The following is a 72,089-nucleotide window of genomic DNA, read 5'->3' on the forward strand; positions in this document are numbered from 1 at the left end:
GATTTGAGAATGTTAGAATAGGTGAGGGTACTTTTGCTTCATTTGGTCTTCGCGTTCGCAAGTGAATTCTGGCCCACGCTTTGCATTCCACCGTACTTTCACGATCGGGATGCGGCTCTGTTTAGTGCGCTTCACCTCCCTGTCCATGATTTCGACTGGTTCTTCGACGAACAGGAGATTCTCATTGATTTCGATTTCGTCGAGCGGAATGACAAGGGTTTCGTCTGATAGGCACTTCTTTTGGTTTGAGACATGGAACACGGGGTGTACACTGTTTAGCTCCGCGGGTAGTTGTAGTCTGTAGGCTACCGGGCCTATTCGGGCAACGATTTTGAAAGGTCCAATGTATCGCGGGTTCAGCTTTCCCCGTTTTCCGAAACGTATAACCCCTTTCCAGGGTGAGACCTTCAACAATACTCGATCACCGACCTGGAATTCTAAGGGCTTTCGCCGTTTATCAGCGTAGCTCTTTTGTCGGTCACGCGATGCTTGTAATCGAGCTTTGATCTGGACAATCTTTTCTGTGGTCTCGCGAATGATTTCCGGTCCCGTTAATGCCCTGTTTGACGTATGTGTTTTTGCTAGCTGGGTGTCACCTACTTCCGCCCAACACAACAGTGATCTACATTTACGCCCGTACAGTGCTTCGAAAGGAGCCACCTTGATGCTCGAATGGTAACTATTGTTATATGAAAACTCGATCAACGGTAGGTGGGTATCCCAAGACTTTCCAAAGTCTATCACACATGCACGAAGCATGTCCTCGAGCGTCTGGATGGTTCGTTCGCTCTGACCGTCCGTTTGTGGGTGATACGCAGTGCTCATATCAAGATGAGTTCCCATTGCCTTGTGGAGCGATTGCCAAAAGCGCGACGTGAACCTACTGTCCCTATCCGAGATGATAGATTTTGGCACTCCATGGAGTCTTACGTTCTCTCGTAGGTACAAACGCGTCAGTCTCTCCATCTTGTAGGACTCTTTGATTGGTAGGAAATGGGCAGATTTCGTCAGTCGGTCGATTATTACCCATATGGTGTCCAGTCCGTCCGACGTCTTGGGCAGCTTGGTCACGAAGTCCATAGATATCCCCTCCCATTTTCACTCAGGGATTGCCGGTTGTTGTAACAATCCTGAAGGTTTCTGGTATTCCACCTTTACCCTGGCGCACGTAAGGCACTTACTAACATGAGTTGCGATTTCCGCCTTCATGTTAGGCCACCAATAGTGCTGCTTAATGTCCAAATACATCTTGTCCGAACCAGGGTGAATGGAGTATCGTGTCTTGTGGGCTTCCTTCATAACGGTCTCTCTAAATCCTCCGATTTTTGGGGCCCAAATACGGTTCATGAAGTAGTATACCCCATTCTCCTTGACTTCTAGATTCTTCTCCATCCCGCGCAATGCCTCACTATTTCTATTTTCCGCTTCCATAGCCTCTGCCTGGACTGATGCAATTTGAGTGGCCAGATGAGACTGAATGGTTATCGAGTGCGTTTTCGTACGGCGATTTGTGTACTCCTTCCGACTTAATGCATCAGCTACCACGTTGGCCTTGCCTGGATGGTACTTGATCTCGCATTCGTAGTCATTTAGTAATTCCACCCATCGCCGCTGTCTCATGTTCAGCTCCTTTTGATTCAAGATGTGCTGGAGGCTCTTGTGGTCTGTGAAGATGGTGCACTTTGTACCGTATAGGTAATGCCTCCAAATTTTTAGAGCAAAGACCACGGCTCCCAGTTCTAGGTCATGGGTCGTATAATTTACCTCATGCGTCTTTAGTTGGCGGGACGCATATGCTATCACTCTTCCACGTTGCATGAGAACGCAGCCTAGGCCCTGATTCGACGCGTCACAGTAGACTACAAAATCTTCTGTTCCTTCAGGTAGTGATAGTACAGGAGCGCTACAGAGAGCTTGCTTCAAGGTTTGAAACGCAATCTCTTGCCGGTCTGTCCATTTGAATGGCACGCTCTTTTGCGTAAGCAAGGTAAGCGGCTTGGCGATTTTAGAGAAGTTTTGGATGAATCTCCTATAGTAGCCTGCTAGGCCTAAAAACTGGCGAATTTCTGTGGGCGTAGTCGGAGTTGCCCATCCCTCCACAGCTTTGACCTTAGAGGGGTCCACATGAATTCCGTCTTGGCTAACCACGTGGCCTAGGAAATTCACACTCCGAAGCCAGAACTCACACTTGGAGAGTTTGGCGTAAAGCTTTTCTGATCGCAGAGTGTCTAGAATTTGTCGTAGATGCTGGCCATGCTCCTCCTTGCTTCGTGAATAGACGAGAATGTCATCGATAAACACAATGACGAAGTTGTCAAGGAACGGTCGACAGATTCAATTCATTAGGTCCATAAATGCGGCAGGTGCATTTGTTAGACCGAAGGGCATTACGACGAATTCATAATGTCCATAGCGGGTTCGGAAAGCGGTTTTGGGAATATCCTCTTCTCGAACCTTGAGTTGGTGGTATCCAGACCGTAGATCTATTTTGGAGAAATAACTAGCTCCTTGGAGCTGGTCGAATAGATCATCGATTCGTGGGAGTGGGTAGCGGTTTTTAACAGTGAGTTTATTCAACTCTCTGTAATCGATGCACATTCTGAAGGATCCGTCCTTCTTTTTGACAAAGAGCACTGGGGCTCCCCACGACGAGTAGCTAGGTCGGATAAATCCCTTGTCCAGAAGCTCACTGAGTTGGCTGGACAGTTCCTGCATTTCAGTAGGAGCCAACCGATATGGTGATTTAGCGAGAGGAGTCGCTCCTGGAACAAGGTCGATTCGGAACTCAACCTGTCTCTCTGGGGGTACTCCTGGAAGATCTTCAGGAAACACGTCCGGGAATTCACACGCTACCGGAATGTCTTGGATGTTAATTTCTTCTTTGGTCCTGTCCACTATGTGAGCCAGGAATGCCAAATTGTTCTTTCGCAGGTGTTTTTGTGCTTTGATGCACGAGATGAGGCGGAGATTCGTACTGGGTTTATCTCCGTAAATCACTAGGGTTTCGTGATTCGGAAGACGAAGGCGAACGGCCTTCTCGCGGCACAAAATCTCAGCATGGTGGGGGCTTAACCAATCCATGCCGATAATTACATCGAAACTCCTAATTGATACTGGCATTAGGTCTATTCGAAAGACGTGATGGTTAAGGGTTAGGGTACATCCAGTGTAGATCTCCTCAGTGGATTCGGTTTTCCCATTGGCCATTTCTACCGTATACGTTTCATTTAGCCTCTGGGGTTGTTGTTTTAATAAATGTTTAAACTTCTCGCTCACGAAACTTCGTTCCGCTCCGGTATCAAATAAGATGCATGCATAAGTGTGGTTTAGGAGGAACGTACCGGTCACAACTGCGGGATCCTGGACTGCATCACTCTGACCCATAGTCAGCATTCTTCCTGCTCCTCTGTTTCCTGAGTTGTTGTTAGGGCAATCTCGGCGGAAATGCCCCATCCTTCCACACCCGAAGCAGGTGTGGCTAGGCCCTGCATTATTGCCGCCGGCATTGGTGTTGTTGTTATTGCGGTAGTTGTTGTTGTTGTTGTTGTTCTGGTTGTTTCCCTGACTCTGGTTCCTAGGAGGGTACGTCCTGCAGAACCTTGCAGTGTGTCCCCTTCGGTTGCAACTTGTGCAGTAGAGTTCCTTGCATTCGCCGTGATGGTGGAGGCCGCACTTATTGCAACTAGGAAGATTACCGGAGTAGGGTCTTGAAGCATTTGAAGCAGCTGAGGCTGGAGCATGTGGTGTGACTGGAACCGGTGTGGTGACAGCGTTAACTGCCCCTGTTTGCTGCCTTTTTGAGGTCTCGGGGCCCTGACGCCCCTTCCTCTTGGGGTTCTTCCCTCTCCTACCATCACCCTCCTTTTTCTTCTCAGTCTCTATTGGTTTCTCGCCTCTTTTGTTGTTATGATCGTACAACCTCTTGGCCAATCTCTTCGCACTGTCAAACGTTTCAGGGTTCGCAGCTATCACATTCCCTTGAATGGGGGATGTCAGTCCCCAGATGAATCGTTCAACCTTCTTCCCTTCTGACGTGATCCTACCCGGGCACAATAGAGATAATTCGCTGAATCTCGAGATGTAGGCGTCGATGTTAGCATTCTGCACCGTGAGGTTCCATAGTTCCTGCTCCATCCTTTGAATTTCGCCTCGGGGGCAGTACTCAGCCATTAACATTTCTTTCATTTCTGCCCATGGGATAGAGTTGGCGACAGGGAGCGTCATAGCTTCCACATGTCCATTCCACCAAGTGAGGGCTTGGTCCACGAAAGTGCAGGCCGCGAACTTCACCTTCATCTGCTCGGGGCATTCGCATATTTCAAACACCGACTCTACCTTCTCGATCCATCGCTTCAAGGAAATCACCCCTCCCGTGCCGTTGAAAGTTCGGGGTTTAGCGTTCGCAAAGTCCTTGTAGGTGCACGTTTTAGTGGGTCCTTGATTCGTCCCATTGTTTGAACTTCCAGAGCCTTGCCCATTGCCTCCCCCGTTGTTCCCTCGGTGCAGTTGTGCCATAGCTGCGGTGACCGCAGCAGACACGGCTGCCTGGAAAGCAGTGGTGTCGACTTCGGGCGATGTTGGCTCGGGATTTCCGCGGGTAGCTCGGCGAGGCATCTTTCTGTCATGAAACGGAAAGATGTTGAGTGTATGTGGTCTTTGTGAGGTCGCGATCCTACTAGCTAGATGTATGGTACGAACCTAAACATTACTATCATCAAGCATACAATCGTAACTTCTCAACACTTAACAACTTGTAATAGCATAGCAAAACATATAAAAGTTTATTAATATTATCCGCGTTTAGTACAAGAAAATTTGCTCGTAAGAGCATACATAAGTAACACTAATCTGACAGCATAACGGCTCCATGAGTAGTGTAATCACTTAAACATAGAGCCGAAGTACATAATATAGTTCCTAATGTTCTACCATGGTAGGTCCATCTCTAATCGCGATGTGCTGCATCTGGAGGTGGTGCCGAAGATGTGGATGCTCCCTGAAGACGAGCCACTAGGCGTTCTGCGTCCTGAAGTCGAGACTCCCACCTTACCTGCCTCATGTGAAACTCCCGGAGGACGTCACGCGTCTCCTGCTCCGCACGCTCGACCCTAGTCCACAACTGGCGCACTTGATCAGCAGTGCCCTGAGCAAGGTCGCCGGTGTCCCGTAATCGTCTCACCATGACCGGTAGGGCTCGGTCGGCCGGTCCTCCGTCCCTCAGATCAAAGAACTCCCGTGACCTGCCAAACGGGGGTCGCTGTCCCTGGTGTCTGCTCCATCTCCAAAGATCGATGCCCCAAGGAGGGGTAGGTCCAGTGGGACCCACACGATAAGCAGGCACCCTGATCGGGTAAGGGGGGTCGATGACCTCGGACTCTGCGTCCGAATCACCCCCTTCGCTGCCCTCGAGCTCCTCTTCGAATTGCTCTTCGTCCTCTTCGGGTTCGGCAGGCTCGTCCTCGGCTTCTGCCTCCGGTTCTCCGTCAGATTCTTCCTCGGGGTCTTCCTCAGGTTCCTCTTCAGGCTCTTCCTCAGGCTCTTCCTCCTCTAGCCACCCGTTGTTTCCCTGGTTAGGGAAATAGGGGTCTCCAGGGTGATGAAAACCAGCCATGCTGTTTGCGCGAGCACGTAAATATGCTAACATTATTCCTAGGTTCTATGACTATTGTACAGACCAAGCAAACGTTCTCTTGTTGATGATAAAGGGTATAGTTTTAGGTTCCCTAGCTATCCCGATCTCATCAAGACGTGTGTTAGTTTTACTTTGGAGAGAATGTAGTTGATCAGGCTACATTCACTACTTGGTATCACTAAGAACAGTCTCGAATTGACCGAGATACCAACATTATTGTGTTTGATTCGGCGTTAGGCTCTTATTCCTAATGCAAGCAAGCGTGTTTTATTTACTTGTTTTGTTCAGAGTTCTGTTAGTCCCTCTTTTTGGTTTATAGTTGCATATCAATGTGTGGTTCGACATGCTAGTTCACTATAAACAAAGCTCTGATACCAACCTGTCACACCCCCGAACCAGACGGCGGAAACGTCCGGGGGCTGTCGTGACTCAATTGAATACCATAACATTGAATATATATGAAACATAACAACATTCGTCACCATGCATTAATATTGTACAACCAGTAGAGTTTACATGAAATACATTGTTTAAACACTACATTCCACAATAAATTGTTCGATTCGTACATAAATAAACTGCAAGCCATCACTGAATAAGATTTCCTTTGATTCACTGGTTCCCTGAGAATACAAGTATTTTGAAAAACGTCAACATATGAAATGTTGGTGAGTTCATAAGTTGTATTTGAAAACAATGTTTCGTATCGTTTGAAAACCACCAGAAAATCCGATATTTTCTGAAAATAGTATAGTCAAAAAGGTGTGAAGATCCATAAGTATGCTTGTTTGTTTTCTACACTTGTAAAATATTGTTTATTGAAATCGTATGTATTCTGAAATTGTATGTATTGAAAACCCTAGGAAAACCCGATGTTTTCCTAATTCTTTGAATTCCATGAAATTACTTTGAAACCATTGCAACGCATGAAGTTATCATTACCAGACGACATTGGATTATTTTTGAGCATGATTATCTGCTACAAACACGCGTTACACAAACGACTAGTCTATAGCAATACTAACGATCCCGTAGGCGTCGTCCGTACTAATCACGTTATCCAACCGTCCTGACTACGTGTAGTCCCACATCCGAAGAGAAGGAGGACACGAAGGCCTCGACGACTCCATTAGCCGGTTGGGGATAAAAAGGTACGAGGGGTCCCAGACCCGCCTCGCAAAAAGGCAGACTCTACTAGCGACACTAAAGGACCCTTGGGGACCAGTAGTCTACAAGCCATTGAAAGTCCGGTTACGTCGTGTCGGATTGGTAAACCCAACACTTCGTAAGATGAAGTCTTTGGGCCTTAAGATCAGGTCGTCGGGCTAGCTAGGCTCAACGAACAAGATTTTACACTTGTGGGGCCCAAAGATAGTGCGTAGACGTCTGTGCACATTCGCATGTATAATGAATTCCGAATCGTTATTTGCATGAATCGTAGTATTGTAGTATCATAGTATCGTCGTGTTAGTAGTTTCGGATTTTTATTGGTTCGAGACCGAACCAATTCGTTTAACAACGACTTTGGGTGTTGTAATGTATTGTATTTTGTCGGTAGTCGTAGCACCATTACTTGGTCAAATTGTATGTATTGAATTAGTCTTGGAAATTTTCTGTTTTCAGCCCCTCCTTGTTTGTAAAATTTACTTTTTCAACCCTTTATTTAAAATACTTTCCGGTTTGGTCCTTAAATCAATTTTCTTGACATTTTAACACCAAAAATTATTGAAATAAATATTTTCCAGCATATTTTTCATAGAAAACAGCTTAAGTCCCTGAAATTTCAGTTTTTCTCGGTTATAGCCCTTCTTTTCACAATTTTGACAATTTTGGCCCAAATTGTAAAATTTTTGCAACTTTGGTCCTTTTTAAATTTAAAAAGCATTTTAAACCTTTGAAAAGGACTTGGATCACTTATGGTCCACTGTTTTACAGAAAATCACAGTTTTGGCCCTCCAAAACAGGAAAATTCGCATAATGGGCCTCATTGGGCCGAAATTTTCATTTTTAGCCCATTAAGCTTGAAAATTATGTTTTTAATCCTCTAATTGAGTATAATTCCAGAAATTGTTTTATGGAAACTGTTTTGACACACTTCATCCATCAGAATTCGTGAAATGTCAATTTGGGCCCTTAATTTTGTATTTTTCACATTTTTGGCCCAAAATTTGTGTTTTTAGCTTAAAGAAAATTGTTACTAAACCACTTAGCTATTTTTCTTGAAACACTTTGTATGTAGAAATACATTTCATGCTAAAATCATATAACATAAGTTATATCTCGGTTTTGAGGAGTTTTATGGCTAGATCCAACATTAAAACACATAAAAGCATACATATAAGCATGGAAATCATACAAGGCATATAAACACATATAAATCTACACTTTCACTTGTATTCCCCCCCCCCCCCACAAAACTCATAAAAACAGAAAATAGGGGGTATGAAGCTCACCTTGGGTGTGGGGGCTCGGTTTTGCAAAGAAAATGGAAGGAAAATGAAGTGTTTTTGGCCTTAGCTCCCTTCCTTGGTAGATCTCGAGTTTGAGATGGTTCTAGGGTGCAAGATCACGATTTTTGCATAGATTAGGAAAGGATTTTGATAAAACAAAGAATTTAGTTCATAGATTCAAGCAACTCTTACCTTAGATGAAGAATTTTGTGGAGATTTCCTCTTGAATGCCTCCTAATTTTCGAGATTTTTGGAGAGGGGAGAAGGGAGTGTTCTTGAGTGATCTAGAGAGAATTTGAGAGATTTGTGAATGTGTGTGTGTGTTTCGGCCGAGAGGGAGAGAGAGGAAGGAGTGAGGTGATCTTTGAAGTGATACTTGCATGGGAAAAGGGAATATCTTGCATGGAAATCCTATGGACAATAATGAGGTGGCATGGGAAAGTCAAACCCTCCTCTTGGGCTTGATGTGGGTCGAAAACATGGAAGGAAAAGGAAATTTTTGGGCTTTTTGCTCCCAAGCCCAATATTAGTGTTAGTTAGGGTGTGTTTTATACCTAAAAGAATGTGGTAGGATTTTTACATTTTTGTTGGGCTAGTTAGGTTATTCATGGAGCAAAGTTTTTAATTCATTTCATTCTAGGCCCAACATGGCCCAAAATGTTGAAATAGATTAGTGTGGGTCCAATTAGAGCCCAATTAGGGTTCTAAGCTCATGATAATCTAATTGGAAGCTTATTGGTCCATGTGGATCCAATATGGGAGTCCTAGTCCAAAATGGACTTAAACAAGAACTTCTAGGGTTTCCAATTGTTTGATGATTATTTGTAGCACTTGTATGATGTATTTGATTGAAGTTTTTGATTCACAATAGCTTGAATGTATAGATTACATGACACAAAATTTCCAGTTGTGACACCCAAACATCCAAACTCTTGTGACCCAGGATCTTAACGAAACCTTCAATACCCTAAATAATAGTAATATCGGTAAGTTCTTTAATAGTAACACTATTAATACTAACTCTTCGGATCTTGATGCATAAATAAGTCTATTCATGGGCAAAGAATTCCAACTACTAAGGCAAATGATATCAAGTGTAACGCCCGCAGATTCGTTCTAGTCAATTTAGAGACAATAAGCATCAAAAATGACTTTTTAATAGAATATTATTAAGAATAAATAATCTTAACCAAGTGATAGTATATGTCACAAGCGTTCCGTACATAGAAAGAACACCAAAATCCGAGCTATAAGGAAGAAGTTATGACTCGTCGAAGTTTTACGGCAAAACCGACACGACATTGGGAATCGTAAAAAGTGAATTGATGATAAAATACTTTCTAGCCTTAGCGACCTAAACGAAAGTCTTAGTATATGTTAAACCAAGAGTGCGCATAAAGAGAACATCCAAATCTGACTTCGTATGAGGAAGTTATGATTTTTCTAAGATTTAGTATAGGAGTGCACAACCGAAATTCGAATTTTAGATTGGTCGATTTTTTACCAAAAAAGTCTAAACGAGAAATGAATATATCGTTAATACGAGTTCAAAGATAAAAAGACAGTAAAAAATGGAGCTCGTATGCGAAAGATATGGACGAAACTTAGTCCCTACTCTTCGAGCGCGGCGAATTCGATACAGATTTGTAAATTCGAGATAGAATGAGAGTTAGCCGATGGAGTCTAAATGAAAGTTGTAGTACTCATAAATACTAACGCGTGGATATAAAGAACGTCGAGAATAGAGCTCGTATGTTAAAGATATGGACGAAAGTTGCTCCCTACTCTTCGAGCGCGATAAATTCGATACAGTTTTGTAAATCTGAGATAGAATGAGAATTAGCTGACGACGTCTAAATGAAAGTTTTAGTACTCGTAAATACCAACACGTGGATATAAAAAATGTCAAAAATGTAGTTCTTATGAATGAGTTATAATTTTTAATAGCACATTTACATATTAAAATAAAACGTAAATCATATATACGTCTACATATATATACATATGTATATATCATTAGAAATGTATCGACAGTGCGGTCATTATAAGACTAATGTTGAGTAATTTCGACATTATTTTAGTACAAATATCATTAAATCTATTTAAAATAGTATTATAAAGGGGTGTTTAGTCATTTATATAACTATAAGGTCATTAAGTTACTATGGAGGGTAGTTTTCAAAAATTCAATCACTATAAATAAGAGCCTCTAGCTCTCATATTTCTTGCACCATTCTCTTGATTCAAGAGTCTTTCTCTTTTTATCCCCCGAGCATTTTGGTCCCTCGTGATTTGACTTTTCTTTCTGTAGTTTTACTATAGTAAGGTAAGCGCTAAAGCGCTACAAGAATCTTTCTGCTTAGAAAGATTCAGCGACGAAGTTTTGCCCCTGTTGAGCCCTACTCCTAGCAAAACCCCCTTGTAAGTAAGTTATACTTACCCTATTTTAAATATAGCTTATATTTAAAATTAGTATTGTTATTATGAACTTATAATAAATATTTAGGCTATTATAATGACTTATATAAGTGTCGTTATAATATGTTTTTAACTACTCGCGGTACGAGGAATCTGGTTTAAAGGGCCGCATAGGGTTATTGGATTACAGAAGTGCTATATGCCAAAATGGTTCTGCCCTCCAGTGTTTTATGTCTGGCCCCTGTCTGTACATCGTGGTTGGAAAATATTGTTTAAACACTTATATAATAATAATAATGCTAAGACTAATAATTAGTCATGGTAAATATTAGACTAAAATCTATTAGTAATAATATTAGGTTTCGTCGAAGGAAATTATATTGTTAAGAAGTGAAGTGTTGTTCGAGTTTGGAATCAACACTTTAACAAGTGACTGCATAGTTACTTTCATCTTACACATAGATATGAAGTATTTTATATAAATTACGTGCTATGTGTGCATATTGTCTGAGTACGTGTTGTCTATGCTGGATGAATGATTTTATACATGTTTTGAATGATTTAGACTATATATGTATTTTATATCTACAAAATATGTTGGGTAAAAGATGGGTAGATAAAATATGAGTTGGATGATGAGATGAGAGGTGAACAACGAGAGAAGCCTTTTACCCAAGCGTTGGCCCCGTCATCTAGCAGAGTATTGTGACAACCCAGAACTTTCTCATTCTACATCTAGTCAATTCAATCAATGTTAAGCCAACACTATTAACTTCTAGCACTGTTTAAGGGTCAATTTAAGTATTCTAAGCATGGGTACAATCAAGGTTGAGGTTAGGAATCAGTCAGCAAGGCGTATAATAGCAAAACCGGACCATACACCCCTTTTTGATGAGTGTGCGGACGCACACATGGGTGTATGGCCGTACACCCCTCCTTGCCGCACACTCACTCTTATATAAAGGGTAGACCCTTTCTTTTCATTCCTTTCACTCCTTGGCCACACACAACACCATTTCTTTCAAGATTCTTCAACCGCAAACCCTCCCAAGGCCTAAAAAATGTGAGTTTTCCATCACCTAGCTTATCATACATGAAGGACCTATTGATCTAAGCCTTGAATCATCATGTTCTTCATTCTTTGAAGGAGTGCGGCCACACACCTTCATAAGGTGGGCCGTACACTTCTAAAAGACCCTCCAAAGTGAGAGTTGGACTTCCATATTCGAGTTAGACATGAAACTAGCCTTGCTACACCTTAGATCTGGCATTTTGGACATCTTTGTGTGGGGTGTAGGGCTGCACACACCCATGTACTGCCGCACACACCCTTGTGCGGAAACATACTCCTTGTGTGCGGCTGCACACTCCTGTGTGCGACCACACACACACCCTAGGACCACAAACTCAATTCTAAGATCCTAAACTTGTACTACAACTTAGTATGGACCTAGAGCACTTCATGATTGCAAGTATGGACCTTGAAAACACCTCGAAGGCACCTTCCATCATGAGTGTACAGCCGCACACCCATGGTCGTACACACCTATAAGGTGGCCATACACCCCTCTTATGCAATCCTTTAAGGTCCTAACACTTAGTGCATGTAGTTCCAAGTCCCTAGAGTGGTTCTCCATCACATCTAGTGGTGAAATACCGTCATTTGACTCCTTTATGTGTCATTACGTGTTAATTTTGAGCAAATCGTGTTCAACGCTTCACTTGAACATCCGGCATCCCGTATCGATCTTTCATTCAAATTGCCCGAGGTGAGTTCATACCCCTACATTTTCCATATTTTTTTTAATTTTTTCAAGAGGGAATACAAGCCAAACTCAAAGTATTTTATTAAGTGTTAAATTATTAATACAGCTAATGACTTCCGTGTTTAGTAACATATTCGGATATTTTATTCCTTTTTGTAATATGTTGAGCATAAGGGAAAATTTTAATTTGGAAATCTAACTCCATAGCTTTCAGAAAGGTTTTTACAAAGCATTTTCATATTAACTCTAATAAACTATAATAGGCATAGTTTGGGATAACCCTCTAGGCAGTTTCTGCCAAATCAGATTTCATGAATGAATATGTATAAACTATGGCAAATTTAGTTTATGTTATATATTTTCTCAGGAGTATAAAGTACATTTTTTCAATGATAAATACCGTTTTATACTATTTTCCCGCTAGTGAACTAGATTATACAGAATTGTGAGGCTCTACTTAAATACCGTACCCTTAAGTGTACAGGGATAAATACTTTTAGTATAACCAGAGTTTCCTGGAGGGAGAGCGTGAGATTTGTGAATAGATCTACTTGGGACTGACAATCCCACACCAGAACTGCTAGCTACAGTTAGGCAGGCATGCCTGTGGTGAACAAATGTCATTTAACTTAACGACTGAAGAACGTTATAAAGGTCTCTCTGTCATATCAAGTATGGTTATACGACTCGCAAATAAGTATAAACTATCTTTGGTTTACAGACTCAACTCTCATTTTTTTATTTTGAGTAATAAAACTACTTTCATAAATACACTGATAGTAATCAGGGATTTCTAAACTTGCATCTCTACCTCTAGGACGTATAACCTGTTTTTATGGAAAATATAGGATTTTCCCGGGATAACTCGACTTTTCATAAACGAATTGTTTAACAAGTAACTAACGAACTTTCATTATTAATTCCATGATTTCTTAGTTTACGCATCCAGGTTACGTATAAAGAATATCCGATAGACTGTGGAATGTGCTGTTTCCGCCTCACTCCCTATTCCTTGTTTGGTTGTGGGTTTAGGGCAGATACACACAATTAACTGTCTGTCCGATGTTGGTTTATACATAACTAGTATGAACTAAGGAGTCATGGAAGGAATGGGTTTTCAAACATGCTTTTCATATGAAAATATAGGATTTTCTTGAGGAACACTTTTCAAATGGATCAAAGAAACATTTTCCACCAAAACTGAATGCTTATGAACTCACCAGCTTTATGTTGATATTCTTTCAAACTGCTTGTATTCTCAGGGAGTTAGTAGACAGGTACTTCCAGGAGATTGGAAAAGTCGGAGCGTTAGAGTCATGTCTTTCTATTTTACTTTGGATATGAACAAAACTATGTACTAAGACAATATAAACCATATTCATATATGTATTCAATGTTTGGTTGTGTTTACTATGCATGCTATGATACAATTGTTGTGATACTACGCATGGCGTCCTCCGCCCCAGAACGTTTCTGTCGTTCCGGTTTTGGGGTGTGATAGATTGGTATCAAAGCTCTTGTTTATAGTGAACTAAGTATACTGAACCATACATCACTACTAGAAAAACAGCCTTTTATGACGTGCAATGCGTGTCGTAAAACGCCCAGACGACGCGCAAATGCATGTCAAGAAAGGCCCTATCATAACGAGAGATGACACGTTTTTGTGCGTCGTCTATTTACGACACGCAATTACGACACGTATGTACGACGCGCGTTTACGACACACATTGCGTATCAAGGAAGGCCCTGTCATAAAGGAAGATGACACGCATTTGCGTGTCGTAACCTTATGACGCGCATTTACGACTCGCATTGCGTATCATTAAAGCCCCTGTCAAGAAAGGTCATGTCATAAATGAAGATGGCACACATTTTTGCGTATCAACAGAGATACATTTCTTTCGAGCATCTCCTTGGTCATTTTCCCTGCCATAAGATGGTTGTGCAAATTGGCTGAAGATGAAGATAACCAAGTAAGAGTTGTGAGTTGTGACCATACTTTTTAAGCTCATATCATGACTCACCTTTGATTTCACCGAGTGTAGCCTCCAAAGAATTCTCATCATCCTCCATAAATATTACATGAAAGTTAGCAAGGATAAAAGCTGTTGCTATTGCTATTGACCCCGGACCAATAACACCAACTTTATTTACTTTCCTTGGCTGCAACCCCATATCAGTTATACCTGAAATCTGTAATTGCTTTTAACAAGTCATGATCTCATCAACATTAACTGTTAGTATAAGAAAGGTGTCCAGACCAAACTCCAAACCTTGGAAGTGTTATATCAAGCAAAGAGTATGTGGACCAAACTTTTACAAGTTTCAGATTGCCGGAGTTCATTCAAGGCCTCTGCTTCCTGCCACCAGAACTTTTTCAGCATCCATCCATCCATCACATTCAAAACAATAGAAGAAATGAATGCAAATTAATGACATCGATGCAAATTAATGGATGTCTCACATTTGGGTTCTGTTTTTGTGGCCAAAGTCTGAAATAAAAGTGTTTTGAAGCCAAAGTATAAAGTCATTTGTGGCCAAAGTCTAAAATAACAAACTTTTGTGGCCAAAGTGTAAAACCCTAAAACTATACTTCGTGGCCAAACTATAAAATAAAAATCTTTTGTGGCCAAAGTTTAAAACCATACAACTATAACATTCGTGAGCTCTTTTTTGAATATATATATACTAATTCGACCTTAATAACAAAATTATAAAACCAATATACATTATATTGTTTTGATTGCCAAAAAGAAAACCATTTTTCCTAGTTACCATGTTTCAAAAGGCTAAAATACATAAAAGCACAATGTAGGTTCTCCATTTTACCAATTTACCCTTTTGAATTATTATTATTTTTCCTAAAAACAACAAGTAAACCAACCTTAAGGTGGAGACCAGTATCTGATTCTTTAAGGCGCAAAGAGGCTTCTTCAGGAAGCATTTCTCTCTGTAAGTCCCTAATCTGCTTGTGTATCAACCAAATCCGTTTGATGGAGCGGAATCCCAATCAAACGGATGATGTCAGATAAAATAGAAGAGAAGGAGAAGAAGATTAATATGAATCTGTGTATGAATTGATTAGAATTAAAGTTCTAGATACAAAAGATTCACACACACAAAATGCTCTCTAGTGTCTCTCTTCTCTAGTTCATCAATCTTTTTTGTCCTCACACCCCTCACCCCTATATATACACACGGGAAACATGGGCCTTGAACGGCCGGGCTGTAAACAGGGTTTACGGCCGTAAACACCCACCTGGCCGTAAACCGGACCGTAAACTGATAAAATATTACAGAAAATTACAATTTCCTAGAAAAGCAAAGTATAAAGCATATTTTTGACCCAACAATCTCCCCCTTGGTTTATAGCTTTCTTTTCTTTTCTTAAATGACCCAACAAGCTCCCCATAAAAAGTAGTTGGCTTTTTTGTTAATCTTCATTGGGAACTTGGCTTAAGCATTAATCTTCAAATTCTTCACAGCTTCAAGATAACTTGATGAATCTTCAATGAATGATTTCATATTGAGCGGTTAGACTTTTCTTCAGAATTTGGCTTTAAACGCACGTCGGGTGAGGAGGTTTGAGGTACTGATTCTTGAAAGATAACGCTTTCAGCTTGAGAATCTTCAAAGAGAGCATCAGAGAGAACAAATCTTCTGGATCACTTTAGCATGTACAACAATAGTAGCAGACTGATTGAGGAGACTTCAGGGCAATCCGTCGCATAATATTCAAGAACAACTTCACCTTGCTACTGGGGTTGAAGGATTGAATGTTGAAAGAATAATCTTCATTTCTTGCTCCTTCAAATGAGAATTCTTAGATGATCACGAATGAAGCCTTGACTTAGAAATCTTCGACACAAACTCCATGAGCTTCATCTTCACCAAAATTCACTTTTCAAGACAAAACAAAACTAAAAGAAAATTTACCACACAATATTTTGTTGGTTTTTCATATTTTTTGAACAAAAAGTAAAACAGAAATAACACTACTTTTGGATTTTTAGTTTTCTAGATTTTTGTTTGGTTTTTTTTGTTTTTTAAATCTCCCCTAATATTGAAATTAGAAGAAACTATGAACAAATTTTACAAAAATAAAATGATATCTAACTTTAAGAGTGATTTAGGATCAAAGTTTTTAGACAACCTTTATCCGTTTGTCGGTACCTTCTATCTTCACGTCTTTTTCTGGTCGATCACCGGTATTGTTGTCCACTTAAACACGAAAAATTGTGACAACATTAGGAGATACTATAAGTGACAAGACAATGTGATCCTAAGTTCCTAGATAATATTCGTTAAGGACCATTCAGCTGATGACGACCAAAGATATTGTTGTCCACCTAAATTGAGCAGCGAGATCTATAGACAATCTTTGACTGTTCAATTTCAATTGTAATGGAACATTTTTCCCGCTTCCTGATATGCCCCAGTAATCAAGGACTTCCAGAGTACTCCTTACATCGGGTGAGCAGACAATCATTAGGAGAGAAGATAGATTCAAATTATTATCACTTATAGTTTTAGAGGGATTGAGAAGTAGAAGGATGCATATGTTGTGTACCAGGTCGGATTGTTAGTCACACAAAGGAGACATCATATGGCTAACAGATAAGAAGAATTTCCATAGATATAATATGGAGGGAAATAGATTTGCATATGTTGCAGTCCAGGTCAGATCTCTTCCAATCACGCAAAGGGTGCAACATATGACTGACAGATAGGAGGAGAAAGAAAACAATTTTCTACAGACCTCACTCATCGGAATTTACCAGTCGCCCCATCAATACCAAAATTAAGGACAAAATCTGCACATCGAGGAAAAGTTAATCCACGGTTCCAAGTACGGGTTCATTTAATGTGACGAGTGGATTCCCATATATATCTCCCTGCTCAACCTATCCGAGCGTCGTATTGTCATGCTGAACGGATCTAACTAGGTCAAGATTTGTCAAGACTAAGAATTTCCTAAGTTCAACTCTGCCTACTCAAGTCCATTTAGAATCTTTCGTGCCTACCGACGCATCAAACCAAAGCAAAGACCCTTCAACTTTGGGTACGTTACGCAGACTTAGGTTGCTTGTTATCACATGATCATATCACTTCCCAAAACATCTCCCTCAAGCACATTACATAACCATCATATATATATATATATATATATATATATATATATATATATATATATATATATATATATATATTGATTTTTTGATTTTCTAATGTTTTTGGATTTTTTTTTAAAATTTTAAAATTCTTTATTTTGTCCCTAATCTGCTTGTGTATCTATCAGATCCGTTTGATGCTATGGAATCCCAATCAAACAGATGATGTCAGATCAAATTGAAGAGAAGGAGAAGAAGAATAATATGAATATGTGTATACATTGATTATAATTAAAGTTCCAGATACAAAAGATTCACACACACAAAATGCTCTCTAGTTTCTCTCTTTTCTCTTTCATCAATCTTTTTTGTCCTCACACCCCTCACCCATATATATATACACACGGGAAACATGGGCCTTAAATGGGTTTACGGATGGGCCGTAAACAGGGTTTACGGCCGTAAACCTTACCGTAAACTGATAAAATATTAAAGAAAATTACAATTTCCTCGAAAAGCAAAGTATAAACAATATTTTTGACCCAATAATCTCCCCTTGGTTTATAGCTTTCTTTTCTATTCTTAGATGACCCAACAAGCTCCCCATAAAAAGCAGCTGGGTTTACTTGTTAATCTTCATTGGGAAATTGGCTTCAACATTAATCTTCAAAGTCTTCACAGCTTCAAGATGAACTTGATAAATCTTCAATGAATGATTTCGTATTGAGCGGTTGGGCTTTTCTTCAGAATTTGGCTTTGAACGCACGTCGGGTGAGGAGCTTTGATGTACTGATTCTTGAAAGATAGCGCTTTCAGCTTAAGAATCTTCAAAGAGAACATCAGAGAGAACAAATCTTTTTGATCACTTTAGTAGGTACAACGATAGTAGCAGACTGATTGAGGAGGCTTCAATGCAATCCGTCGCATAATCTTCAAGAACAACTTCACCTTACTATTGGGGTTGAAGGATTGAATGTTGAAAGAACAATCTTCATTTCTTGCACCTTCTGATGAGAATTCTTCGATGATCACGGATGAAGCCTTGACTTAGAAATCTTCGACACAGACTTCATGAGTTTCATCTTCACCTAAATTCACTTAAGACAAAATAAACTAAAAGAAACTTTAGCACACAATATTTTTTGGTTTTTCATATTTTCTGAACAAAAAGTAAAACATAAATAAAGCTACTTTTGGATTTTTAGTTTTCTAGATTTTTGTTTGTTTTTTTGTTTGTTTGTTTTTTGTTTTTTTTAAATCTCCCCTAATATTTAAATTAGAAGAAACTATGAACAAATTTAACAAAAATAAAATGATATCTAACTTTAAGAGTGATTTGGGATCAAAGTTCTTAGACAGCCTTTATCCGCTTGTCGGTTCCTTCTATCTTCACGTCTTTGTTTGGTCGATCGCCGGTATTGTTGTCCACTTAAACACGAAAAATTGTGACAACATTAGGACATACTATAAGTGACAAGACAATGTGATCCTAAGTTCCTAGATAATATTCGTTAAGGACCATTCAGCTGATGACGACCAAAGATATTGTTGTCCACCTAAATTGAGCAGCGAGATCTATAGACAATCTTTAAGTGTTCAATTTTAATTGTACCGGAACATGTTTCCCGCTTCCTTATATGCCCCAGTAATCAAGGACTTCCAGAGTACTCCTTACATCGGGTGAGCAGACAATCATTTGGAGAGAAGATAGATTCAGATTATTATCACTTATAGTTTTAGAGGGATTGAGAAGTAGAAGGATGCATATGCTGTGTACCAGGTCGGATTGTTAGTAACGCAAAGGAGACAACATATGGCTAACATGTAACAGCCCGGAACCTCAGGTATTATTAAATTATGTTTTTGGGGTGATTTAAAGGGGGGACTCGGCGAGTTGGAGCCTAGACTCGCCGAGTAGGATCGCAGACTTGGTCGCGGGATCGCGACGGGACTCGACGAGTCCAGGCATGGACTCGGCGAGTCGACGCTGTGCAGCAGAAACCCTAACCGTTCAGTTGAATCGTATATAACGCCTCTTAGGCCGTCATTTGCAGTCTTTTGATCGATTGAAAGGGGTTCTAATTGTTGTGGACGTCTAGGGCAAGAGAGAAAGCTATTGGAACTTGGAGGAACTTGCTAGGCAAGAAGAAGAAGAAATTGGCCAAAGGAATATCAAGGAGGATCAAGTTCTGAGGTTTGGGGAACACAGAAGGAACGTTCTCAGGTAATACTCGGACCAAAATCTGTTATCTTGATGTGTCTATGAGTTTAGGGTTATGAAACCCATTTAGGGATTTGATGGGTTATTATGTTGTTACCCAAACGCTTTTACCCCAGTAATGAGATGTTTAGATGTCCAGAGGGTCCCATGGTTGTATACCTTGAGGCCATACGTGATTCAGGAAGCAGTTACTCGTTTGCATGGCATGGACTCGCCGAGTTGTTCTTCAGACTCGGCGAGTAGCTTGAAGATGTACTGGGACTCGCCGAGTTGTTCTTCAGACTCGGCGAGTGGAGTCGGGGTGGCCCCGCGATTCTTCCAGGAGTAACTCGTCGGGTCGAGGAGGGTACTCGACGAGCAGATAAGGAATCTCAGAAAGTTGAAAGACGTCTAGACTCGCCGAGTCGCCATGGGACTCGCCGAGTCCAGTCGAGTTGACCGTTGACCAGAGTTGACCTAAGTCTGACTTCTTAGGGATAGTCACACTTAGATGATATGAGTGCTAATGAGTTATGTAATGTTATAGGAGGGTTGTAGCTCGTTGGTTTGTGCACGAGTGATTTCAGGAGTTGCTAGTTTCAGCATTTACGAGGTGAGTCTTCTCACTATACTGTACCCGGAAGGGTTTGACTGTATGACCGGAAGGTCGGATATGTTATGTGATATGTATGCTGTATGTGGTAAGTTAATTGTTATGTATGCTATGTATGATATGTGGGCCGGAAGGCATTTATGTATTGGCCGGAAGGCGTTGATATGAGGACCGGAAGGTCAGGGCCTGGAAAGGCGTATGTGTGTAAGTGTATATTGGGGAACTCACTAAGCATTTATGCTTACAGTTGTCGTGCATGTATTTCAGGTACTAGCGAGGACCGTGGGAAGGCGCCGGCATGATCGATACACACTGAAGATTGTTTTATGATCTTGGGAGTTTGAATAATTGTATTGACCGAATGATTATACTATTTATGCCTTGTTTTTAATGGAATAATTATGTTTTAAGAATAAAAATTTGCTTGAAAAATTTGAGTTGTTACAATTGGTATCAGAGCCTAGGTTTGAGGGATTCGGGTGCACCTTCGGGGGTAACTGAACTCAAACCGAGGATTTGAGGAAACTTTTCAAATAAAGGCATAAAATTTTGTAAATGGTTCTGTAGTAAGCAAGAAAGAAGCAGTGTGTACGATCAGTCAGCGCCCGAACGGTAAAAGATCCCCAAAATACCTTACGATATTATATGATATGAATTGTTATGCATGTTAGAAGACTAGGTATTCATGATAGGACTAGTGTGGCCTGATTTGTGATGCCTTAGTCTAGGGAAGTTGCTTATATGAGATGCTTTGCTAGTATGCGGGTAGATAGAGCGTATCAGAAGTAGAGTACTCACTATCTGGAGTCTGGGGAGGAGGACTTGGGATGAACATTGATGCGGTGTGGTCGGTAGTATTGGGCCCGTACTACCGAGGACACCGGGTCAGTGGGAGGCCCAAGTAAGAATCCCTGGATATCTGGGACTGAGTAGAGTTGCGTGTCGGGTACGATTATACTCAGTAGAATCTCTGATAGTTTTATGTTGTATTTCAGAGATATTATGGTTAGACCGCGGCACGGAGCGAGTACGAGTGGTGTGAGTGACGAGGCTATTCGTCAGATGATTCAGGAGGAGGTGGCGGCGGCGATCCGGGCTGAGATCCCGGAGATGTTTGGGTCTATCAAGACCACCCTTATGGAGACGTTCGACGAGCGGTACGCCGCATTGACTGAGGCTGCAACCGCTGCAGCTACCGCAGCTGTGGCCGCTGCTAGGCCACAGGGGGGTGATTCATTGCTGTTCCGAGAGTTCAGCAACACGAAGCCACCAGAGTTCGATGGGACGCAGGATCCGATTGCTGCGATGAGGTGGATCGCAGATATAGAGGGGTGCTTCTACACTTGTTCATGCCCGGAGCACCTGAGGGTACGGTTCGCTTTGAACCAGCTCCGTCTGGGAGCAAAGGACTGGTGGAAGTTCGTGACGGCGAACTTCACTTTGGCAGAGACTGCGGCAGTGACATGGGAGGGGTTCACTACCATGTTCAGGGAGGAGTACGTTCCCCCGGTGGAGCGGGAACGACTGGTTCAGGAGTTCTTAACCCTCAAGCAGGGTACTGATTCGGTGGCGGCGATCACGCGGAAGTTCCATGAGAGGGCGATGTTTTGCCCCGAGCTGGTGGCCACAGAGCAGGCTCGGATGAGCCGGTACTTGGGTGTTCTGAGGCGGGAGATCCGGGAGTTTGTGTCAAACTCCACTTACCATACTTTTACTGAGCTTCAGGCGAATGCCAGGAAGCGTGAGATCGAGTTAGAGACTCAGGCCAGGGAGGAGGCCGAGTCTCAGCAGGCAGACCGGCGACCGGCTCAGTCTCAGCCGGCAGCTAAGCGGATCAAGTCCGCCGACTCGAGGACGGGAGGTTCGAAGAACCGCACTTGCGTAAAGTGCGGTAAGGGTCATGATGGGGCGTGTCGAGCCGGTGCTTGCTACAAGTGTGGCAAGGAGGGACACATTGCTAGGGAGTGTCCCAAGGGATTTATGGTTTGCTTTCATTGCAACCAGACCGGCCATCGGAAGGCCGAGTGCCCTCAGCTTCGTCAGGGATCTGCACCTGTTGCCAGGACTATTGAGACTCGACCGGTGAAGGTCGAGGCCCCGAGGGCTCGTGGGAGAGCTTTTCAGCTGACTGCGGAGGAGGTCCGCGCTGCGCCCGATGTTGTGGCAGGTATGTTGTCATTCATGTAATTATTTTAATATCGATATGTTATGCTTATATTATTATGCGCGTAGGTACTTTCCTTGTGAACTCTGTGCCTGCCTTAGTGTTATTTGACTCGGGTGCGAGTAGGTCCTTTGTGTCCTTAGCCTTTAGTCAGCAGATCGGCGTGAGTCGTGAATCGTTGAGTCGACCTTTGCGGGTTTCTATAGCTGATGAGAAGGTGATTCGTGCTACGGAGGTTCTTCGGGGATGTGTACTAGAGATTTTCGGGGTTGAATTCCCGATTGACCTGATTCCTATTGCGATGGGGGATGTCTGTGTTATCGTGGGCATGGACTGGTTGGGCCGATTCGGCGCTGTCATCGACTGCGAACGCCAGTTGGTGACCATTCGAGACCATGATGGGGGAGTCCTTTCGGTGTACGGTGAGGGTACTCGTTCAGGATCAGCTTTTTGTTCGACCGCTAGGGCGAGGCAGTGTCTACAGCAGGGCTGTAAGGGTTTTGTGGCGTATGTGATGGATACGCGGGAGGTTTCCGAGAGACCGAAGTCTGTTAAGGAGGTCCCGGTGGTGTGTGAGTTTCCAGATGTCTTTCCCGAGGAACTGCCGGGAGTACCTCCTGTGAGGCAAGTAGAGTTTGGTATCGATCTGGTTCCGGGGGCTGCGCCTATTGCTAAAGTGCCCTATCGTCTTGCACCTCCAGAGATGCAAGAGTTGTCCTCGCAACTCCAGGAGTTGCTGGGAAAGGGATTCATTCGGCCGAGCAGTTCGCCATGGGGAGCACCTATTTTGTTCGTCAAGAAGAAGGATGGTTCACACCGGATGTGCATTGATTACCGGGAGTTGAACAAGCTAACGGTCAAGAACCGTTACCCGTTGCCGAGGATCGATGATTTATTCGATCAGTTGCAGGGAGCATCTTGGTTTTCCAAGATCGATCTGAGGTCGGGTTACCATCAGGTGAGAGTACGGGATGAAGATGTCCAGAAGACAGCGTTTAGGACGCGATATGGGCATTATGAGTTTGTGGTGATGCCTTTTGGACTCACCAATGCCCCGGCGGTGTTCATGGATCTCATGAACAGGGTATGCAGGCCGATGTTGGATCGGTCGGTGATCGTATTTATCGACGACATTCTGGTGTATTCGAGATCGAGAGAGCAGCATGAGGAGCATTTGAGGGAGGTCCTTGAGGTATTGAGGTCGGAGAAGCTTTATGCAAAGTTCTCCAAATGTGACTTCTGGTTGCGGGAGGTCCAGTTTCTAGGACATGTGGTTAATCAGAAAGGGATATTGGTCGATCCGGCCAAGGTTGAGGCGGTGATGAGCTGGGAGGTGCCGAAGTCACCCTCTGAGATCAGAAGTTTCCTTGGGTTGGCAGGGTATTATCGGAGATTCATCAAGGATTTCTCCAAGATTGCAGTGTCACTCACCAGGTTGACCCGGAAGGGTGTTACGTTCTCATGGGGGCCCGAGCAGCAGATCTCCTTTGAGACACTTCGTCAGAGATTGTGCGAAGCCCCGGTATTGACTCTCCCAGAAGGGATGGAAGATTTCGTGGTATATTGCGACGCATCAATTTCGGGATTGGGGGCAGTATTGATGCAGAGGGGTCATGTGATAGCTTATGCATCGAGGCAGCTGAAGCCTCATGAGGCGAGATATCCCACGCATGATTTAGAGCTGGGGGCAGTAGTGTTCGCACTCAAGATTTGGCGTCACTACTTGTATGGGGTTCGATGTACGATATACACGGACCATAAGAGTTTGAAGTATTTGATGGATCAACCCAACCTAAATATGCGTCAGAGGAGGTGGTTGGATGTGGTCAAGGATTATGATTGTGAGATCCTGTACCACCCAGGCAAGGCTAATGTGGTAGCCGACGCATTGAGCCGCAGGGCGGAGAGCACTCCATTGCGAGATGTGTGCTTGAGATTGACCGTGATGACTCCTGTATTGGATGATATTCGTAGGGCACAGGCTGAGGCTATGCGACCAGAAATGCAGAAGAAAGAGCGGGTTGTGGGGTTAATCTCAGAGTTTGTCAAAGATAGTCGAGGCCTTATGACGTTTCAGAGTCGGATATGGGTACCGTTCGTGGGCGGTACGCGTATAACGTTGATGGATGAGGCTCATAAATCAAAATTCTCGATTCATCCCGGTGCTACAAAGATGTATTTGGATTTACGGAAGGAATATTGGTGGCCCTGTATGAAGAGGGACGTGGCATGGTTCGTTGAGAGGTGCTTGACCTGCCGCAGGGTTAAAGCTGAGCACCAGAGACCGCATGGCAAGTTACAGCCATTGGAGATCCCCGAGTGGAAGTGGGAACAGATCACCATGGATTTTATCACCAAATTGCCAAGGACTGCTAGGGGAGTAGACGCAATTTGGGTGATTGTGGATAGGTTGACGAAGAGTGCACACTTCCTTGCCATCAGTGAGAGCTCTTCAGCGGAAAAGTTAGCGGAGATATACGTGAAAGAAGTGGTATCTCGGCACGGGGTGCCGATCTCGATTGTGTCAGACCGCGATGTGCGCTTCACTTCCAGGTTCTGGAAGAAATTCCATGAGGAGCTGGGTACTAAGTTGCATTTTAGTACCGCATACCATCCCCAGACAGACGGTCAGAGCGAGCGGACGATTCAGACGCTGGAGGACATGCTCCGAGCGTGTGTGTTAGACTTCGGGGGTAGTTGGGATGCGTACTTACCATTGGCGGAGTTCTCCTACAACAACAGCCATCATTCGAGCATTGGTATGCCGCCTTTCGAGCTGTTGTATGGTAGGAGGTGTCGGACTCCCATTTGCTGGGGAGAGGTGGGACAGAGAGTGATGGGCAGCACGGAGATCATACTCCAGACGTCAGAACAGATTCAGCGAGTGAGACAAAGGTTGTTGACTGCCCAGAGCCGACAGAAGAGTTATGCAGACAGGCGCCGATCCGAGCTTGAATTTCAAGTCGGCGACTACGTTCTCCTGAAGGTCTCTCCTTGGAAAGGAGTGATTCGATTCAGGAAGAGGGGCAAATTGGGGCCCCGGTATATTAGGCCATTTCGTGTGATTGCAAGGATAGGTCGGGTAGCCTACCGGTTGGAGTTACCAGCGGAGTTGGGTCAGATCCATGACACTTTTCATGTGTCGCAGTTGAGGAAATGCATAGCCGATGAGTCGGCAGTGGTTCCGTTGGAAGATATTCAGGTGGATGCGAGCCTGAATTACGCGGAGAGACCAGTGGCGATCAAGGATCGGAAGATCAAGGTTCTGAGGAACAAGGAAGTACCTCTGGTGCTGGTTCAATGGCAGCACCGTAGGGGATCGGAATTGACTTGGGAGCCGGAGCATGAGATGCGGGAGCAGCATCCGGAACTATTTGCAGAGTGAGACTTCGAGGGCGAAGTCTAATCCAAGTGGGGGAGAGTTGTAACAGCCCGGAACCTCAGGTATTATTAAATTATGTTTTTGGGGTGATTTAAAGGGGGGACTCGGCGAGTTGGAGCCTAGACTCGCCGAGTAGGATCGCAGACTTGGTCGCGGGATCGCGACGGGACTCGACGAGTCCAGGCATGGACTCGGCGAGTCGACGCTGTGCAGCAGAAACCCTAACCGTTCAGTTGAATCGTATATAACGCCTCTTAGGCCGTCATTTGCAGTCTTTTGATCGATTGAAAGGGGTTCTAATTGTTGTGGACGTCTAGGGCAAGAGAGAAAGCTATTGGAACTTGGAGGAACTTGCTAGGCAAGAAGAAGAAGAAATTGGCCAAAGGAATATCAAGGAGGATCAAGTTCTGAGGTTTGGGGAACACAGAAGGAACGTTCTCAGGTAATACTCGGACCAAAATCTGTTATCTTGATGTGTCTATGAGTTTAGGGTTATGAAACCCATTTAGGGATTTGATGGGTTATTATGTTGTTACCCAAACGCTTTTACCCCAGTAATGAGATGTTTAGATGTCCAGAGGGTCCCATGGTTGTATACCTTGAGGCCATACGTGATTCAGGAAGCAGTTACTCGTTTGCATGGCATGGACTCGCCGAGTTGTTCTTCAGACTCGGCGAGTAGCTTGAAGATGTACTGGGACTCGCCGAGTTGTTCTTCAGACTCGGCGAGTGGAGTCGGGGTGGCCCCGCGATTCTTCCAGGAGTAACTCGTCGGGTCGAGGAGGGTACTCGACGAGCAGATAAGGAATCTCAGAAAGTTGAAAGACGTCTAGACTCGCCGAGTCGCCATGGGACTCGCCGAGTCCAGTCGAGTTGACCGTTGACCAGAGTTGACCTAAGTCTGACTTCTTAGGGATAGTCACACTTAGATGATATGAGTGCTAATGAGTTATGTAATGTTATAGGAGGGTTGTAGCTCGTTGGTTTGTGCACGAGTGATTTCAGGAGTTGCTAGTTTCAGCATTTACGAGGTGAGTCTTCTCACTATACTGTACCCGGAAGGGTTTGACTGTATGACCGGAAGGTCGGATATGTTATGTGATATGTATGATGTATGTGGTAAGTTAATTGTTATGTATGCTATGTATGATATGTGGGCCGGAAGGCATTTATGTATTGGCCGGAAGGCGTTGATATGAGGACCGGAAGGTCAGGGCCTGGAAAGGCGTATGTGTGTAAGTGTATATTGGGGAACTCACTAAGCATTTATGCTTACAGTTGTCGTGCATGTATTTCAGGTACTAGCGAGGACCGTGGGAAGGCGCCGGCATGATCGATACACACTGAAGATTGTTTTATGATCTTGGGAGTTTGAATAATTGTATTGACCGAATGATTATACTATTTATGCCTTGTTTTTAATGGAATAATTATGTTTTAAGAATAAAAATTTGCTTGAAAAATTTGAGTTGTTACATAACAGATTAGAAGAATTTCATAGATATAATATGCAGAGAAATAGATTTGCATATGTTGCAGTCCAGGTCGAATCTCTTCCAATCACGCAAAGGGTGCAACATATGACTGACAGATAGGAGGAGAAAGAAAACAATTTTCTACAGACCTCACTCATCGGAATTTACCAGTCGCCCCATCAATACCAAAATTAAGGACATAATCTGCACATCGAGGAAAAGTTAATCCACGGTTCCAAGTACGGGTTCATTCAATGTGACGAGTGGATTCTCATATATATATCTCCCTGCTCAACCTATCCGAGCGTCGTATTGTCATGCTGAACGGATGTAACTAGGTCAAGATTTTTCAAGACTAAGGATTTCCTAAGTTCAACTCTGCCTACTCAAGTCCATTTAGAATCTTTCGTGCCTACCGACGCATCAAACCAGAGCAAAGACCCTTCAACTTTGGGTACGTTACGCAGACTCAGGTTGCCTGTTATCACATGATCATATCACTTCCCAAAAAAGGACATAGATCTACATCTACATAATTAACACACACTTACACACTCACTTCTACCTCTCTCAATCACACCTCTACAAGTGGACAAACCCACCTTATATAGAGGTGTTTACATGTCTCTCTCTCACTCTAACTAACAAATGGGTCTAAAGGCTAATGCACCACATGCAAGTGGGTTTTACAAAAGTCAAGCATTTACAAAGTCATGAATGAAGAACTTTGCACTCCAACATTTTCCCCCTCAAAGTTAGGAATGAATGACCCACTTCAAATCTTCCAAAATCAAGCACTACGCCGTTCGAGCCTCAAAGGTGACACTTGTCGAAACGAACTTCAATCTTCAATTCTTCCATGATTCTTCAATTTGGGCTCTAGGATGTGAGACCATACAAACCAATCAGCAACGAATGATCAAGAGTATTCCATACTCCAAATAATCACCCAAAAGTTGCACATAAAAACACACCCCAAAAATCTTCAATAAAACCAATCCCATTTCGAATACATCACTTCCGAACTTCCAATTGCGTCATCTCGTAGGCTTCAAAACTTCAAGATCACTTTGGTCTTCAAATCCGCGTACTATGAAAAATTCAAGTTCAAATTTCCATATTAAACTTCTCCCCCTTTTTATAATCGAAATTTGATTATTAAACTCCAAAGGAAAAAGAACGTGCTCTATTCGGAATTTTTGGTGTCAAAACTCCCCCTTAACATGTGGCATAAACTTTGTGCTTCAATCCGGAAAACTCAAAAAATAATCAATTTTTATCGTCGTTCACGGATCGCCTTTGACAAAATTTCTCAAAAATGGGTAGAAATTGTCATTTTCAAATTTCTGCAGTGACCCGTTGCGCCCAAAACAACAAAATATGCAAAACTCTCCCCCTTTTCCAAAGCTGGGTAGAAAGCGTTAATTTGCACAAACTACAGGGGCTTGAAATACATTTTCTCCAATTTTCAGCAAAAACAGTCCTTTTTCGAATTTGGGTATAAACTGCCAAAAATTCGAAGTCTCAGGGACCATCTTCGTAAATTCTGTCCTTTTTGCTCAAACATATGAAGACTTGCACCAAATATGCGAAGCCTCAAACAATTTTCGAAGTTGGGTGAAAAATGTCTAATATTCGAAACTTGAGTTAATTTGCGAAGTGACAAAAATTCGAAGGCTCAGGGGCTTAATTCGAAAATTCTACTTTTTAATCAAAAAATTGGAAGCTTTTGCCAATCATTCGAAGTTAGACCATTTGTTGCACTTTGGTAAAAGATCAGGGACCTAATTCGAAGCATATTAGTTTACTTCATCACTTCGTATGAATTCTCAAAGTCGAAACTATACACCGATACAGATCCTTCGCTTCATATGAATTGATTAATACACTTCGCTTTTCCATCCGGATCCTTCGAATCGATGTCAAAACCCTTTGAAAGTGATACCTTCGATTCTCAATCCAAACCTTGTGTTCGTTAATTCCTCAACCCATTTTTTTCAAATTAAATTCCATACTTCAACCATTCGAAGTCAACACAGTATAACGAAGCCTGGGTTTTCAACTTTGATCAAAACCAGTTCTTTGATTCCAAAAATTCGTCGTTTTCCCTCCATTTTGAACATCAAAATCCGATTCCAAAATAACCTTCGTATAAAAATCAAAAACCCACCTTCGAATCTAAATCACCAAAACATTCGTTAAATCGTCAACCCAAAGTCGACCATTGCTAAATCAACATCTAACGCTAAATCAAGACTTCGATTGTAGTTATCAATCCAAAACAGCGATATCAAATTATTGACTCAATTTCGTTATCTGCCATTGAAATCGACTTCAACCATTTATGATTTGTTTTTGACTTCCAAAAACATTCGAAATCAATCTTATAATAATCGACTTCAAAGCAATCGATCTGTTCGCTTTGTTTTACAAAAAAAAAAATACCCATCGATTCCACATAATACCCAAAAACAAGAAATAGTTTTGAGAATCGACTTCCAATATCAATAGTCCTTCGAAATTAATATCATCCGATCAATTATTACACCTTCTCAGTTCAAAATCAGTAATTGAAGTCAACAAATCAAGAATGTTCACAGTCGATTATCCATTCAATCGATTTTAAGGGGGTGTTTGGCTTAGCTTTTTAGAGGCCAAAAGATCTTTTTGGAAAAGTTACAAAAAGTCAGGTTTTCCTGACTTTTCCAAAAAGTTGATTTTCCTTCTTTGCAAAATCCAAAAGTAGCTTTTAGAAGTCTTTTGCCAAACATCTTTTGCCTATGATCTTTTTCTAAAAGGACTTTTGGCCATTCAAAAGCTAAGCCAAACACCCCCTAACAGCTTTCATAATCGAATTCCAAATAAAAGCGTTCGACCTAATCAACTATCGAATCCTTTGAGAATCATCTTTGAAAACCGATTACAAACGATTCGACTATCATAAAAGTTAAAATCGAAACAAATTTTGACTTCAAGAACAAACATCAATTGAAACTTCTAATTTATTGAATCAACAGTTTAAGATATTGACTCCATGAAACGACTGGCACATATGAATCGATGTTAAGAACAAGAACATCAGATCGATTTGAATACAACAACAGAAAATCGTTTTCTATTCCAAAAATTCTTTCGTCTTCAACTCAATCAACGAACATAGTCTAAATCGAGTTTGATATGTTCTATTTTGACTTTAACTTCAATTTTGACTTGACGGATGAACAACAGACTCGTGACATTAGGCTTCGATTTCAAAGATGAACAGTTAATAGGATTAGCAATTTGGGCTCAAACATGGAGTTGGATCTTTAATTATTTTGGGCTCACACCTTTGTAAAATTGAATTCAATGTTTGATAGGCTTCGAAATCATCTGTACAAGAAACAAATTTGTACATTGAACTTAAAAAAAAATATACGAACAATATTAACTGGATGAATATTATTGAAATTTGATTTTGCGTTAAATCTTGATTCAAATGAACACTAGCAATTTGAAAATCGAATCGAACAGCAAATATGAAATTGGATTTGGCTTTGATCAAAAAAAGATATATCGGATCACAACAAATGAGTTTTTCAAAGAAAATTTGATCCAATGAGTCAAATGATCACAAATCAAAAACGCAAAGCACGATTCAAATATTACAAGAGCTCATAGAGAGAGACTCACCAAAATAGATCAAATTGCGACAATTGCCAAACCGAGAATCGCTCTTCAAATATCACCTTGATCTTGAAGACCCACTTTGATACCAATTGTAGTGACAAAGAACATGGTTTGGCATACGGAATTAAAGCTTGCAAAATTGAACATGGTGATTTGGGTGTTTAAGAGATATATTGAATGTATATGGTGTTACAAAAAAGGACATAGATCTACATCTACATAATTAACACACACTTACACACTCACATCTACATCTCTCAAGCACACCTCTACAAGTGGACAAACCCACCTTATATAGAGGTGTTTACATGTCTCTCTCTCACACTAACTAACAAATGGGTCTAAACGCTAATGCACCACATGCAAGTGAGTTTTACAAAAGCCAAACATTTACAAAGTCATGAATGAAGAAATTTGCACTCCAACACTCCATGAGTTTTATCTTCACCTAAATTCACTTTTCAAGACAAAACAAAACTAAAAGAAAATTTAGCACACAATATTTTTTGGTTTTTCATATTTTCTGAACAAAAAGTAAAACAGAAATAACACTACTTTTGGATTTTTAGTTTTCTAGATTTTTTTTTTGGTTTTTTTTTTTTTTTTAAATCTCCCCTAATATTTAAATTAGAAGAAACTATGAAAAAATTTAACAAAAATAAAATGATATCTAACTTTAAGAGTGATTTGGGATCAACGTTTTAGACAACCTTTATCCGCTTGTCGGTACCTTCTATCTTCACGTCTTTGTCTGGTCGATCGCCGATATTATTGTCCACTTAAACATGAAAAATTGTGACAACATTAGGACATACTATAAGTGACAAGACAATGTGATCCTAAGTTCCTAGATAATATTCCTTAAGGACCATTCAGCTAACGACGACCAAAGATATTGTTGTCCACCTAAATTGAGCAGCGAGATCTATAGACTATCTTTGAGTGTTCAATTTTAATTGTACTGGAACATGTTTCCCGCTTCCTGATATGCCCCAGTAATCAAGGACTTCCAGAGTACTCCTTACATCGGGTGAGCAGACAATCATTAGGAGAGAAATTAGATTCATATTATTATCACTTATAGTTTTAGAGGGATTGAAAAGTAGAAGGATGCATATGCTGTGTACCAGGTCGGATTGTTAGTCACACAAAGGAGATAGCATATGGCTAACGGATAAGAAGAATTTCATAGATTTAATATGCAAAGAAATAGATTTGCATATGTTGCAGTCCAGGTCAGATCTCTTCCAATCATGCAAAGGGTGCAACATATGACTGAGAGATAGGAGGTGAAAGAAAACAATTTTCTACAGACCTAACTCATCGGAATTTACCAGTCACCCCATCAATACCGGAATTAAGGACAAAAATCCGCACATCGAGGAAAATTTAATCCACGGTTCCAAGTACGGGTTCATTTAATGTGACGAGTGGATTCCCATATATATCTTCCTGCTGAACCTATCCGAGCATCGTATTGTCATGCTAAACGGATCTAACAAGGTCAAGATTTGTCAAGAATAAGAATTTCTTAAGTTCAACTCTGCCTAGTCAAGTCCATTTAGAATCTTTCGTGCCTACCGACGCATCAAACCAGAGCAAAGACCCTTCAACTTTGGGTATGTTACACAGACTCAGGTTGCCTGTTATCACATGATCATATCACTTCCCAAAACATTTCCCTCATGCACATTTCGTAACCAGCATATATTATTTTTTTATTTTCTGATTTTCTAATGTTTTTGGATTTTTTAAAAATTTTCTAATTTTTTGTTTTGTTTTTATTTCTGCCCGTAAATTTGTGCATAGGAGAGAAACGAAAGTAAATGCGCAAATTGAAACTATGCTAAAACAAAAATTTGTCTTTAAAGCGAATCAGCTTAAGAAAAACTCAGGAGTATAGAGAAGAAAACTCAAACCGTAAGTCACCGATTGAATTTGCATCCAGAAGGTCTGAGAACAGCACGCATAATCTCAGAACAGATCCGAAAATTCTTCATGTCATTAAGCACAAACCCCGTTTGTGATCTCTTCCTTTCTTCCTTTCCCGCAAAGGACACATACTTCCAAACAATGTTCTAAGTGTTGTACAGTTGAGAGATGCCTCCTATCATGTGCCTGGAACAGCCACTACCAACAAACCAAAGTTTGATGATATGCCCCCATAGCTGCTCCAGCATAGAGCGGGATCAATTGGTCTTTGGAACCCAGTCCATTTTGAAACCGGGTTAACCCTTTTCATCCTTGCACGGTACTCTCTCCCATGACATGTCCTGCTTATCACAAACAGAAGATGTAGAAACGTTAGAAGCATTAGGAGACTTGGGAGATTGAACCTTTGGTACCCATTTGTAGTTAGGTTTAACCCATTTCTTTTTCGATCTGTAAGTCCCTAATTTGCCTGTGTATCAATCAGATCCGTTTGATGGTGCGGAATCCCAATCAAACGAATGATATCAGATCAAATAAAAGAGAAGAAGAAGAAGAATATGAATCTCTATATGGATTGATTAGAATTAAAGTTCCAGATACAAAAGATTCACACACACAAAATGCTCTCTAGTTTCTCTCTTTTCCCGTTCATCAATCCGTTCCTCACACCCTAACACCTATATTTATACAAGGGGAGCATGGGCTTGGTGGACATGGGCTGTAAATGGGTTTATGGCCGTAAACCTGTTTACAGCCGTAAATTCAACCGTAAACCCCACTTGACTGTAAACTAGACTCAAAGCTCATAAAATATTACATAAAAATATAATTGCCCAGAAAAGCAAAGTCTAAACCATATTTTGACCCAATAATCCCCCCTTGGTTTATAGCTTTCTTTTCTTAATTGACCCAACAGGCTCCCCCAAAAAAGTAGCTGGCTCTTCTGGTTAATCTTCATTGGGAGATTGGCTTCAGCATTTATCTTCATTGAATGACTTCATCTTGAGCACTTGGGCAATTCTTCAAGATTTGGAATTGAATGCACATTGGGTGAGGATGCTTGATGTACTGATTCTTGAAAGATAGCGCTTTCAGCTTGAGAATCTTCAGAGAGAACATCAAAGGGAAATAATCTTCTGGATCGCTTCAGCAGGTTTAAGATAGCAGCAGACTGATTGAGGAGGCTTCAATGCAATCCGTCACATAATCTTCAATTTCAGCTTCACCTTGCTTCTGGGGTTGAAGGATTGAATGTTGAAAGAATAATCTTCATTTCTTGCTCCTTCGAATAAGAATTCTTCGATGCTCACGGACGAGGCTTTGGCTCAGAAATCTTCATCACAAACTCCATGAGTTTCATCTTCACCTGAAATCACTTTTCAAGACAAAACAAAACTAAAAGAAAACTTAGAACAAAAAGTAAAACAGAAATAACACTATTTTTGATTTTGAATTTTTTTTTTATTTTTGTTTGATTTTTTTTATAAATTTTAATTCTCCCCTAATATTTAAATTAGAAGAACTCTATGAACAAACTTAACAAAAACAAAAATAATAGCTAACTTTAAGAGTGATTTGGGATCAAAGTTTTTAGACAGCCTTTATCCGTTTATCAGTACCTCTCCCTTCATGAATAGATCTGGTCAATCGCCGGTATTGTGATCCACTTAAACACAAAACATTTATGACAAGATTTGGACAATTTACCAATGACATGATACATACATATATCTAATTATAATTTTATTATCATGATTGGCCCTAATTCTTAAATAGATTTTTCTTATGACCATTTAACTGACTACAACCAAGGATATTATTGTCCACCTAAATCGAGCAGCGAGATATACAGACAATCTGCATGTGGTCAATTTTAAGTGTACTAGAACATGTTTCCCGCTTCTTGATATGCCCCAGCCATCAAGAACTTTCAGAGTACTCCTTGCATCGGGTGAGCAGACAATCATTCAGAGAGAGAGAGAGAGAGAGCAGATTCAGATTACTATTACTTAACGTTTTAGAGGGATTGAGAAGTAGAAGGTTGCATATGCTGTGTACCAAGTCGGATTGGAAGCCACGCAAAGGAGACAGCATATGGCTAACAGATAAGAGGAATTTCATATATATAACATGCAGAGAAATAGAGTTGCATATGTTGTGTTCCAGGTCGGATTGGAAGTCACGTAAAGGAGACAACATATGACTAACAGACAAAAAGAAAGAAAATGATATTCTACAGACCTAATTTATCGGAATTTACCAGTCGCCCCATCCAACTGGAATTAAGGACAGAATCCGCACATCGAGGAAAAGTGAATCCACAGTTCTAGATACGGATAATTTAAAATGACCGGTAGATTCCCATGTATATCTCCCTGCTCAACCTATCCGAGCATCGTGAAATCAGGTTAAACGGATCTAACTAGGTCAAAGTTTGTCAAGTCCTCAAATTCATTAGGTTCAACTTCCCTAGTCAAGTCCATTTAAAACCTTTCGTGCCTACTAGCGCATCGAACACAAAGCGTAGACAATTCAGATTCAGTCCCTTACACAGATTCAGATTTCCTGTTATCACTTGCTAATTTCATTTCCCAAAACATCTCCTGCAAGCACATTCCATTAACACTGTATTTTGATTTTCTGATTTTCTAATGTTTTTGGATTTTTTTTTGATTTTCTAATTTTTTTTGTTTTTATTTCTCCCCCTAAATTTGTGCATAGGAGAGAAACAAAATTAAATGCGCAAATTTAAACTATCCTAAAACAAAATTTTGTCTTTAAAGCGAATCAGCTTAAGAAAAAACTCAGGAGTATAGAGAAGAAAACTCAAACCGTAAGTCACCGATTGAATTTGCATCCAGAAGGTCGGAGAACAACACGCATAACCTCATAACAGATCCAAGAATTCTTCACATCGTTAAGCACTAACCCCATGAGTGATCCCTTCCTTTCTTCCCTTCCCGCAAAGGACACATACTCTTAAATAATGTTCTGAGTGTTGTACAGTTGAGAGATGCCTCCTATCACGTGCCTGGAACAGCCACTACCAACAAACCGAAGTATGATGATATGCCTCCATAGCTACTCCGACATAGAGCGGGATCAGTTGGTCTTTGGAACCCAGTCCATTTTGAAACTGGGTTGACCTTTATCATCAATGCAGGGTACTCTCTCCCATGACATATCCTGCTTATCACAAACAGAAGATGTAGAAATATTAGAATCATTAGAAGATTTGGGAGTTTTCACCTTTGGTACCCATCTATATTCGGGTTTAACCCATTTCTTGTTCGATCCGATGGGTGCCTCAGCACTTGATTTGGAACTTGAAGCGGGTGCCCAGATGACTTTGATTTAACAGGTCTTTGTTTCACTGGATCATCTCTTGGATTGGGCTTGTTGGCTGACATTTCCTTCTTGCCCTTGGGATTTTGATTCTTGGCCTTTTTGGTTTGATTTTTGGCCTTCTGCACATTCCAGTCACCATTGTCTGAATGTGACCTGGAAGGGTTTCTTTTGAAGTATCTCCCACTTGGCATGTTTTTCCAGCCTTGTGCATAGTAGGGAACGTATGCTCAATTAGGACAATTTATGGCAATGTGTCCAGGTGTTGCACAGTGAAAACATGTCTTTTTCTTCACTGGTAAGTTGTCTCTTCCTGCCCCTGGTGGCGTGTCCTTTCCTTGTCTCTTGGTGTTCCCACATGCACACTTGCAACAAGCACTCTGTTGCGTTGGGATTGGAGGCCTCTATTTCTCAACGACAGGTTTGTTAGGAGCAACATAATTCGAAGCAACAGATTTTGAGTTCAAGGAGTCACTGGTTTGTTCAGTAGTGTTCTCCTTGTTCTCATCTTCTGCTACTTTACCTGTATATGAAGTAGAAACATTAGTATATTCAACCTGAATACCTCCTGAAACAAATCCAGCTTGTTTGCCATATCGAAGATGTGCCTCCCTGTCAATTTCTTCATGAGTCATAGGGATGGATGTGTAGTTATGATTGAAAGGTGGAGGAACACTATCATACCCTAGACCCTTGTTTTGGTTATTTTTAAATTTTAATTGGGTTTCAAATAAGGACTCGATAGTCTGACTTGACGCAGTATAATTTTTGAAACTGACATCTGTTTTTCCAAACATAATTTTCAATGTGTCAAGTTCTTCAGTTACAGCAAGTTGTCTCTTAATATGTCACACCCCAAAACCACGAACGGCGGAAACGTTCAGGGGTGGAGGACGTCATGTACAGTATCACAACAGTGTAATATAATAAACAAGCAACAACATCATCCATTGCATTATAAGTAAAGTTTTATACATGTGTGTTCTTTCATTGTAATAAGACACCAAAAATATACAATCAAAATAAAAGACGAGACTTGACTGCTCCGTCTTCTCAAAACCTGTCTACTGGCGACCTGAGAATACAAGTTATTTTGAAAGCGAGTATCAGCTTTAAAGCTGGTGAGTTCATAAGTATATAAGTGTCATTGCTTTGTTTGTGAAAATCTGCTATGAATGCCATGAAAAACTGTAAGTGAAAATGTTGAGGTAAGTATGAAATCCCTAGAAAAACCCTTATGGTCTATAAGTATGAAATGTAGTCTTCTACCAAGACTCGAATGTTTTGTATGAATGAAGTGTAGTCTTCTACCAAGACTCGAATGTTTTGTATGAATGAAGTGAAGTCTTCTACCAAGACTCGAATGTTTTGTATGAATGAAGTGTAGTCTTCTACCAAGACTCGAATGTTTTGTATGAATGAAGTGTAGTCTTCTACCAAGACTCGAATGTTTTGTATGAATGAAGTGTAGTCTTCTACCAAGACTCAAATGTTTTGTATGAATGAAGTGTAGTCTTCTACCAAGACTCGAATGTTTTGTATGAATGAAGTGTAGTCTTCTACCAAGACTCGAATGTTTTGTATGAATGAAGTGTAGTCTTCTACCAAGACTCGAATGTTTTGTATGAATGAAGTGTAGTCTTCTACCAAGACTCGAATGTTTTGTATGAATGAAGTGTAGTCTTCTACCAAGACTCGAATGTTTTGTATGTAAAATGATAGTTTTTCCTTTCTATTGACTAGTACTAGAGCACTCAGTCTAACTCTTCGTTTATGTGAAAGTAATCACAAAATAAAGTAAACAGGGAAAATATAATCATGTAAGTGTTATTGTCTTGGATTACCAGGAGAAACACGACATCGCTGAAACGAAAGATAGACCCTAAGGAACATCCAGAGAGTGTCCCCTCATCCTCTGTAGCAGCAGCAGGATGGAAGGAGGGTTAGTCTCTGTATCGATCTCTTGACGCAGATCGCCAACCTAATGATCCTCCGAAGATTCACATCTCATCCACTGTTGCAACAGCGGACGGAGGGATAGTTAGTCCCGTCACTGACCACTAATCAAGTGACTACCTTAGACATCCGTAGACGTCATCGACCACTGGTGCTAATCAGTGAGATTCGGAATGGTAAGTCCCGCCGAAACATCCCATTGAACGGGGATAGGAAAGACAATTTACACAATAAATACTAATAAATCATCCTCTTAGATCTAAGTTCAAGTATCCAAGGTAAGTAAGTACAGGATAATGCACCTATGAAGAAGTGTCCCTATATGGTATTCTTGTAAGTGTGTTCATGTAACAGGTAAGTATATGTAAACATATTCATGTATCATATAATCCTAAGTACGTGTACTCATGTATCATGTAAGGCATTAGTATAGACTCATGAATGAACTGACTCTTGTTTGATATCTTCTGACTATCCCTATGATAGCTAACTGGAAAGTATGTGGTTGTTCAAGTAGGTTTATGCACCCTCGCTACGCCAGGGTACGGGAAACTGAACGAAGGATGAAAACTATAATCTCTAACATATAAATGAACATATACGTATAAGTATAGTTTGATTCAAAAGGTAAAATATATTGGTTTTGCAAGATATCTAGGAGTTTTGAACAATAATTTAAAGTGACTTGAAGTCATTATACATTTCAAAACTAATACTTCTATTGTCCAAGTATTTTAAGATAGTAAACCATTTCATGTGACTCCTCTTGAAATATGTGAAATCTACTGAGTGAAAACACAGTTATAAAATACATAAAATTGATTTAATAACTTATTGTTTTCTACTTGTATTCCCCCCATAAAAGCATTTAAAATCCTTTAAAACATTGATTAAGGGGTATGAACTCACCTGTAGTTGGTGATTGGAATGAACTGAACGGTATCGGATTGCTAGGTGTCAAGCGAGGACTTGTGCACACACTACGATCCTAATGAACATATAATCACACATATATGCACTCAATTAGACTCAAATACTAATTGATAATGTTTAATACATCCTAGACATAGATAACACTTTATATAAGTGTTTTAAGCCGTAAGGACTTCATCTTAGCTATTGTGGGACAGGGTACTTGAGTTTAGGGTTTCCAAAGGACCTTACAAGAGAGTTTACTCTCCATAATCCATCACACATGGAGTTTACGGTTGTAAACTCTTGAGTTTACCGCCCAAGAACACCTTGGCGAGTAAACTCCTAGATCTCATGATTTAGCCATCTAAATCATGTTTTAAGCATCTAATATGTATTCTAACACTACTAGAAAGAGTTACTCACAATCTGGGATAAAAACCCGAAGATCTGTCAGAGAGAAAATGGCTTTTCTCTAGCTGGAATTGTGAATAATGAATTAATTTAATTCAGAAAACTCTTTATAGTCCTGAAATATTTTGACAGAAAATATTTTTATTCTCGAACTCGGACTGTAACATTATGAAACTTGAAATGTTCAAATTTCACAAACCCAGGAGCATCCACTCTCCTGATATCTCCTAAAGTGTAAACCCTAATGTACACTAACTTGTTCAGAAAAGTCTGAAAATCACTGAAATTGGACTGACTTCTATTGAATAAATATTGTTTGTACAAATGGAAATTCCGGGTTGTCACATCATCCCCCCGTTAGAAGGAATTTCGTCCCAAAATTAGAATGTAAGCAAATAAGAAATTACAAATAACTAAGCAAAAAGGTGAGGGTATTTCAGTTTCATCTGATCCCTACGTTCCCAAGTGAATTCTGGTCCACGCTTTGCGTTCCAGCGCACCTTCACTATCGGGATACGGCTCTGCTTTGTTTGCTTGACCTCTCGGTCCATGATCTCTACTGGTTCCTCCACGAGGTTGAGGCTCTCGTTGATCTTGATCTCGTCGAGTGGAATAACAAGAGTCTCGTCAGATAGGCACTTTTTCAAGTTTGACACGTGGAAGGTAGGATGTACGTTACTGAGTTCTTTCGGTAGATTGAGCTTGTAAGCCACAGGGCTGATTCTTGCGAGAATCTCAAAAGGCCCTATGTATCTTGGATTGAGCTTCCCACGCTTTCCGAAGCATATCAAGCCCTTCCAGGGTGAGACTTTCAGTAGGACTCGATCGCCCACCTGGAACTCTAATGGTTTCCTACGCTGGTCGGCGTAGCTTTTCTGTCGGTCTCTAGAGGCTTTTAATCGTTCACGAATTTGAACGATCTTCTCTGTCGTTTCCCGAATGATCTCCGGACCTGTGAGAGTGCTTTCGGGAACTCGTCCCTTAGCTAACTGGGTATCACCCACTTCAGCCCAACACAGAGGGGATCTGCACTTCCGGCCATAGAGGGCCTCGAATGGAGCTGCCTTTATGCTCGTGTGATAACTGTTGTTGTAGGAGAATTCGACAAGGGGTAAATGAGTATCCCAAGCTTTTCCAAAGTCAATCACACAGGCACGCAACATATCTTCTAGGGTTTGGATAGTTCTCTCACTTTGCCCGTCGGTTTGTGGATGGTAGGTTGTACTCATGTCCAGCCTAATTCCTAGGGAACTTTGTAATGACTGCCAGAACCTCGAAGTGAATCTACTATCTCTGTCTGAGATGATAGATTAAGGAACACCGTGCAGTCTTACAATCTCCCTAATGTAAGTTCTGGTAAGTTTCTACATCTTGTCTGTTTCCTTGATCGGTAGGAAGTGTGCAGACTTGGTCAGTCTATCGACGATGACCCATATGGAATCAAGTCCACCCGTCGTCTTGGGCAACTTGGTTATGAAGTCCATAGTGACCCGCTCCCACTTCCATCCTGGTATCTCCGGTTGTTGTAGAAGACCGGAGGGTTTCTGGTATTCGATCTTGACCTTTGCGCAAGTAAGGCACTTACTCACGAAGGTAGCAATATCTGCTTTCATGTTAGGCCACCAGTATAACTTTTTAAGATCCAGATACATTTTATCTGAACCCGGGTGGATGGAATAACGAGTGTTGTGAGCTTCAGTCATGACCAAGTCTCTGAAGCCACCGTGTTTCAGTGTCCAGATCCGATCCTTGAGGTAAAAGGCTCCGCCACCCTTGACTTCCAAGTTCTTATCCATTCCTCTAAAGGATTCACCCGCCACGTTTTCAGGTTTCAAAGCGTCGAGCTGAGCCTCCTTTATTTGCGTGGACAAGTGTGAATGGATTGTTAGAGTCAAAGATTTGACCCTACGACCAGTATATTCTTTCCGACTTAGGGCGTCGGCTACTACATTGGCTTTACCCGGATGATAAAGAATTTCGCATTCGTAATCACTAAGTAGCTCGACCCACCGTCGTTGTCTCATGTTGAGCTCTTTCTGGTCGAAAATGTGCTGTAGACTCTTATGGTCTGTAAAGATCGTGCTTTTGGTACCGTATAGGTAATGTCGCCAGATCTTCAGAGCAAACACAACTGCTCCTAGTTCAAGATCGTGGGTTGTGTAGTTAACCTCATGTGTCTTCAGCTGTCTCGAGGCAGAGGCGATGACTTTACCTCGCCGCATCAGAACACATCCGAGTCCTTGATTGGATGCATCGCAATAGACAATGAAGTCTTCTATTCCTTCGGGAAGGGATAGTACCGGGGCGGTGCACAAGGCTCGTTTGAGCGTTTGGAACGCTCTCTCCTGTTTCTCCTCCGAGTCGAAGGCCACGCCTTTCTGGGTCAGGGTTGTAAGAGGTTTCGCTATGCTGGAGAAGTTCTGAATGAACCTGCGATAGTAGCCAGCTAGACCTAGAAATTGACGAATTTTAGTAGGTGTCTTTGGTGCTGACCAGTTCTCGATGGCCTTAATTTTGGAAGGGTCCACGTGGATACCTTCTTCTCTAACCACATGGCCCAAAAATTCGACTCGCCGAATCCAAAATTCGCACTTTGAGAACTTTGCGTAGAGCTTCTCCGTTCGCAACGTTTATAAGGTTTTACGGAGGTGTTGACCATGCTCCTCCTTACTTCGAGAGTAGATGAGTATGTCATCAATGAAGACAATGACGAACTGATCCAAGTAAGGACGACACACCCTATTCATCAGATCCATGAATACTGCGGGTGCGTTAGTTAATCCAAATGGCATCACTACAAACTCGTAGTGCCCATAACGAGTTCGGAAGGCTGTCTTGGGAACATCTTCCTCTAACACTCGTAGTTGGTGGTATCCGGATCGCAGATCTATCTTCGAGAAGTAGTTGGCTCCTTGAAGTTGATCAAATAAATCGTCAATGCGGGGCAAGGGATAACGATTTTTAATGGTAAGTTTGTTGAGTTCTCTATAGTCGATGCACATGCGAAACGATCCATCTTTCTTCTTGACGAACAAGACCGGTGCTTCCCATGGTGAGAAGCTTGGTCGAATGAATCCCTTCTTGAGAAGTTCGTTAAGTTGACTGGAAAGTTCCTGCATTTCAGCCGGTGAAAGACGATAAGGAGATTTGGCTACGGGGGTAGCCCTTGGCACTAAGTCGATTCTGAACTCGACTTGGCGTTGTGGTGGTAAACCGGGAAGTTCTTTTGGTAATATGTCGGGAAAGTCGCGTACTTCTGGGATTTTCTGGATGTCCTTCAATTCTTGAATGGCATCGACGACGTGGGCTAGGTATGCATGGTACTCCTTCCGCAAGCACTTCTGTGCTTGAATGCACGAAATGATGCGAAGGCTGGTACTAGGTTTGTCGCCGTAGATAATTAAAGTTTCGTTGTTAGGAAGGTTAAGACAAACTGCTTTTTCGAAGAACATAATGTCGGCACGCAGAAGACTCAACCAATCCATACCGATGATAACGTCGAAACATTTAATGGTAACTGGCATGAGATCTATCTTGAAAGTATGGCTATCTAATGTTAAGGTACAACCTACGTATATGCAGTTTGTACTCTCTGTTTTCCCGTTAGCCATTTCTACCGTGAATGAATTATCTAATGCACATGGTTTTTGTTTAAGCAGGTATGCAAATTTGTGACTTACAAAACTTTTCTCGGCTCCACTATCGAAAAGTATGCAAGCATAAGAGTTATCGAGGAGGAACGTACCAGTAACTATCGTTGGATCAGATACTGCTTCCTCGTGGCCTAGAGCCATAACTCTTCCCACTCCTCCATCCATCCCTGCTTTAGGGCAGTTCCTCTTGTAATGGCCCACTTCGCCACATCCGTAGCAAGCTTGGCCCATACCGGCGTTTGGAACATGAGCAGCTTGAGCTGTTGGAGTTTTGCAGAAGCGGACGGTGTGTCCCTTCTTGTTGCAGTTAGAGCACTGCATCTCCCTGCAAGGTCCGTTGTGATGGAAGTTGCACTTGGTGCACTTCGGGAGGGTTCCAGCATATGCCCTTGCTGGTAAGAGGTTGGCAGGGGCAACAGGAGTAACTGTGGCAGCATTGATTGCCACAAATTGTTGTTTCTTGGAGGACCCTTGTGAGGACCCTCTTTTCCTCTTATTCCACCCCTTCTTGTGGTAGTCGGGGTTGGACTTTTGTGGTACAGGGGTAGGGATTGTTATGTTCTGAGGTTTCCGGTGATCGATAAGAGACTGTGCCAGTTCCTTGGCACTATCGAAAGTAATAGGCCTGGAAGCGATCACACTTGACTGGATCTAGGGCGACAGTCCCCAGATATACCTCTCGATGTTTTTGCTCTGGAGAGCAACCATGTCGGGGCATAATTTTGCCAAATCACAAAACCTATTTGTGTAGGTAGTGATGTCGGATCCAACCATTTGTAGACCCCAGAACTCCTGCTCAAGTTTTTGTACTTCGCCTCGAGGACAGTATTCTTTCATGAGCATTTCTTTCAATTTTTCCCAGCTGATGGAATACGCCACCACCAGAGTTAGATAGTTAACATGGCTGTTCCACCATGTTAGTGCTCGGTTAGAGAAGGTACAAGCTGCGAACTTGACCTTGCTGCCTTCTTGGCATGCACAGATCTCGAAGACAGATTCCATCTTCTCGATCCATTGTCTCAACACCATAACACCCCCAGTTCCATTGAAGCTGCGGGGTTTGGCGTTAGTAAAATGCTTGTAGGTGCATTCCCGAGGGTGTCCATGGCTTTCGCCGTGATTCAAGGGTAGTGCACCTGTTCCTGATCCACTAGGGGCAGGAGCGTTGATTGCTGACACAGCAGTTGCAACCACTGCTGTGAAAGCTGCCTGGAACATAGTGGCATCAAAAGGATTTGGGGATTGAAGAGGTACAGGTGGTGGTGGAGGTGGTGGTATTGGTGCTGCGTTGTTTGGGTTCCTCCTTGGATTCCTACGTGGCGACATCTTTAACTATACGTTTAAAAGATGACGACATGGATAAGAATAAATGATAAATGAGTGTGTCTCATGGACTAAATCACCATAGTCCAACAACAAAAAGAATAGCATGACTAAATGCAGAAGATAGCATTTGGATAATAATTTCTATAAGATTAGATATCTGTCAATAATACTGGAATTACAGATGTAACAAGTTCGGGAAAAATGGCCTAGAAGTAGGCCTTACATCAACCAAGATGGAAAATTTTGACAGACTTAAGATTAGACAAAGACCTAACAGGTCTAAGATTTATACATACAGGAAATTAGACCACAGTTTTACATAAACTAGGTTATATCCAAAAGATGAGTCGACGAGATTCTATCGGCGACGAGAACTGCTAGCATGACTCCTTGATTCCGACAGTAGACGTTCGATGTCCCTTATATGCCTGTCCGACCTTGCTTGTTGAGCTCGAAGTTCTCTAACCTCAGCTCGGGTTTCAGCAAGTTCCCTTTGCAGATTTGCATTACGGACCAGAGTCCTTTCATGAGCAGACTCCAGTTGGCAAATGTGGACAGTGTTAACACCAGAGTTGGCGTCAACTTCCAAGACTTGATTGATAGTCGCATGAGCCATTATCGTGTTCCGAAAAATCCTACGCACCATGGTTGGTAGGACTCTATCAGCAGAACCTCCTTCAGTGAGGTTGTAGAAACTTCGGTCACCATTGTAGGGAATGGGCTGACCTTGTTCCTGACTCCATTCAGTCAAGTTAATGGCCCACAAGGGTGTGGGTCCTTGAAACACAGGGCAAGGGTTCAGGTTTGGGTTTTGAGCAGCTGGGGGTAGGTTGTTGACTTCTGGCTCCGAGTCAGAACTATCGGAAAAGCCCTCAGCATGGTGATCATCCAAAGGGATTGGGTGATCATCTTCTGGCTCTGCCTCTAGCCAACCCGCATTGCCTTGGTTCGGGAAGTACGGATCGCCATGGTGAAATCCAGCCATCTTAATCTACGCGAGAAAAGGGATATAAGAAATAGCTAAATTAGACGAACTAACTAAGATAATTACAGTAAGACCAAATACCCATATGCTATTTCTTTATGGTTGTGTTGGTAAGTTTTTAGACATGTTGCCATATCACAACCATTCTTGAGCATATTCTAATCACTCCTCGGAACAGCATAGTTGATCAGGCTATGCCATTCCCAAGACTGACTATATATCCCCAGGCTTACTTGTGATATTCAACAATCGTAATACTTTTGTTCTTGTCGTTGTGACACTGATTTTAGTATGAATGAAGGCACGTATACTTTGTTAAATATTTTATTATTTAAAAGTATAACTCTTAGACAGAGTGTTTTAATCCCATGTATTTATAGTTAGTATATCTTTTATGGGTTGATATACTATATTCACTATAAACAATGCTCTGATACCAATCTGTCACACCCCAAAACCACGAACGGCGGAAACGTTCAGGGGTGGAGGACGTCATGTACAGTATCACAAAAGTGTAATATAATAAACAAGCAACAACATCATCCATTGCATTATAAGTAAAGTTTTATACATGTGTGTTCTTTCATTGTAATAAGACACCAAAAATATACAATCAAAATAAAAGACGAGACTTGACTGCTCCGTCTTCTCAAAACCTGTCCTCCATACCTGTCTACTGGCGACCTGAGAATACAAGTTATTTTGAAAGCGAGTATCAGCTTTAAAGCTGGTGAGTTCATAAGTATATAAGTGTCATTGCTTTGTTTGTGAAAATCTGCTATGAATGCCATGAAAAACTTTAAGTGAAAATGTTGAGGTAAGTATGAAATCCCTAGAAAAACCCTTATGTTCTATAAGTATGAAATGTAGTCTTCTACCAAGACTCGAATGTTTTGTATGAATGAAGTGTAGTCTTCTACCAAGACTCGAATGTTTTGTATGAATGAAGTGTAGTCTTCTACCAAGACTCGAATGTTTTGTATGAATGAAGTGTAGTCTTCTACCAAGACTCAAATGTTTTGTATGAATGAAGTGTAGTCTTCTACCAAGACTCGAATGTTTTGTATGAATGAAGTGTAGTATTCTACCAAGACTCGAATGTTTTGTATGAATGAAGTGTAGTCTTCTACCAAGACTCGAATGTTTTGTATGAATGAAGTGTAGTCTTCTACCAAGACTCGAATGTTTTGTATGAATGAAGTGTAGTCTTCTACCAAGACTCGAATGTTTTGTATGAATGAAGTGTAGTCTTCTACCAAGACTCGAATGTTTTGTATGAATGAAGTGTAGTCTTCTACCAAGACTCGAATGTTTTGTATGTAAAATGATAGTTTTTCCTTTCTATTGACTAGTACTAGAGCACTTAGTCTAACTCTTCGTTTATGTGAAAGTAATCACAAAATAAAGTAAACAGGGAAAATATAATCATGTAAGTGTTATTGTCTGGGATTACCAGGACAAACACGACATCGCTAAAACGAAAGATAGACCCTAAGGAACATCCAGAGAGTGTCCCCTCATCCTCTGTAGCAGCAGCAGGATGGAAGGAGGGTTAGTCCCTGTATCGATCTCTAGACGCAGATCGTCAACCTAATGATCCTCCGAAGATTCACATCTCATCCACTGTTGCAACAGCGGACGGAGGGATAGTTAGTCCCGTCACTGACCACTAATCAAGTGACTACCTTAGACATCCGTAGACGTCATCGACCACTGGTGCTAATCAGTGAGATTCGAAATGGTAAGTCCCGCCGAAACATCCCATTGAACGGGGATAGGAAAGACAATTTACACAATAAATACTAATAAATCATCCTCTTAGATCTAAGTTCAAGTATCCAAGGTAAGTAAGTACAGGATAATGCACCTATGAAGAAGTGTCCATGTATGGTATTCTTGTAAGTGTGTTCATGTAACAGGTAAGTATATGTAAACATATTCATGTATCATATAATCCTAAGTACGTGTAGTCATGTATCATGTAAGGCATTAGTATAGACTCATGAATGAACTGACTCTTGTTTGATATCTTCTGACTATCCATATGATAGCTAACTGGAAAGTATGTGGTTGTTCAAGTAGGTTTATGCACCCTCGCTACGCCAGGGTACGGGTAACTGAACGAAGGATGAAAACTATAATCTCTAACATATAAATGAACATATACGTATAAGTATAGTTTGATTCAAAAGGTAAAATATATTGGTTTTGCAAGATATCTAGGAGTTTTGAACAATAATTTAAAGTGACTTGAAGTCATTATACATTTCAAAACTAATACTTCTGTTGTCCAAGTATTTTAAGATAGTAAACCATTTCATGTGACTCCTCTTGAAATATGTGAAATCTACTGAGTGAAAACACAGTTATAAAATACATAAAATTGATTTAATAACTTATTGTTTTCTACTTGTATCCCCCCCATAAAAGCATTTAAAATCCTTTAAAACATTGATTAAGGGGTATGAACTCACCTGTAGTTGGTGATTGGAATGAACTGAACGGTATCGGATTGCTAGGTGTCAAGCGAGGACTTGTGCACACACTACGATCCTAATGAACATATAATCACACATATATGCACTCAATTAGACTCAAAGACTAATTGATAATGTTTAAGACATCCTAGACATAGATAACACTTTATATAAGTGTTTTAAGCCGTAAGGACTTCATCTAAGCTATTGTGGGACAGGGTACTTGAGTTTAGGGTTTCCAAAGGACCTTACAAGAGAGTTTACTCTCCATAATCCATCACACATGGAGTTTACGGTTGTAAACTCTTGAGTTTACGGCCGTAAACTCCCAAACATGTGTGTTTGGTGTGTTTTGAAGTCCATAATGCTTTCTAGAATTATTCTAACCTAGTGGCTATGTTCTTGGAAGGGTTTAAGGCCTAGAAGTACTCCAAATAGGAGTTTACGGCCTCAAGGTTATTTCCCCTTGGAGTTTACGGCCGTAAACTCCCTTGGGGTGTTTCCTTTGTTGCTTTCAAGCCTCTTGTACTAGTGGGATGTGTTCTAGACTTTTAATCCTAGCATATGAAGGCATTAGGCACCACTTAGTGCCCTTTTTAGGAGTTTACGGCCCAAGAACCATGTCTTGGCCGTAAACTCACTTGGTTAAGTGATTTTGGTGTGTTTTGGTCCTTTCATTTAGTGGGTACAATTTCTTGTAAAGGTCTAAGGCCTTAGGTGTCATGAAAACACCCTTTGTCATCATTTACATGGAGTTTACGGCCTAGGAGAGTTCTGGGCCGTAAACTCACTTTCATTTGTGTCATTTGATGTGTTTAAGACCTTAAGCTACTTGGGAGAATAACCTAGATGCAAGCCTTAAAGTCCTTAAGTCCTCAAGTCACCATTTAGGGCTAGGAAATGGAGTTTACGGCCTAAGAGAGTTCTGGGCCGTAAACTCCCAATCTTTGGTGGCTTTGTGTGTGTTTTCATGTCCCTAACATGTATACCTAATGTTCTAAGGCCTTACCCTAGCACCAATGTCAGTTTTGGCTTCGTTTCGGGAGTTTACCGCCCAAGAACACCTTGGGGAGTAAACTCCTAGATCTCATGATTTAGCCATCTAAATCATGTTTTAAGCATCTAATATGTATTCTAACACTACTAGAAAGAGTTACTCACAATCTGGGATAAAAACCCGAAGATCTGTCAGAGAGAAAATGGCTTTTCTCTAGCTGGAATTGTGAATAATGAATTAATTTAATTCAGAAAACTATTTATAGTCCTGAAATATTTTGACAGAAAATATTTTTATTCTCGAACTCGGACTGTAACATTATGAAACTTGAAATGTTCAAATTTCACAAACCCAGGAGCATCCACTCTCCTGATATCTCCTAAAGTGTAAACCCTAATGTACACTAACTTGTTCGGAAAAGTCTGAAAATCACTGAAATTGGACTGACTTCTATTGAATAGATATTGTTCGTACAAATGGAAATTTCGGGTTGTCACATAATATAGTCATAATTTTCACACTTGTTGCTATACTCTTCCTGAAGTTTCCTAAAGTCCTTGGTTTTTGCTTCTAATTCAGCCTTCAGGGGTTTCTGTCCTTTCTTGAGTTGATATCATTCATATCTCAGGTCCTCAACTTCTCTTTTTAATAATTCAATTTGTTCCCGAAGAAATTTAATTGTAGTTTCACATGCTGGAGTACATGTAACTTCAGTGACCGGAATGTTTTTAGAACTCATTGTTTCTCTACACTTCAAAGCATCAAGTTCTTCAATTACATCAGCAAGACTAAGATGATTGAGATCTTTTGTCCTCTTAATGATAGCCACGTTCATATCCCACGATTTCGGAAGTGAATTTAGCAGCTTTTTGATTATCTCGGACATAGTCAAGAAGATCCCAGCTATATTCATCTTAGTAATGAGTGTGGTAAATCGCTGCAACAGAGTTTCGAGGGTTTCTCCAGAGATATAATCGAAAATCTTGAAATTTTGTCTTAACATATCCTGACGACTCTCTTTCATGTTTTCAACTCCCTCGTAGACCTTAATATCAATTAAAAAGCACAACCAAAAGCCAAAATCAAACTTAAAAGTCAAACCCTTTGATTATAAACCTCAAAAGTCAACCTTAAAAGTCAAATTTAAAAAGTTAAACTCTAAAGTCAAACCAAAACGCTAAATGTGAAAATTTAAAAGTTAAACGAAAAAGTCAAAGTTTAAAGTCAAAGGTCAAACTTGGAAGTCAAAGTCAAAATTTAAGGTCAAAAGTTAAAAAATAAAAGTCAAAATTAAAATATAATTTTATTTATTAATTTTAATTTATTTTATTATTTAATTATTATTATTATTATTATTTTTATTTTGGATGAAAAAGGAATTTAAAATTAAAAGGAATTGAATTTTGGGTTAAAAGTGTCAAATTTTGAAAGTAGAAACCGAGAATAACGGGTTATAGTTTAAATTTTGAAAGATTGTATCAAGTGATCAGGTAGCTGAGTTGGATAAGGCGTTGAATTGTTGAGCAGGAGGTCGCGGGTTCGAAACCTGACACCTCCAAATGCGCTTCTATTTTTTTATATGTGCGAAGCGAGGCTGGTTCTTGCGAGGCTGCTGCTTGTGAGGCCGAGGTGCGAGGCCGAGAACTTAGAAGCCAGAAATGTGCGAGACCGAGCGGCAAACTGTTGAGCCGTATACTCCGAGCCAAGGCCGCAAACCTTGGGCCCTGAACTCCTCGGAAACCCTAGCTGCTGGCCGCCACCCCTTCGCAGGCTACGACCAAAAACAATGATTTTAGCCCTTTTTTGCTCCAAAACTCAATCAAAAACCTTTTTTTTATTAAAAACACGAAGAACAAACCCCCCTTATTTTTCAGAGATCTATCCAAAAACGCAAGAATATTTCGAAAATAAGATCAAATAATGCCCCAATTATGACAAAATTGACTGATACAACTTGGCTTTGATACCAATTGTAATTCCCTAATTCGCCTGTGTATCAATCAAATCCGTTTAATGGTGCCGAATGCCAATCAAACGGATGATGTTAGATCAAATAGAAGAGAAGAAGAAGAAGAAGAATATGAATCTCTGTATGAATTGATTAGAATTAAAGTTCCAGCTACAAAAGATTCACACACACAAAATGCTCTCTAATTTCTCCCCTTTCTCGTTCATTAATCCGTTCCTTACACCCTAACACCTATATTTATACAAGGGGAACATGGGCTTGGTGGACATGGGCTGTAAATGGGTTTACGGCCGTAAACCTGTTTACAGCCGTAAACTCAACCGTAAACCCCACCAATCGTAAACTAGACTGAAAGCTCATAAAATATTACATAAAAATATAATTGCCCATAAAAGCAAAGTATAAACCATATTTTGACCCAACACGATCCGATGGGTGGCTCAGTACTTGCTTTTGATCTTGATGTTTTCCTTTGAGATGACTTTGATTTTGGCTTCACAGGAGCATCTCTTGGATTTGGCTTCTTGGCCGCCATTCCCTTATTTCCCTTGGGATTCAGATTCGTGGCCTTGTAGGTTTGATTCTTTGCCTTTTGCGCGTTCCAGTCGCTATTGTCTGTGATGGGTTTTGAGCATTCTAACACTTCCTAAGTGTACATGCAACCCTAATAACCTTGGATCTATGTTTGTCTAATTATCATGCAAAGTTGAATTTCCAAGGTTATATTCCTATCTAGCATACATGGGGAACAATTTTAACTTGAATGAAAGATAGAATAACTTACCTTGTTGTTGCTTATGTTCCTTGAAACCTTGTGAGCCTAGCACCCCAAGTGTGATGCCTCAAATGCTTCACACAACACCAAATGCTCTTGGAAAGACTCTTGAGATAACACACACTTCTCAAAATCGGCCAAGCCCTCTAGTTTCTTAGTGTCTATTTGTGTAGCCGATTTTGGTGGAGAATATGCTTCTTATATAGTGTTGACACATCTAGGGTTACACCATGTAAACCCTAATGTGTCATGACTCTTCATTTCCATGACCCATGGGTTTGTAACTCCCATGGAGCATCCATGGAGCATCCTATGGGTAGAACCCAACTTGATAATCCATGGAGCCTCTTAGCCCACTATACAAGATATGGATGATTTACATAATCAACCCATATATTTAATTAGTTATCCTTTGATCACTTAATTAATTCCAAATTAATTCTTTGATCAACTAATCAAATGATATTATTAATATATTAGAACTTATAATATATTAATAATCTCCAAGTGTTATTTCTCTCATTTAGTCTATCCAATTGCATGGTGCCATGCAACCCAAATGGACCATGCCGGGTCGGGTCAAGTACAAGCCCGAAATAGTTATGGACTTAGACACCTTATCCAACAGTCTCCCACTTGGATAAGTCTAATAACTATATCTCTAGTACTTCAAGAACCGACCGGCAATCGTAGCTCTTTCAAGGTCTCTCGGAACTGAGAAGATGATGGTACGCCATTTAAGATAAGTGATCATATAATCCTCCGTTCTAGATATCAGCCGGACAAATACATGGAACATTGTCTTGCTTATTGTCCAGCATTTGTTTCCCGATTTCCGATTTGTTTGACATAGAACTTAATTGAACACATCAACTTAGTTCTGACCGAGCCCGGTACATGGGTCAAAACAAAATCATCGAGGGGCCCAGATATCAGCTTCTAATCCAAGAAGGAACAGATAAACTTCGACTCATATGTTTGTTCTACCACTCATTGAATTACACACAAAAGTACGTTTTATAACATCGAGTTACCAATGCAGTTTCGTACAGTCAATGCATAACCAACTTGTAAGTAACAAATCATATCTCTAGGTTTGAAGACTTATATGATATTACCGTCTCACGATCACTCGAGATAAAATTCCATGAAGTGATTCCAGTGAGCGTGGGTTGAGTCCAATGCTCAGAACTTATGAGCACTCATGATTGTTGTAGCCTTGTCCAAGACCTCTACAACCAAACATGACAGTCTTGATTCATATCTACTTCCAACATATGACCGACTGTGGAGGTTTGAATAATATGTTATACCAAACAAAATTATTCTGGAAGTCAAAACATGCAAAAGAAATATAGTAAACGATCGACAAGAGATAGCAACACTTTACTCATAAATAAAACACTTTTATTCATCATCAAATGTCAATTACACTTTACAAATTTCGAGATTATCTAACTACTAAATCTAATATCATCCTTCAGCCCTACGCTCCGAGCATGCTGAAGATGCTTAACCCGAGTCAGTCCCTTTGTGAGGGGATCTGCCGGATTCTCATCTGATGATACCCTCTTTGCCACGAGGTGTCCTTCTTCGATCCGATGTCTAATGAAATGGTATTTTCTGTCGATGTGTCTGGATCTCCCATGATCCCTTGGTTCCTTGGCTAAGGCAACAACACTTTCACTATCACAGAAAATTTCCATTGGCTCTTTAATAGCTGGTACAACTCCAAGGTCTCCAATGAAGTTTTTCAGCCATATCGCCTCCTTTGCTGCCTCGCTAGCTGCAATATACTCTGATTCACAAGTAGAATCTGCCACTGTCTCTTGCTTGGAACTCTTCCAAGAAATTGCTCCTCCGTTTAGGGTAAAGACCCAGCCCGACTGAGAGCGGAAATTATCCCTATCAGTCTGGAAGCTAGCATCACTATACCCTACAACTCTCAAGTCATCACTCCCACCGAGGGTAAGAACCCAGTCCTTAGTCCTCCGTAGGTACTTGAGGATATTCTTTACCGCAGTCCAGTGTGCCTTGCCAGGGTTCGCCTGATACCTGCTAACCATGCTCAAGGCAAAAGCTACATCGGGTCGAGTACACGTCATAGCATACATGATCGATCCTACAGCCGAAGCGTAAGGTGTTCGACTCATTTCTGCTATCTCAGCCTCAGTGCTAGGGCTTTGTGTCTTACTCAATCTGGTGTTACTCTGGATGGGTAACTCTCCTTTCTTGGAACCCTGCATGCTAAATCTCTTCAGCACCTTATCCAAGTAGGTACTCTGACTAAGTCCAATTAGTCTTTTACTCCGATCTCTCAAGATTCTTATCCCTAGAATATAGGCAGCTTCACCAAGGTCCTTCATAGCGAAACACTTCCCAAGCCAGGACTTTACTTCCTGCAGGGTTGGAATGTCGTTTCCTATGAGTAGTATGTCATCCACATACAATACCAAAAAGCTAACTACACTCCCACTAGCCTTGACATACACACAAGATTCATCTTCACTCCTAGAAAAGCCAAATTCCTTGACCTTTTCATCAAAGCAAAGATTCCATCTGCGAGGTGCTTGCTTCAATCCATAAATGGATTTCTCAAGCTTACACACTCTATTAGGGTACTCGTTGCTGACAAAACCCTCTGGCTGACTCATGTAAACATCTTCAGCCAACTTTCCATTAAGGAAAGCGGTTTTGACATCCATCTCCCATATTTCATAATCATGAAATGCAGCTATGGCTAACAGAACCCGAATAGACTTAATCTTGGCTACTGGAGAAAAGGTCTCATCATAATCCACTCCAGGAATTTGAGAGAAGCCCTTTGCAACCAGTCTAGCCTTATAAGTGTGTACTTTACCATCCATGTCGGTCTTCTTCTTGAAGACCCATTTGCACCCTACTGTCTTACGACCTGGTACATTTTCAACCAAGTTCCAAACTTGATTGTCATACATGGATTGTATCTCGCTATCCATAGCCTCTTTCCATTTTGCAGACTCGGGGCCTGCCATGGCTTCCTCGTAGCTGTTAGGGTCATCTTGACTTACTAGTGTTTCATCACTAATAAGTGTCTCACCTTCTACAGTAATATGGAATCCATAGTAATGCTCAGGTGCACTCCTAACTCTCGTGGAACGTCTCAGAGGTACAGATTTGTCAATTGGCTCAACAGGAGTTTCCTCCTCAAGTTGAGGGGTAGAGTTTGAAGTTCCTTCACCGCTTGATTCTTGAATTTCTTCAAGATCAATTTGCCTCCCACTGTCTCCTTGGCTTATAAATTCTCTTTCTCGAAAGACTCCTCTTCTTGCTACAAAGGCCACATTGTCACTAGGTCTGTAGAAGAGGTAACCAATGGATCGCTGTGGGTAACCGATGAAAATACACCTCTCGCTTCGAGGTTCGAGCTTATCATGAGTCTCGCGTCTCACGAAAGCCTCGCAACCCCAAATCTTGATGTGGTCTAGTTTAGGTACTTTACCAGTCCACATCTCGTGAGGAGTTTTGGCAACTTTCTTTGTAGGGACTAGATTAAGAATATGGGCGGCAGTCTCTAAGGCATACCCCCAGAATGAGATTGGTAGCGTAGCTCGACTCATCATGGAACGAACCATATCTAACAAGGTTCGATTACGCCTCTCAGCCACACCATTCAACTGTGGTGTCCTGGGAGGTGTCAATTGTGAGACTATCCCACATTCCCTTAGATAGTCGAGGAACTCTGAACTAAGATACTCACCACCACGATCGGATCGAAGCATCTTAATGTTCCTGCCCAATTGATTCTCGACTTCCTGTTTAAATTCCTTAAACCTCTCGAAAGTCTCTGACTTATGCTTGATCAAGTAGACATATCCATATCTACTATAATCATTAGTAAAAGTCAAATAATAACGATTAGCATCCCTTGTGGCATGTTTGAATGGTCCACACACATCCGTGTGTATAAGGTCCAACAAACCTTCACCCCTCTCACACGAACCTGTGAAGGGTGACTTTGTCATTTTTCCAAGTAAGCATGATTCGCAACTATCATCTGACTTTAGGTCAAACGACTCCAAGACTCCATCCTTTTGGAGTTGGCCTGTGCGTTTCTTGCTTATATGTCCAAGACGACAATGCCATAAAGATGCTTTATCCAAGTTATTATTGGTAGAATCAATACACAAAACATTATTTCCTAAGTTATCTACAACAGATACAGCTTCATACACACCATCACAAGGTAATGCTTTAAAATAAAGAACATTATTAAAGAAAGCATCAATAGAACCAACTTCATTATTAAATGAAAAGGTAAACCCTTGTTTGTACAAAGCATGAAAGGAAATAATATTTCTTGCCATTCCTGGCGAGTAACAACATTTATTCAAATCTAAACTAAACCCACTACTTAGCGATAAAGTATAAACTCCAATCTTGGTAACAGGTATAGCTTTCCTATTCCCCATGATCAAGTTTATCCTTCCTTGCTCCACATCCTCACTTCTTCTTAGTCCCTACAAGTCACAACAAATATGAATACCACACCCGGTATCAAGGACCCAAGAATTAGAATGGGGTGAGTTATTAGAAATGATAGTGTAAATACCTGCATGGTTGGGTTTAACTTTCCCATCCTTCACATCTTGCTGGTATTTTGGGCAGTTCCGCTTCCAATGAGCTTTTTCATGGCAATAGAAGCATTCAGCCTCTTTTGGGTCAGAAGAAGGAGTAATGAAACCTTTCTTGGTTCCACTTGAAGAAGAGCCATCAAGGGTCCGAACCTTGGTACCCTTAGAAGAGCTCTTTCTCTTCCTCCCTCGACTTTTCCCGATTGCCAAAACCGGAGTAGAGTTTTGAGTAGGAGTGATAGCAACCGACTTCCCCTTAAGACCTGATTCTGCGGTCTTGAGAAGTCCCTGAAGTTTGCTGAGGGTGACTTCTTCCTTGTTCATGTGATATGTCATGCGGAATTGATCATAGCACGATGGTAAGGAATGCAAAATAATATCTATTGCAAGATCCTCCGGGAAGTTCACATTAAGCTTCAGCAAACGATCCACATACCTTTGCATTTTCTGCATGTGGCTCGTGACGGATTCTCCGTCCTTCATCATGGTTGTTATCATGGAGCAGATGATTTCATACCTTTCTTGTCTTGCACTTTGATGGTATCTTTCCATCAAATCTTGGTGCATTTCATAAGGGTAGAAATCCTCATAAGACTTTTGGAGTTCCGCTGTCATCGTGGCCATCATGATGCAAGCCACTTTCGTAGCATCCCTTTCATGTGCCCGAAATTCAGCGATCTCCTGAGGAGTTGCAGTGGACTCATCAATCTCCTTAAGCTCCTTGTCAAGGACATATTCTTTGTCCTCGTAGCGGGTAATCATCCTGATGTTTCTGATCCACTCATTGAAGTTGGATCCATCAAAGGTGACTTTCCCACACAAGTTCATAAGGGTAAAGGAGCCATTAGGATTAGAGCCAGAAGCATTGATGAAAGACATCTGAAGGAAAGAGAACAAGATTAGTTTAGATATAAGAGAGTCCTTAATAAAACACCCAAATGTAATATTAAGGCTAGGATCCAATCACAATATAATATAACTTAGAAGAGGTATGCCGTAATCTAAGCTATATCATATTTGAAAGGTAGGTGAATGACGATTCACCAATTTCCACCACGAAAACCGCAATATTTTAGTATTAGGTTTTTGAATGGTTCTTAGAAATTCCTAGATTCTTTGAGATTCAATGAACTTTTCAAAGGCATGTTTCAATCTCGAGTGTGCCCTCCAAGTTTTGTGACTGGGATACCGAGGATTACAAAACGAGGTGTGAAGTAACCATGCAAATCACTTGGTACCCTTAGAGTTTATCACTCAATCGATGTGCCGGTTAACCACACACGCTCCATCGATACTATAATAAACCCTAAGTCACCCTTTACCTACCTTGTTAAGTCCAAGTTAGTGTGCCGGTTAACCACACACGCTCCACTAACGACTTAATCAAAGTGTAAAGTGTAATTTCATGGAATAGCACCTTATTCACATTTTCCTAAAGTAACTAAGATTGGGAATTTAATAAAACATTTAGTTACTTTATAATATTCATCATACTTTGAATGAGAATTAATAAATCCTTGTCTTACCCGTTCGGCTAACGACCCTCCACCGATCAAGCAAGAGAGTGGACACCCATTAAGTCACCATTTTATGGGCAACAACCTTATACCCACCTTATAGACCGGCTTCATGAATGAGGCGTACTAGCGGTAAGACGACTTTGTTCTTATACATACATATATATATATATATATATATATATATATATATATATATATATATAATTATTAAATCATAATAATATAAGTATAAGGGTTGAATTTTAACTTTTAAAATTCTAGGGGTTGGAACTAAAGTTTTAACTTAACTTTACTTGTTCCAAAACTTGAGGGCAAGTTTTGTAAACTTTCAAAACTTTTCATTTCTTTTAACTTATGAGTTTAATAGAGTAATAAAATGAGGACTTTTCATTTTTCTAACTCTTGTGTTCTTTTAATGGTTTTTAATCCAAGAGACTTTTGGTTTTCCATAACTTGAGGACAAGTTATGGACTCCATTAAACACATTATGATCATGAATTAATCTACCACATAGGTTACAAATAATTCCTATGATCATCTAAACATCATAAGAACAAGAATATGAATATGAACACTTTCAAGCATCAAAATCATATTTAATCTTTGTAATTTTGATAACTAGTTGTTGTAAATGAGTTAGAAAAGACATTACACCTTCTAAAATAAGTTTTTCAAGTACCAAAACATTTTAAGGTAATGATTCTAATCCATTTCCAGCAACTCAAGTCGAAATTCTGCACTCTGTCGACCCTACTCGCTGAGCGTATAAACCTACTCGCCGAGTAGGTTGAAGATACACATGAACTCGACGAGTCCTCCCCATGGACTCGCCGAGTCCATCAGTCAGACAGCAGACTTTTCGACTTTCTTCAACTTTTAAGCACAAATAACAAACAAACAAGCCTAGGCTCTGATACCACTGATGGGTTTTGAGCATTCTAACACTTCCTAAGTGTACATGCAACCCTAATAACCTTGGATCTATGTTTTTCTAATTATCATGCAAAGTTGAATTTCCAAGGTTATATTCCTATCTAGCATACATGGGGAACAATTTTAACTTGAATGAAAGATAGAATAACTTACCTTGTTGTTGCTTATGTTCCTTGAAACCTTGTGAGCCTAGCACCCCAAGTGTGATGCCTCAAATGCTTCACACAACACCAAATGCTCTTGGAAAGACTCTTGAGATAACACACACTTCTCAAAATCGGCCAAGCCCTCTAGTTTCTTAGTGTCTATTTGTGTAGCCGATTTTGGTGGAGAATATGCTTCTTATATAGTGTTGACACATCTAGGGTTACACCATGTAAACCCTAATGTGTCATGACTCTTCATTTCCATGACCCATGGGTTTGTAACTCCCATGGAGCATCCTATGGGTAGAACCCAACTTGATAATCCATGGAGCCTCTTAGCCCACTATACAAGATATGGATGATTTACATAATCAACCCATATATTTAATTAGTTATCCTTTGATCACTTAATTAATTCCAAATTAATTCTTTGATCAACTAATCAAATGATATTATTAATATATTAGAACTTATAATATATTAATAATCTCCAAGTGTTATTTCTCTCATTTAGTCTATCCAATTGCATGGTGTCATGCAACCCAAATGGACCATGCCGGGTCGGGTCAAGTACAAGCCCGAAATAGTTATGGACTTAGACACCTTATCCAACAGTCTGAACACGACCTTGAGGGATTTCTTTTGGAGTATCTCCCTCTTGGCGTGTTATGCCAGCCTTGTGCATAGTAGGGAACGTATTCGCGATTAGGACAATTTCTAGCAATGTATCCAAGTACTCCACAGTGAAAACATGTCTTTTTCTTCATTGTGAAGTTGTTTCTTCCCGCCCTGGTGGCGTATCTTTGCCTTGTCTTTTGTTGTTCCCACATGCACACTTGCAACAAGAACTTTGTTACGTTGGAATTGGTGGCCTGTATTACTCAACGGTAGGTTGATCAGATGCAGTTGAGTTCGAAGCAACAGATTTAGAGTTCAAGGAGATGTTGGTTTGTTCAATGGTTTTCTCATTATTCTCATCTTCTGCTACTTTACTTACACATAAAGTAGAAGCATTAGCATTTTCAACTTGAATACCTCCTGACACTAATCCAGTTGGTTTGCCATATCGAAGATGTGCCTCCCTATCAATTTCTTCCAGTGTCATAGGGATGGATGTGTAGTTATGATTGAAAGGTGGAGGAACACTATCATACCCTAGACCCTTGTCACTACTAGAAAAAAGGCCTTTTACGACGCTCATTGCGCATCGTAAAACACTCAGACGACGCGCAAATGTGTGTCAAGGAAGGCCCTGTCATAAAGAGAGACGACGCGCATTTATGACGCGCATTTACGACGCGCGGTTATGACACGCAATGCGTATCAAGGAAGGCCCTGTCATAAAGGAAGACGACACACATTTGCGTGTCGTAACCTTACGACGCGCGTGTTTATGACACGCAATGCGTATCAAGGAAGCCCCTGTCAAGAAAGGCCATGTCATAAATGAAGACGACACACATTTTTGCGTATCATAATTTTAAATGTTCTAAAAAAATATTTATATATTTATTAATTTTTAAATTACATTTGCATTTAATGTCTCATAATAGAAATAAAATATCATATACAAAAAATACAATCCATTGCATAAAATTTAATGTCATACAATTCTATTTTTTACAATATCTAAATTTGCATCTAATCTACTCTCTACATCAAATTCCAACTAAGTAAAGTTGCATCTTGCCTTTCATAACTCTTTAAGACTAATGCTCCAAACAGATGTTATATGGATAAGAAGTTGTATATTGTCCCATCTACTCTGTGTTTCATACTAACAATTGAAATGAAGAATACAACACTTGCATTTGCAGCATCTTATCTCTTTCGGCTTGAGCTTTCTTTTCCTCTTCTAACTCCAAAGCTATTCGCTTTCATCAACCCTATAAACACAACACAAAATCACTTGTCATTTTCATTCTACTTTTAAAATTAATTCTTATCAGGACATTCTGCTTTTAAACCTACCAATCTACAAATTTTTCAAAGAATATAATTTATAATTTTTATGGAAAGTGTCAAGGGGGTTTCATTAAACTTCCAAAATTGTATCTATTCTCACCAAATCTGACCAAAATGGCAGGTGCATTGTAAAATGACCATTACGCCCTTCAATTTGATCAAGTGAAATTAAAATGAATATAAAGGCTATCTTTGTCATTTTTGATAGATTTCTGACAATGGTGCTGGAAAACGGTAAAATAACCCTTATGCCTGTAGTTTGATTTCAAATTGTAAAAATCATCAAGTAAAGTTAATCTAAAGTTCAGGGGTATGTTCGTCATTTTTTCCATTTTCGATGGATTTTAGACAAAATGCCATTGAAAAATGGTAAAATGACCATTACACACTTCACCTCGATTTCAAATTGGTAAAAACAACCAAGTAAAGTTAATCTAAATTTCAGGGGTATTTTCATCATTTTGTACATTTGGAACAGATTTCTGATCAAAATACTGTGGAACTGATCAAAAGTTCAGGGGTATTTTTGTCATTTTCGCCGGATTTGGTGGAACTAACACGAAATGGAGAGTTGGATGACCCTTTTGACTGTTTTTTATTAATAATTTGGTGTTGTATTTGGAACTTTGGCCAACATACACAGATGGTGGTCTGCAACAACCGGCTTCAATGGGAGTTAAGAGTCAGCAAAATTAACAAAAAAAAAAATTATCATCACATTCTTGAAACAAATCCACAAAGTTAAACCAATCAAATACAAACCTTGAATCTTTTTGATAAGTTACTGCAATCATCAGTTTTCACAAGACAAGTTTGCAAGTGCTTCCGGTAATGTGTGTTATTCAACTAAAACCCAAAACCAAGAAACAAAAAAAGAAAGTTAATTTACAAGATTTTATGTTACAATCTAGATTCACAATCATTTCTTCCTGTTAATTTACAAGATTTTATGTTACAATCCATGTATGTGTGTTATTCAACTATACAATGACTGAAGGTTATTTCCATGTATCATAATGAAAAAAAGCAAAGTAATAGATACCGTTTTAGGTTGTTGTCCTAGGCCTTCTTTGGAGAAAGCTTTTGTCTTTGTCTCCTTTTCACAAATCTTAAACCATTCCATTTCTCGCTCAATAAGCTTGCGGCCGTTCATCAGAGCCTGCTTATAAGAGTCACTAACCTACGTCAACACGTATCAGAAATAAGAACTAGATGTCAACAAGGAAGTATATGAAACAAGATATAGGCATCTAATTCTTAGCATAGAAGCTAAAACGAGATTACATTTGAAGTAGAATAATCATTGTCAACAATAGGGAAAGTAACAGGAAGACACCAGATTGGGTGCACTTGTAGAATATACGTTTTCTGTCCCAGGAGCACATGTAAATTATGTTGAGATTGTTACCTTTATTAGGGATGTTATAGTTTATTTTCAATAATCAACATTTTTACTACAACATTTTATTTGTTGCTTCAAATATGATTAGTTTGAGGCTAAAACGTCACAAAATGATTAATTTCAATCATTTTTGTTAACTACCAGAAAATTATTATTACAACGCTTCCAAACACTTTGTTAATGGTAGTTAAATTAACTTTTCATATGCCTTCAATCAACTAATTCGTAGAATAATATATAGGTTATTACTATTTTAAAATCTATTTAATAAGACTATTTATAAAAATTATGTTATATAAAATATTATAAATTATTTATAATACCTGTAATCAAAGAAATATTCTTCCAAGAACAAAAACTCCAACTGCAGTATAACTACATGACATACAAAGAGTAGTAATTGGATTGAAGATGCAATTAATATAAAAACAAGAAAAAAGAGAAAGGGGTCTTAACATACACATTCCCAAAGTTGTTCTTTGCATAGGCTCCACCCTCATGGCCAACATACATAAAAAGAGATCCAAAGTGTTTGAGTGAAACCTAATAACACCATGGAAGTCAATCAGAAGATACGAATGAGCATTATTAGCCATACAAGTATGATAAAGGAACATCGGAGATTACAAGGAAATCAATGAAATACAAGAAATACAAAGAGGTAATGTTTATAGACCCCCAAACATCATAACAACAATGAAATGAACAAGGGAATTTATTTACCTCTTGATCAGACTTCTCATTTTCAAATTTGGGATAGAATGTTGCTCTGATTTTGGCAGTGGAGTAAGTCGAGTTGTCTACATTAAAATTCTCCAACAAATCTTTGTTGAACAAACGGCTCAAAGCAGCAGTTTGAGCTGTAGTTTCTTGTCTGGTAGTTTCTTTTGCAGCATCACCAGAAACTGTCCCATAAGACTTTGGTTGGTAGACGCATTTTTTACCATGTAAAGAGTTGGCATTTATTACTGGAGAACATCCAACTGAAACATGGGACGACTGTCCATTGCTTTGACCATGAGGAGCTGCTACTGCTACATCATTCACGGTGATACCCCCAAACTGTGGCACAGGAACAGAGGATCGTGCACTGTTTTCAGCAATAGCAAGCCTATTAACTCCATTTGTGATAACTTCAATAGAAGCTGCAGACTTAACTTCTGCAGCATCAAACGTTTCATCTATTTTGCTACTGCTTGGCTTCTGAATCCACCTCTGTTCTGGTCGACCACCTCTTTTCTGGACAAAATCAAACTTAGCCAATTATTAGTAGCGATGAAGCGAAATTACATCACATTGTACAGACAATAGCCCAATCATCGAGTAAAAACAATATGAAACATACTTCTCATATATGATTTATCGATTAAAGCCCAATAAATTTTCTCATAAGCCCTTGCCCACCCTCGAATATAAAAAAATAAAACCAATTAGTAACAAAAAGTTAAGTAAACAGAGGTGTTATTGATGAAATACCCGGTTACGCGACATGAAATCCGAGATGTTAGAAGCGATGATAAAGCCAGGACGATGAACGAACTGGATAGAGAGAAAGCAAACGAAACTGAAACTCCTCAAAGAAGAACAGAGAGTGCGAGTAATAGTTATTGCAGAGTGGGATACGAATACCGACATTCACGTAGAAATTGGAAGAGAGGGGTTTTTATCAGACTGTACAGTCTTGATCTTTAAGTGTGAACGATGGGGGAACAGACCCTTTGTTTACCTGCAATTGCAAACACGGAGACACAAAGGTGTGAGATATTGAAGTAGACATATGATCGAGAAATCAATGAAATGTACCTTAGCAGAAACAATGGGAGAGGATCTCTATCCCACAGTGAAGAAGGCGTGCGACCAAACCACCAGCATCGATTAATCCTAATTTTGAAAACAACAAACCATTAAATTAGAAAATTCCAACCCTAATACCCCCTAAAACTGATTTCTTAGATAGAACCTACAATTATTTATAGTGAGAAGGAGATGAAAAGCAAGAACGATAGGATAGAATACGACATGAGAAAGAAGAGGGTCATAGGGTCGTAAGAGTCAAGAATGATTGCCAATCGAAAGATCGGTGGAGTAAAAGGGGATGAAAGAATGGAAATTAGGTTTGGGGGAAACGCCAGAGGAAAACCTACCGTGAAGTCTTCTACCTCAGCGTAAGGTCACAACTTGGCAACCAAGCTTCACCACGATATCGTTGGTCGATTTGTAACGAGGAAGGCCTGACGTCGCCGGAGGAGAAGTGACCAAAGGCGAAGCAAGGTGAATCGTCCAATGTTTCAGAGCTAAGAGATGCGAGAGTGTTTTCGTTCTTGAAAAAAGCCCTAGCTAAAATGGTCACAACGATTTTGTGGAATTTAGTATTTGGTGATGTTTTAGGATTTTGTTGTGCAAGAAAATAGGAATGGTTATGATATTAGGGTTTTTTGGGTATTGATTAGTGAGGAGAGGGAAGAACGATGGAAATAATGCAGAGGATGAACGAGATGTTTGATGATACTGAAGATGAAGATAAGGGACCTGGGGCTTTTTCTTGCTAAGTAGAAGAGGCGGGGGGATTAATTTTTGGGATTCAATAGGCGGGGGTAATTTTCGTCAATTTCATTTCCCGCCTAAAACGCGTGTTTCACTTAAAAATTATAAAGCGACACATTTACACGACGCACATTTTATGAAAGGCGCCCTCCGCATTTTTTTTTTCTTTTCTGACACTAATTTTAGGGCGCGCACAAATGCGTGCCCTCTATCCTTCAAATTTTGCAAAATTGACATTGTCTTTTAGGGCACTTACAAATGCGCGTCGTCTATCAGCGAGTGTCATTGTTTGCGCGTCATTAAAGGCCAGTTTTCTTGTAGTGTGTTTTGATTATCTTTGAATTTTAATTGGGTTTCAAATAAGGACTCGACTGTCTGACTTGATGCAGTATAATTTTTGAAACTGACATCTGTTTTTCCAAACTTAATTTTCAATGTCTCAAGTTCTTCAGTTACATCAGCAAGTTTTCTCTTAATATAGTCATAATTTTCACATTTGTTGCTATACTCTTCCTGAAGCTTCCTAAAGTCCTTTATTTTTGCTTCTAATTCATCCTTCAGGGGTTTATGTCATTTTTGAGTTGATATCCTTCATATCTCAGGTCCTCAACTTCTCTTTTTAATAAATCAATTTGTTCCCGAAGAAATTTAATCATAGTTTCACAAGCTGTAGTACATGTAACTTTAGTGACCGGAATGTTTTCAGAACTCATTGTTTTTCTACACTTCAAGGCATCAAGTTCTTCAATTACATCAGCAAGACTAAGATGATTGAGATCTTTTGTTTTCTTGATGATAGCCACGTTCATATCCCACGATTTTGGAAGTGAATTCAGTAGCTTTTTGTTTATCTCAAACTTAGACAAGAAGATCCCAACTATATTCATCTCAGTAGTAAGTGTAGTAAATCGCTGCAACTGAGTTTTGATGGTTTCTCCAGGGATATAATCGAACATGTTGAAGTTTTGTCTTAACATCTCTTGACGACTCTCTTTCATGTCTTCAATTCCCTCGTAAACTTCAAAAACTATTAAAAGCACAACTAGAACTTAAAAGTCAAACTTAAATCAAACAAAAATGCCCTTTGACTATAAACCTCAAAAGTCAACCTTAAAAGTGAAATTTTAAAAGTCAAACTTGAAAAGTCAAACTTAAAAGTCAAACCGAAAAGCTAAATTTGAAAATTTAAAAGTCAAACGAGAAAGTCAAAGGTCAAACTTTAAAAGTCAAAGTCAAAATTTTAAGTAAAAGTCAAAATTAGATGTCAAAATTTAAAAATTAAAATTTTTGGTTGAAAATGGAGCTTAAAAATAAAAGAAATTGATTTTTGGGCAAAAAGTGTAAAACTTGCCAAACTTGGAAGCAGAAAGGAGTGGTTAAGTTTAAAGTTTGGGAGGGAAGGAACAAAGTCGTTGTTGGTGGAGTTGGTAAAGTGCCGGGTTGATGAATCAAAGGTCGTGGGTTCGATTCTCGGCTCCTCCAAAGCGCGTCTTATTTTTTATGCGAGGCGAGAAGCTGCTTGCGAGGACGAGGCGAGGCGAGGCGATGTGATGCAAGGCGATGCGATACGAGCCGTAAACCACCGTGGACTGCAAACTGAGGCCATAAACTCCGAGGCCACAAGCTCGGACCGTGAACCTCGGGCTGCAAACTCCGGACCGTGAACATGTTTCCGGCCGTAAACTCCGGACCGTAAACTCGTTTCCAGCCGTAAACTCCGGACCGTAAACCCTTCAAAGACCGTAAACTCTCCAGAAATCGTTGTTCTTGACGAAAAACAATGTTTTTTTCACCCTTTTTGCTCCAAAACTCGATCAAAACAGATGATGTCAGATCAAATAAAAGAGAAGGAGAAGAAGAATAATATGAATCTCTGTATGACTTGATTAGAATTAAAGTTCTAGATACAAAAGATTCACACACACAAAATGCTCTCTAGTTTTTCTCTTCTCTCGTTCATCAATATTTTTTGTCCTCACACCCCTCACCCTTATATATATACACACGGGAAACATGGGCCTTAAATGGGTTTACGGCCGGGACGTAAACAGGGTTTCCGGCCGTAAACACCCACTTGGTCGTAAACCTAACCGTAAACTCATAAAATATTACAGAAAATTACAATTTCCTAGAAAAGCAAAGTATAAACCATATTTTTGACCCAACATTCTTCACATTATTTCCTTTTCTTCATCCACCTTTTTCATCTCTTTAATATCATTTGATTTATTGTTTGCTGTAATTTCCTGGACAATTTTGTTGCTTTTATCATCAGATTTTTTCTTAATTTCCTTTAGTAATCCCTTTCCTAAACCCTTCACAGCTGATTTTTGTTCTACTTTAGCTTCTGAAGTAGTTTTAGATTCTGATTTGCAGTTCTGTCAAGCCAAGTTGTTAGGTAGGTGTGGATATGCATGCATGACATGCCTAACAAACAAATTAAAGCATTAAAAAAAAGAGTTGTCATTTGAAATAAAAGGAAGGTGAAGGTGAATCATGTTTCTTACCAGTGCTATCTCTAGTCCACCACCAAAAGCAGGTCCATCTAAAGGCTTTCTTGCAGCTCTGTGCATCATAAAACACAGACCACAACTTAAGGTAAGTGCCAACTAATAAAACACGATTGATCATGCATATAAATTATAATGAATATTTACTATGGCTTTGATTATGATTGAGGGGGGGGGGTCTGGGCACCATTCATCCTTCTTCAAAGGCTTTGTCTGTAATTGAGCATTCAGTGCTTTTGATGGAGACCGGGTTTTCAATTATACCCGGCACACATGAACTTTCACATGGAGCGGGGAAAACCCGGCCCATGAACTTTGGGAAGTTATTTGTTTCAAGAAGTCGATCCAATGCCTCACGTCATCTGTTCTGGCAGGGTCGCCCGATGTTTGACCGCATCAACGACTCTTGATGGCCAGGTCGCCTGTTCGGCTTTTTCATCCTCCTTCACCTGAAAATCAAAATGAAAAAAATTACTATTTTACCCCTCAAACAAATTCTAAAGCATTATAAATAAAAAAAGATATGATTCTCACCTGATTAACAGTGTGAATCAACTGATTAACTGTCTCAGTCAGCTACTTGGCTGCCAGCTTCTTAAGATCCTCAAAAGCATCTTTCTCCTTCAACACATCTTCCTCTCGAATGTCAGCTTCTTTAGCAGCCAAATTAGTAGCCATAGTTACAGTTCAAACATATATCCATATAGCTTTTTTTGAGTTCTTTTCTATGGATTTTGACCATTTTCAACTCGACCCACCAACACTTAATAAATTTGACTTGTGGAGAGAAAACCCATGCTTTGACCTTGTGTAGATCATCTCTCCCTTTCTTGAAACAATCAACTTGGGACTGGAGCAACAATCAAACCTAAATTTCTCAAACAAATAAAATATAAGGTTTAGAGCTCATTTTAGAGACAACTGATATGAAGGAAAAAAAACCTCATGATATAGATATGCCTTGACCCCCTTTAGCCCGTGCCACATTACATACCTAATCAGCTTGTGGCTTACTACAGAGAGAACCTAAATTCAAATCTCTAACACATAATTTGAAGAAATGGTTGTCTTTGACATATAAGGTGTATGCAATGACTCGATGACCAGGTGAGACTTCTGATACCCCTTCATATGCATAACCTAAATCAAGGCATGTTAATAGATTAAATTAAGTGGAAGAGAATTAGAGATCGTTGAAAGATGTTGAAATGATACTGGAATTAGAATTACCCCCAAATCTTTCTGCTTCTTGATTGTAATCGATGACTTTTTGATCAATCCTTTTCCCGGAGATGAAATCGAAACCACTTGTTAGACTTTTATGTGAAATGAACTGGATATTGTTTCCTTTCCTCTACTCTCCTGTAATACAACTTGAATTCCACCTCCAAATTGCCAAAGAAGAACACAGAATTTGAATACGGATCCAAATGAAATCAACAAGCGTCAGATAAAGTGAAATTTGAAATTGATGGTACCAGGGCCCCCAGCGAAATGGAGGAGTGGAAAGCTGAGAAGACATGCGAGATGCTATTTCTGATTGAAGTTTGGAATGAAGGTGATCGGTGTCTGCTAAAATAGCTTCATTTGAATGGCACTGATGTAAGGAGTCACATAACCTTCAATCGAAGGTGTTTTGAGTAAGAGGAGTGTTGGATCTCTCTGAACAATTTATTGACATGTGGTTTCAAGCCCTAGTTCTTTTCGTCGAATGGCGCTGATGAAAACATACAGAGACTTGGCGACATAGTGGATATAGAAGAGTAGTGTCTGATGGCGCTGATAAAAACATACAAGACAAACACTCTTTACAGAATCCATGGCCGCTTAGAGGTAATGGGTTTCGATGCTGGTGTTGGCGGCTTAGGGCTTGCAAAGAGAAGGGAGAGGGAGTGCAGATAAAGCTACATGAAGATGGGCTATCAGCGCGTGGGTGTTTAATTTTTTGGGATCTCATTTCCCAACATCGCCGATTAAAAAAAAGCGAGAACGCGCCTTCCTAACAAAAAAAATATAAAGCGACATCTTTACACGACACACTTTTTATGTAGGTGCCCTCCGTGTTTTTTTTTTTGGACACTAATTATAGGGCACACAAAAATGCGCGTCCTCTATCATTCACATTTTGCAAAGCTGACATTATTTTTTAGGGCACGCACAAATGCGCGTCCTCTATCAGCGCGTGTCATTGTTTGCGCGTCATTAAAGGGCTGTTTTTTTCGTAGTGCATGGTATACAACTATAAACATTAAGGGGCCTAAGTGCTCTAAATTAAAAGTATACTTTTAAAAATATAAGTATTTTTATAAAAAGTATACAAGTATACCTAAGTACCTGAACGAGTGTCATAAGTAGAACAAAACAAAAGTATTTTGATGTTGGACATCGCGGTTAAACCTTGGCAGTTATGTAATCATGTCCAGGGTCAATATATCTTGATCAACTATATTCATTCGAGACATGACCAACATGTGCTTAGGAGTGACTGTGGTGTCACAACAAGCCTAAAACTTACCTAGGTACCAGAAAAGTTCTAGAATCAAACATAAGGATTAAAATACTATATGTGTCTTTTAGGATGCTATAACCACCAAACTGGAAACTTACCCAGGAATCCATCCCTCGAGAATCAATCATGAAACTATAATACATTGGAAGTATTATTAGATTCGATTCCTAATAACTATCCCTTTACCCCTTATCTCGTGTAAATAGCATGGCCGGATTCCATCTCCCTGGCAACCCGTACTTTCCCAACCAAGGAGATGATGGATTGCTCGAATCAGCGCCAGAAGAGAACCATGAGATTCCTTTGGATGATGACTCTGCCGAACCATTTTCTAAAGAGACTGACTCAGAACCCGAAGTTGAGAACCTACATCAAGTTTGCCCGATACCAAATTCTAACCTTCGACCTGAGTTTGAAGGCCCAACGCCTATGTGGGTCGGAAGCCTAGATAGGTGGAGTTACGAACAAGGCCAACCCCGCCCGTACAATGGGGATAGCCGCATCTACAATGTGAACGAGGGAGGCTCCGCAGACAGAGCCCTTCTAATCATAATCTGCCTAGTGGCCCGCAACGTTGAATTAAACGTGGCGGCCATTTAGCGAACTATGGAGCTTGAGGCGGACTCGGATTCCAACACAAACCGCATTCGTAATCTTGAAGTTGCTCATGGGAGAACTATGAAGGACAATGAAACTCTGTAACAAGAGCTAGCTACCACTCGAGCTGAGGTCATAGAGCTCCGAGCATGCCAGACAGTATACGAGAGCCGCCTGCTTGACATGGAGCGCCAGCTGGCTAACTTAAGGACCTGTTCGAGGAGTGTACGTCGCCGATAGGAGAATACTCTACTCATCCTTCCTTTTTGGTCTAAGGAATATCTTCCATATTTATGTTCTAAGTAGCTCTTTTCTATAAACACCTTTGTCCTTCATGTTTCAAAGATTCTTTCCCTGTTAGAATGACTTAGACCTATTGTTAGGTCAAGGGTTTCAAAATCTGTGTAATCTCAGTTTCAGTTATGATGGCAACAATCATATTTTAGTTAAAGATTATCTTTGTCAAAAGTATGCCTTAGATCGATATCATGCAAATTAAGCAACTTTATCAAGGTCCTATCACTGTTTTGTCCTCAAAGCATGTATCCTAGGATGTACTTTGACCATCATTCATTTTCCCCATTGATTTCATATCAATCTCCATGAAAAGCTTCGATGTCATAATCGGTATGAGATGGTTGAGCCGTAAATTGTGCTGATGTCCTTTGCACTCGAAAGGGTGACTCGTCTCAATATTTTCCCCTGACAAAGCCCTCACTGGTTATGGTGATAAGATTTCTTTGAACCTTCGTATCATTTCCTGCGCCAAGGCCCAGAAATATCTGTGAAAGGGATGCCATGCAATCCTGGCTCATGTGGTTGATGAGACGCAAAAAGTTAAAGACCTCGAGAGCATCCTCGTAGTCCGCTACTTTCTTGATGTCTCCCCCAAGGACATTCCATGGATTTCTTCCGAGTGTCAAGTTGAATCCCGTATTGACTTGATCCCCGAAATTATCCTTATAGCTAAATCTCCATAGCATCTAGAGCCGACGAAAATGTGAGAGTTATCCAGCCAACACAGTGAGCTGAACAACAAGGAGTTTGTAAGTTTATAGTATGTGTACTTTATTGCGATCAAATCTTTATTTATTCTTGCTAGGACCACATCATGGGGATGTGAGTCAAATCAATGAGAGTCAAATAGCAAAAACAGGAAATCTTAATGCATATATAAACATTCAGGATACATCCAGAGGCAACTATCGTTGCTTACAAGCTTCTTTTCTTGACATGTGGCAGATCATGCCTCCGAAGAAACATAACCAACCCACCGGTAAGATACCGATCCTCCAGATGGACTCAGCTACGTTCCAAGCTACTGTCACAACAGCGGTGACAGCCACCCTAGCTGTTCTTAATGCTAACAACACAAATGTGGGTGGAAGTGTAAATGGCAATCCAAATCTTGGTGTTAACCAATCTCAACAACAAGTACCTACTAGAAAGGACACACCTGATCTCCAACCTAACATCCTAAAACAAAAGTTCAAAGGAAGTTGCTCAACCCAAAGACCTACTGAGTGGTAACAAATTAGGACAGTCAGTACCCCAGTCAGCCCCTGCGGTTCCAACACCAACCACACCCTACTTGGGAAATCTCCCGCACTACAGCAAATGCAACTACCATCATCATGGAGTCTGTCGAGTGTTGCATTGCACTAGATGCAATAGGCAGGGACACACCTCTCGCGGTTGTAGGACCCTAGCCACATCCATCACTCTG

This window comes from Lactuca sativa, chromosome 9 (assembly GCF_002870075.4).
Source record: "Lactuca sativa cultivar Salinas chromosome 9, Lsat_Salinas_v11, whole genome shotgun sequence".
In the NCBI taxonomy this organism is placed as follows: Eukaryota; Viridiplantae; Streptophyta; class Magnoliopsida; order Asterales; family Asteraceae; genus Lactuca; species Lactuca sativa.